This window comes from Triticum aestivum, chromosome 3B, assembly GCF_018294505.1.
Source record: "Triticum aestivum cultivar Chinese Spring chromosome 3B, IWGSC CS RefSeq v2.1, whole genome shotgun sequence".
Classification (NCBI taxonomy): Eukaryota; Viridiplantae; Streptophyta; class Magnoliopsida; order Poales; family Poaceae; genus Triticum; species Triticum aestivum.
In genome coordinates this window covers 691795231-691867319 of record NC_057801.1, presented here as the reverse complement: position 1 = coordinate 691867319, position 72089 = coordinate 691795231, and the positions used below count along the sequence as shown (strand labels likewise).

At 44.2% G+C, this 72089-nt stretch overlaps 3 protein-coding genes across 3 annotated transcripts; all 3 read left to right on the top strand.

Annotated features, from left to right (window-relative positions):
* The first annotated feature begins 18506 nt into the window (after positions 1-18506).
* Positions 18507-22919, top strand: LOC123066088 (uncharacterized). The gene is made up of 3 exons (XM_044489241.1): positions 18507-18623; positions 20441-22397; positions 22532-22919. Exons 2-3 carry the CDS (start codon positions 20467-20469, stop codon positions 22578-22580), a joined length of 1980 nt encoding a protein of 659 aa, XP_044345176.1. The 5' UTR covers positions 18507-18623; positions 20441-20466; the 3' UTR covers positions 22581-22919.
* A 12783-nt stretch (positions 22920-35702) lies between these two features.
* On the top strand, positions 35703-41199 carry LOC123071789 (putative esterase/lipase HI_0193). Its single transcript, XM_044495371.1, has 13 exons — positions 35703-35961; positions 36804-36950; positions 37026-37052; positions 37169-37259; positions 37404-37447; positions 37537-37635; positions 38180-38237; positions 38347-38399; positions 38510-38611; positions 38726-38791; positions 38928-39052; positions 39131-39302; positions 40717-41199. The coding sequence occupies exons 1-13, from the start codon at positions 35830-35832 to the stop codon at positions 40798-40800; spliced, it is 1200 nt and encodes a 399-aa protein (XP_044351306.1). The 5' UTR covers positions 35703-35829; the 3' UTR covers positions 40801-41199.
* A 2495-nt stretch (positions 41200-43694) lies between these two features.
* LOC123066087 (ethylene-responsive transcription factor ERF020-like) lies at positions 43695-44493 on the top strand. Its single transcript, XM_044489239.1, has one exon. The coding sequence runs from the start codon at positions 43816-43818 to the stop codon at positions 44380-44382; it is 567 nt and encodes a 188-aa protein (XP_044345174.1). The 5' UTR covers positions 43695-43815; the 3' UTR covers positions 44383-44493.
* The last annotated feature ends 27596 nt before the right edge of the window (positions 44494-72089 follow it).

The following is a 72089-nucleotide window of genomic DNA, read 5'->3' as shown; positions in this document are numbered from 1 at the left end:
GAGAACACTTGAGGTATGTCTTGCCGTGCTTATCTGTGGTGACAATGGGATATCATGTGATCCACTTGATGTATGTTTTGGTGATCAACTTGCGGGTTCCGCCCATGAACCTATGCATAGGGGTTGGCACATGTTTTCGTCTTGACTCTCCGGTAGAAACTTTGGGGCACTCTTTGAAGTACTTTGTGTTGGTTGAATAGATGAATTTGAGGTTGTGTGATGCATATCCTATAATCATGCCCACGGATACTTGAGATGACAATGGAGTATCTAGGTGACATTAGGGTTTTGGTTGATTTGTGTCTTAAGGTGTTATTCAAGTACGAACTCTATGATAGATTGAACGGAAAGAATAGCTTCGTGTTATTTTACTATGGACTCCTGAATAGATAGAACAGAAAGGATAACTTTGAGGTGGTTTCGTACCCTACCATAATCTCTCTGTTCGTTCTCCGCTAATAGTGGCTTTGGAGTGACTCTTTGTTGCATGTTGAGGGATATTTATATGATCCAATTGTGTTATTATTGTTGAGAGAACTTGCACTAGTGAAAGTATGAACCTTAGGCCTTGTTTCCTACCATTGCAATACCGTTTACGCTCACTTTTATCATTAGCTACATTGTTGTTTTTATAATTTCAGATTACAAATACCTTTATCCACCATCCATATTGCACTTGTATCACCATATCTTCGCCGAACTAGTGCACCTATACAATTTACCATTGTATTGGGTGTGTTGGGGACACAAATCTTTGTTATTTGGTTGTAGGGTTGTTTGAGAGAGACCATCTTCATCCTACGCCTCCCACGGATTGATAAACCTTAGGTCATCCACTTGAGGGAAATTTGCTACTGTCCTACAAACCTTTGCACTTGGAGGCCCAACAATGTCTACAAGAAGAAGGTTGTGTAGTAGACATCATGGTGTAGTCGGTGAGCCAGTCCTCTGGCTTCACGGTTCTGTTGTACTTGGGGGTGTCACGGGGGAGCGTAAACCCTTTGGGAAATGGCTCGTCCCGGATGCGTGGGCCGAAGCACGCCGGCCCGACGGTGCCACTCTCTTCCACCTCCAGGGAGAAAGCGAGCTGGTCGAGGCGGTGGCGAGCGCTGGTGTTGTCGATGGCGCGTGCGCCAAGTTGGATGGCGACCTGGCCACGGGGACCGGGTCGGTTGGAGCCGGACGCCAGCCGGGCTGGTTGGGTCCATGTCGGTTTTCCGGGGCCGGCTCGTCACCTAAGCCGCTGGTGGCCGTCGGGGCCGGGTAGCGCCGGGTCCGAGTGTGACCAGAGTGCGCCATGCCGGGTGGTGAGGATGCCGTGTGCTGATGATCGCCCCGCTCGCCAGCGCGGGTGGAGCCGGATCCCGCCGGCTTGGCGAGTTGGTTGAGGTGGTCCTGCTGCGCGTTGGCCCCATCGAGGAGGTCGTTCATCCACGTGATGCGATCCCTCAGTTCCTCGCCCATGAGCTGGTCCAGGCCAACTGCGGCCGCCTGGGCTGCGCGCATGTTCTTCGCGGAAGTCTCGTAGACAGAAGGGATGGCGCCGAAGGCGCGGACGGTCGCGCCGCCCCGGGCTCACACATCGGTGACCCAGCTTGGCTCGGCCGCGGCAGGCGTGAAGCTGTAGGCGGTGTTACGCTCCAGCTGAGCAGAATCCAGGAGGCGTTGCATGGCGGCGAGTGTCTCGGTCAGGTCCAGCAGGTGTTGGCGGTTCTCCTCGAGCCGGGCCTGGGCCTCGACGATGTTGGAGTCATCGATGTTGGTGCCGATGGGGATACGAAGGCTCTGCATCGTGGCGCGCAACAGGTTGGGCGAGGCGGCCCGACCCGCTGCGGCCTTGGCTTCGGCGGCCTTCCTCGCCGCTCTCGATGAGGAGGAGGCGTCGGTGCCAGTGATGAAGACCTCCACATGGACATCCATTGCCTTGGCGGGAGCGTTGCCGCCGAGGGAGAGAGGGGAGTCGGAAAAGTCAAGTACCTCGATGGGGTACTCGTCGGCCGCGGGCGCATCGGAGATATGCAGTGCGGCGAAGGAGGTGGCCAGTGCATCGATGATGTCGCCCGCCAGCATGACGGGCTCGTCAGAGTCGGAGAGGACCCCCTCTGAAGCATGCTCCCGGCCAGAACCTCGAGCTGCCCCACGGTTGGCGCCAACTGTCGTGGTGGGTGCACGGCAGATGCCATGGGATGGCTAAAGAGAGGAGGAGGCTTGAGGGCACTGGTGGGCTCCAGAGGCAAGGTCGGCATGAGCGAGCGCGGGATGCAAGACATACCCAGGTTTGGGGCTCTCTGGTTAGATAATACCCCTAGTCCTGCCGAGTGTGGTTGATATGCGACAGTACAGAGTTGCTCCTGGAGGTGTTCGGAGGCAGAAGGAGGGTTGGCCAGGGCTTAGGCTGCTCCCTCTCCATGTATGTGTGTGTGTTCTACTGATCAGTTGGCTACTTCTCTGTGTGCTTGCCCGTATGCATGAGGGCTCCTAGGGGGGTTTATAGGCCAACCCCCCAGGGGTATAATGGTACTGTTACAAGGTCGTAGGGCCGGGTTGTCAACGTCTGGGAACCCGGAGCTGGGACCCGCCGGGTGCCAGTGATTCGCCAGGTTCCCCTAGGCGTGGGCCTTGCTTGCCTAGGGGCACTATGCGCCATCTTGTCGATCATCAGGGAGTGGCCGGGTTGAGTCGGGTACAGTGGCGCTCCATCAGGTCGCCGCTTGCTGGCATCAGTGGTGACGACGGGGGCACTGTTGCCATGCCGGCCCTGGTTAGTGGGTAGGTGAGGGGCACCGTTGCCACGCTCTGGCTGACCAGAGATTTGGGCGGGGCACTGTTGCCTTGGTCATCGGTAGATGGAGACTCGTCCCATCATACGGCCTGGATGGGATGGGAGCTGACCTGTGGCTGGGTTGAGGAACACGCCAAGGGTGGAGCTGGCTTGTTGGGGAAGTCTTGGTGTACCGGGCTCGGCTGCCTTGAGCTGGTTGTTGGGGCCGAGTCGAGGAGCTTGGCCGGGTTGGAGGGTTTGGCCGGGTCGAGGGGCTTGGCCGGGTTGAGCGACCCAGCCAAGCGTGGGTCGGCTTGAGGGGCGATGTTGGCCCCGTTGTTTTTAAAAGGGATCCGGGTTCCATTGCCTGCCCGGGGTTCATCCCCCCAACAGCAGCCATCTCTAAAGCATAACCCCAGCGATAAATCAGTAAGAGACATCATAGATCGCACCATATCCAATAAAGTACGGTTACGACATTCAGACACACCATTTTACTGTGGTGTTCCAGGTGGTGTAAGTTGTGAAACTATTCCACATTGTTTCAAATGAAGACCAAACTCGTAATTCAAATATTCGCCTCCATGATCAGATCGTAGAAACTTTATTTTCTTGTTACCATGATCTTCTACTTCACTCTGAAATTCTTTGAACTTTTCAAACGTTTCAGACTTATGCTTCATTAAGTAGATATACCCATATCTACTTAAATCATCTGTGAAGGTAAGAAAATAAGGATACCCGCCACGATCCTCAACACTCATTGGACTGCATACATCAATATGTATTATTTCTAATAAGTCAGTAGCTCATTCCATTGTTCCGGAGAACGGAGTTTTAGTCATCTTGCCCATGAGGCACGGTTCACAAGCACCAAGTGATTCATAATCAAGTGATTCCAAAAGCCCATCAGCATGGAGTTTCTTCATGCGCTTTACACCAATATGACCTAAATGGCAGTGCCACAAATAAGATGCACTATCATTATCAACTTTGCATCTTTTGGCTTCAATATTATGAACATGTGTATCTCCATGATCGAGATTCAATAAAAATAGACCACTCAACAAGGGTGCATGACCATAAAAGATATTACTAATATAAATAGAACAACCATTATTCTCTGATTTAAATGAATAACCGTCTTGCATCAAACAAGATCTAGATATAATGTTCATGCTCAAGGCTGGCACCAAATAACAATTATTCAGGTATAAAACTAATCCCGAAGGTAGATGTAGAGGTAGCGTGTTAATGTCGATCACATCGACCTTAGAACCATTTCCGACGTGCATCATCACCTCGTCCTTAACCAATATTTTTTTAATCCATAGCCCCTGTTTCGAGTTGCAAATATGAGCAACAGAACCAGTATCAAATACCCAGGCGCTACTACGAGCATTAGTAAGGTACACATCAATAACATGTATATCAAATATACCTTTCACTTTGCCATCCTTCTTATCCGCCAAATACTTTGGGCAGTTCCACTTCCAGTGACCAGTCCCTTTGCAGTAGAAGCACTCAGTTTCAGGCTTAGGTCCAGACTTGGGTTTCTTCTCCTGAGCAGCAACTTTCTTGTCATTCTTCTTGAAGTTCCCCTTCTTTCCTTTGCCCTTTTTCTTGAAACTAGTGGTCTTGTTGACCATCAACACTTGATGCTCCTTTTTGATTTCTACCTCTGCAGCCTTTAGCATTGCGAAGAGCTCGGGAATTGTCTTGTTCATCCCTTGCATGTTATAGTTCATCATGAAGCCTTTATAGCTTGGTGGCAGTGATTGAAGAACTCTGTCAGTGACAGTATCATCAGGAAGATTAACTCCCAGCTGAGTCAAGTGGTTATGATACCCAAACATTTTGAGTATATGTTCACTGACAGAACTATTCTCCTCCATCTTGCAGCTATAGAACTTGTTGGAGACTTCATATCTCTCAACTCGGGCATTTGCTTGAAATATTAACTTCTTGGAGCATCTCATATGCACCATGATGTTCAAAACGTCTTTGAAGTCCCGATTCTAAGCCGTAAAGCATGGCACATTAAACTATCGAGTAGTCATCAACACACGTCTGCCAGCATTCACAATGTCTAAAGTTGCTGGAGCGGGTGGTACACCTAGCAGTGCTTTCAGGACGTAATTCTTTTGTGCAGCAATGAGATAATCCTCAAGTTACGGACCCAGTCCATGTAATTGCTACCATCATCATTAAACTTAGCTTTCTCTAGGAATGCATTAAAATTCAAAGGAACGGTAGCACGGGCCATTGATCTACAATAACATAGACATGCAAAATAACTATCAGGACTAAGTTCATGGTAAATTAAAGTTCAATTAATAATATTACTTAAGAACTCCCACTTAGATAGACATCCCTCTAGTCGTCTAAATGATCACGTGATCTAAATCAACTAAACCATGTCAGATCATCGCGTGAGATGGAGTAGTTTTCAATGGTGAACATCACTGTGTTGATCATATCTACTATATGATTCATGTTTGACCTTTCGGTCTCAGTGTTCCGAGGCCATATCTGCATATGCTAGGCTCGTCAAGTTTAACCCAAGTATTCTGCGTGTGCAAAACTGGCTTGCACCCGTTGTATGTGAACGTAGAGCTTATCACACCCGATCATCATGTGGTGTCTCGGCACGACGAACTGTAGCAACGGTGCATACTCAGGGAGAACACTTATACCTTGAAATTTAGTAAGGGGTCATCTTATAATGTTGCCGCTGTACTAAGCAAAATAAGATGCATAAAAGATAAACATGACATGCAATCAAAATATGTGACATGATATGGCCATCATCATCTTGTGCCTATGATCTCCATCACCGAAGCATCGTCATGATCTCCATCGTCACCGGCGCGACACCTTGATCTCCATCATCGTTGTCGTCTCGCCAACTATTACTTCTATGACTATCGCTACCGCTTAGTGATAAAGTAAAGCAATTACATGGCTATTGAATTGCATACAATAAAGCGACAAACATATGGCTCCTGCCAGTTGCCGATAACTCTGTTACAAAACATGATCATCTCATACAACAATTTATATCACATCATGTCTTGACCATATCACATCACACCAAGCCCTGCAAAAACAAGTTTGATGTCCTCTACTTTGTTGTTGCAAGTTTTACGTGGCTGCTACGGGCTTCTATCAATAACCGTTCTTACCTACGCATCAAAACCACAACAATTTTTCGTCAAGTGTGTTGTTTTAACCTTCAACAAGGATCGGCTGTAGTCAAACTCGATTCAACTAAAGTTGGAGAAACAGACACCCGCCAGCCACCTATGTGCAAAAGCACATCGGTAGAACCAGTCTCATGAACACGGTCATGTAATGTCGGTCCGGGCCGCTTCATCCAACAATACCGCCGAATCAAAGTAAGACGTTGGTGGTAAGCAGTATGAATATTATTGCCCACAACTCTTTGTGTTCTACTCGTGCATAAAACATCTACGCATAGACCTGGCTCGGATACCACTGTTGGGGAACGTAGTAATTTCAAAATTTTCCTACATCACGCAAGATCTATCTAGGAGATGCATAGCAACGAGAGGGGAGAGTGTTTCCACGTACCCTCGTAGACCGAAAGCGGAAGCATTTAGTAATGCAGTTGATGTAGTCGAACATCTTCGTGATCCAACCGATCCAAGTACTGAACGTATGGCACCTCCGCGTTGAGCACACGTTCATCTTGATGACGTCCCTCATGCTCTTGCACCAATTGAGGACAAGGGTGAGTTTCATCACCACGACGGCGTGGTGATGGTGATGATGATGTTACCGATGCAGGGCTTCGCCTAAGCACTACGGCAATATGATAGAGGTGTGTAGCTATGGAGGGGGGCACTACACACGGCTAAGGCAAAACTTGGTGTTTTCTAGGGTGCCCCTGATATGTCTCCAATGTATCTATAATTTTTTATTGTTCCATGCTATTATATTACCCGTTTTGGATGTTTATGGGCTTTACTTTACACTTTTATATCATTTTTGGGACTAACCTACTTACCGGAGGCCCAGCCCGAATTGCTATTTTTTGCCTATTTCAGTGTTTCAAAGAAAAGGAATATCAAACGGAGTCCAAACGGGATGAAACCTTCGGGAGAAATCTTTTTGGAACAAATGCAAACAAGTAGACTTGGAGTGGACGTCAAGCAACAAACGAGGAAGCCACGAGGGTGCCCGGCGTGCCCCCTGGGGGTGGGCGCGCCCCCCACCCTCGTGGGCCCCTCGTTGCTCGACCGACCTACCTCCTTTGCCTATATATACTCCCGTACCCTGAAAACATCAAGGAGCACCACGAAAAACTAATTCCACTGCCGCAACCTTCTGTATCCGTGAGATCCCATCTTGGAGCCTTAGCAGGCGCTTCGTCGGAGCGGGAATCGACCATGGAGAGCCTTTACATCATCTCCAAGGCCTCTCCGATGAGTTGTGAGTAGTTTACCACAAACCTTCGGGTCCATAGTTATTAGCTAGATGGCTTTTTCTCTCTCTTTGAATCTCAATACCAAGTTCTCCTCGATCTTCTTGGATATCTATTCGATGTAACTCTTTTTGCGGTGTGTTTGTCGAGATCCGATGAATTGTGGGTTTATGATCAAGTTTATCTATGATAAATATTTGAATCTCCTCTGAATTCTTTTATGTGTGACTAAGTTATCTTTGCAAGTCTCTTCGAATTATCAGTTTGGTTTGGCCTACTAGATTGATCTTTCTTGCAATGGGAGAAGTGCTTAGCTTTCGGTTCAATCTTGCGGTGTCCTTTCCCAGTGACAGCAGGGGCAGCAAGGCATGTATTGTATTGTTTCCATCGAGGATAAAAAGATGGGGTTTATATCATATTGCATGAGTTTATCCCTCTACATCATGTCATCTTTATTAATGTGTTACTCTGTTCTTCATGAACTTAATACTCTAGATGCAGGCAGGAGTCGGTCGATGTGTGGAGTAATAGTAGTAGATGCAGAATCGTCTCGATCTAGTTGTTGCGGATGTGATGTCTATATACATGATCATGCCTAGATAATCTCATAACTATGCGCTTTTCTATCAATTGCTCGACAGTAATTTGTTCACCCACCGTAATACTTATGCTATCTTGAGAGAAACCACTAGTGAAACCTATGGCCCCCGGGTCTATCTTTATCATATAAGTTTCACATCTACTTTTATTTGCATCTTTTACTTTCCAATCTATATCATGAAAATACCAAAAATATTTATCTTATCTTATTATCTCTGTCAGATCTCACTTTCGCAAGTTAGCGTGAAGGGATTGACAACCCCTTTATCGCGTTGGTTGCGAGGTTCTTGTTTGTTTGTGTAGGTGCGTGGGACTTTTGAGGAGCCTCCTACTGGATTGATACCTTGATTCTCAAAAATTGAGGGAAATACTTACGCTACTTTGTTGCATCACCCTTTCCTCTTCAGGGGAAAAACCAACGCATGCTCAAGAGGTAGCAAGAAGGTTATTTGGCGCCATTGCCGGGGAGGTCTTCGCTCAAGTCAAGACATACCAAGTATCCATCACAAACTCATCTCCCTTGCACTACATTATTTGCCATTTGCCTCTCGTTTTCCTCTCCCCCACTTCACCCTTGTCGTTTTATTCGCCCTCTCTTTCCCAATCTCCTCTCTCTTTCGCTTGCCTTTCTGTGTGCTTGTGTGTTGGATTGTTTGTCACAATGGTGCAAGATAATACCAAATTGTGTGACTTTTCCAATACCAATAATAATGATTTCCTTAGCACTCTGATTGCTCCTCTCAATGATGTTGAATCTTGTGAAATCAATGTTGCTTTGTTGAATCTTGTTATGAAAGATCAATTCTCTGGCCTTCCTAGTGAAGATGCCGCTACTCATCTAAACAACTTTGTTGATTTGTGTGATATGCAAAAGAAGAAAGATACAGATAATGATATTGTTAAATTGAAGTTATTTCCGTTTTCACTTAGAGATCGTGCTAAAACTTGGTTTTCGTCTTTGCCTAAGAATAGTATTGATTCATGGAATAAGTGCAAAGATGCTTTATCTCTAAGTATTTTCCTCCCGCTAAGATCATCTCTCTTAGGAACAATATTATGAATTTTAAACAACTTGATCATGAGCATGTTGCCCAATCTTGGAAAAGAATGAAATTAATGATCCGCAATTGCCCTACTCATGGTTTGAACTTATGGATGATCATACAATTTTTTTATGCCGAATTGAATTTTGCTTCTAGAAATCTTTTAGATTCAGCCGCGGGATGCACTTTTGTGGAAATCACCTTAGGAGAATCTACTAAACTCCTTGATAACATTATGGCTAATTATTCTCAATGGCACACCAAAAGATCTACTAGTAAAAAAGTGCATGCTATAGAAGAAATTAATGTTTTGAGTGGAAAGATGGATGAACTTATGAGATTGTTTGCTACTAAGAGTGCTCCTATTGATCCCAATGATATGCCTTTGTCTACTTTGATTGAGAATAATAACGAATCTATGGATGTGAATTTTGTTGGTAGGAATAATTTTGGTAACAAAGCTTATGGAGGAAACTTTAATCCTAGACCATTTCCTAGTAATTCCTCTAATAATTATGGTAATTCCTACAACAACTCTTATGGAAATTTTAATAAGATGCCCTCTTATTTTGAGAATAGCGTTAAAGAATTTATGATCTCTCAAAAGAATTTTAATGCTTTGCTTGAAGAAAAATTGCTTAAAGTTGATAAATTAGCTAGGAACATTGATAGACTTTCGCTTGATATTGATTCTTTGAAACTTAGATCTATTCCACCTAAGCATAATATCAATGAGTCTCTCAAAGCCATGAGAATTTCCATTGATGAGTGCAAAGAAAGAACCGCTAGATTGTGTGCTAAGAAAGATTGCTTTGTAAAAGCATGTTCTTCTAGTCTCCATGAAAATAATGGTGAAGATCTAAAAGTTATTGATGTATCCCCTATTAAATACTTATTTTGCAATATGAATCTTGATAATGATGGGACTGGAGATGAGTCAACTTTAGTTAAAAGGCGTCCCAATAATTCAGAGTTTTTAGATCTTGATGCTAAATTTGGTAAAAGTGGGATTGGAGAGGTCAAGACTTTAAATAGCATTGAACCCACTATTATGGATTTCAAGGAATTTAATTATGATAATTGTTCTTTAATAGATTGTATTTGCTTGTTGCAATCTGTGTTGAATTCTCCTCATGCTTATAGTCAAAATAAAGCTTTTACTAAACATATTGTTGATGCATTGATGCAACCTTATGAGGAAAAACTTAATTTGGAAGTTTCTATACCTAGAAAACTTTATGATGAGTGGGAACCTACTATAAAGATTAAAATTAAAGATCATGAATGCTATGCTTTGTGTGATTTGCGTGCTAGTGTTTCCATGATTCCGAAAACTTTATGTGATGTGTTAGGTTTCCATGATTTTGATTATTGCTCTTTAAACTTGCACCTTGCAGATTCCACCATTAATAAACCTATGGGAAGAATCAACGATGTTCTTATTGTTTCAATAGGAATTATGTGCCCGTAGATTTTATCGTTCTTGATATAGATTGCAATCTTTCATGTCCTATTATTCTTGGTAGACCTTTCCTTAGAACGATTGGTGCAATTATTGATATGAAGGAAGGGAATGTTAGATTCCAATTTCCATTAAGGAAAGGCATGGAACACTTTCCAAGAAAGAAAGTTAAATTACCTTATGAATCTATCATACGAGCTACTTATGAATTGAATGCTAAAGATGGCAATACTTAGATCTATCCTCGCTTTTATGCCTAGCTAGGGGCGTTAAACGATAGCGCTAGTTGGGAGGCAACCCAATTTTATTTTTATTTCTTGATTTTTGCTTCTGTTTAGTAATAAATATTTCATCTAACCTCTGTTTAGATATGTTTTCATGTTTTAATTAGTGTTTGTGCCAAGTAGAACCTATAGGATAACCTACGGTGATAGTTAATTTGATTCTACTGAAAAATAGAAACTTTGCACGCACGAAAATAATTTTAGTAAATCACAGAAACGTGATTTTGCATTGATTCGTTTTGCTGTAGATCAATAGACATATTTCCCAGGACTTACTATTTTGGTAGGATTTTTAGAGTGCCATAAGTATTCGAAAGTTACAAATTGCTACAGATTGTTCTGTTTTTGACAGATTCTGTTTTTCGTGTGTTGTTTGCTTATTTGGATGCATCTATGGCTAGTATCGGGGGGTATGAACCATAGAGAAGTTGGAATACAGTAGGTTTAACACCAATATAAATAAATAATGAGTTCCTTACAGTACCTTATGTGGTGGTTTTTCTTTCTTGCACTAACGGAGCTTATGAGATTTCCTGTTGAGTTTTGTGTTGTGAAGTTTTCAAGTTTTGGGTAAAGATTTGATGGACTATGGAATAAGGAGTGGCAAGAGCCTAAGCTTGGGTATGCCCATGGCACCCCGAGATATTCAAGGATAACCAAAAGCCTAAGCTTGGGGATTCCCCGGAAGGCATCCCCTCTTTCGTCTTCGTTTATCGATAACTTTACTTGGAGCTATATTTTTATTCACTACATGATATGTGTTTTGCTTGGAGCGTCTTGTATGATATTAGTCTTTGCTTTTTAGTTTACCATAATCATCCTTGCTGTACACACCTTTTGGGAGAAACCCACATGATTTGGAATTTATTAGAATACTCTATGTGCTTCACTTATATCTTTTGAGCTAGATAATTTTTGCTCTAGTGCTTCACTTATATCTTTTAGAGCACGGCGGTGGCTTTATTTTGTAGAAATTGTTGAGCTCTCATGCTTCAGTTATATTATTTTGAGAGTCTTTTAGAAAAGCATGGTATTTACTATGGTTATAAAATTGGTCCTAGAATGATGGGCATCCAAGTTGGGTATAATAAAAACTATCATAGAGAGTTAATTGGATGCTATGATCAATTTGATGCTTGATAATTGTTTTGAGATATGAGGATGGTGATATTAGAGTAATGCTAATGGGGTAATTATGAATTTGAGGAATACATGTGTTGAATTTTCTGATTCCCGTAGCATGCGCGTATGATGAACCGCTTTGTGATGAAGTTGGAGCATAATTTATTTATTGATTGTCTTCCTTATGAGTGGCGATTGGGGACGAGCGATGGTCCTTTCCTACCAATCTATCCCCCTAGGAGCATGCGCGTAGTGCTTGCTTTTTGATGACTTGTATATTTTTGCAATAAGTATATGAGTTCTTTATGACTAATGTTGAGTCCATGGATTATACGCACTCTCACCCTTCCACCATTGCTAGCCTCTCTTGTGCCGTGCAACTTTCGCCGGTACCATACACCCATCATATACCTTCCTCAAAACAGCCACCATACCTACCTATTATGGCATTTCCATAGACATTCCGAGATATATTGCCATGCAACTTTCCACCGTTCCGTTTATTATGACACCATCATCATTGTCATATTGCTCTTGCATGATCATGTAGTTGACATCATATTTGTGGCAAAGCCACCTTAATAATTTCCATACATGTCACTCTTGGTTCATTGCATATCCCGGTACACCGTTGGAGGCATTCATGTAGAGTCATATCTTGTTCTAAGTATCGAGTTGTAATCTTGAGTTGTAAGTTAATAAAAGTGTGATGATCTTCATTATTAGAGCATTGTCCCAAGTGAGGAATGGATGATGGAGACTATGATTCCCCCACAAGTCGGGATGAGACTTCTGACTTTACAAAAAAAAGAAAGGCCAAATAAAAAAAAGAGAAGGGCCAAATAAAAAATGAGAGAAAAAGAGAGAAGGGACAATGCTACTATCCTTTTACCACACTTGTGCTTCAAAGTAGCACCATGATCTTCATGATAGAGAGTCTCCTATGTTGTCACTTTCATATACTAGTGGGAATTTTTCATTATAGAACTTGGCTTGTATATTCCAATAATGGGCTTCCTCAAAATGCCCTAGGTCTTCATGAGCAAGCAAGTTGGATGCACACCCACTTAGTTTCTTTTATTGAGCTTTCATACATTTATAGCTCTAGTGCATCCGTTGCATGTCAATCCTTACTCACTCACATTGATATCTATTAATGGGCATCTCCATAGCCCGTTGATACGCCTAGTTGATGTGAGACTATCTTCTCCTTTTTTGTCTTCTCCACAACCACCATTCTATTCCACATATAGTGCTATGTACATGGCTAACGCTCATGTATTGTGTGAAAGTTGAAATTTTTTGAGAATACTAAAGTATGAAACAATTGCTTGGCTTGTCATCGGGGTTGTGCATGATTAAATACTTTGTGTGATGAAGATAGAGCATAGCCAGACTATATGATTTTGTAGGGATAGCTTTCTTTAGCCTTGTTAATTTGAGAAGACATGATTGCTTTGTTAAGTATGCTTGAAGTATTATTGTTTATCATGTCAATATGAACTTTTATTTTGAATCATTTGGATCTGAACATTCATGCCACAATAAAGAAAATTACATTGATAATTGTGCTAGGTAGCATTCCACATCAAAAATTCTGTTTTTATCATTTACCTACTCGAGGACGAGCAGGAATTAAGCTTCGGGATGCTCGATACGTCTCCAACATATCTATAATTTTTTATTGTTCCATGCTATTATATTACCCGTTTTGGATGTTTATGGGCTTTTCTTTACACTTTTATATCATTTTTGGGACTAACCTACTAACCGGAGGCCCAGCCTGAATTGCTGTTTTTTTGCCTATTTCAGTGTTTCTAAGAAAAGGAATATCAAACGGAGTCCAAACGGGATGAAACCTAAAGGAGCGATCTTTTTGGAACAAATGCAAACCAACAGACTTGGAGTGGACGTCAAGCAACAAACGAGGAGGCCACGAGGGTGCCTGGCGTGCCCCCCACCCTCGTGGGCCCCTCGTTGCTCAACTGACCTACCTCCTTTGCCTATATATACTCCTATACCCTGAAAACATCGAGGAGCACCACGAAAACCTAATTCCACCGCCGCAACCTTCTGTATCCATGAGATCCCATCTTGGAGCCTTCGTCGGTGCTCCACTAGAGGGGGAATCGACCATGGAGGGCCTCTACATCATCTTCAAGGCCTCTCTGATGAGTTGTGAGTAGTTTACCATAGACCTTCGTATCCATAGTTATTAGCTAGATGTCTTCTTCTCTCTCCTTGAATCTCAATACAAAGTTATCCTCGATCTTCTTGGAGATCTATTCGATGTAACTATTTTTGCGGTGTGTTTGTCGAGATCCGATGAATTGTGGGTTTATGATCAAGTTTATCTATGAGAAATATTTGAATCTCCTCTGAATTCTTTTATGTGTGATTAAGTTATCTTTGCAAGTATCTTTGAATTATCAGTTTGGTTTGGCCTACTAGATTGATCTTTCTTGCAATGGGAGAAGTGCTTAGCTATGGGTTCAATCATGTGGTGTCCTTTCCCAGTGACAGCAGGGGCAACAAGGCACGTATTATATTGTTGCCATCGAGGATAAAAAGATGGGGTTTATATCATATTGCATGAATTTATGCCCATTCTTCATGAACTTAATACTCTAGATGCAGGCGGGAGTCGGTCGATGTGTGGAGTAATAGTAGTAGATGCAGAATCGTTTCGATCTACTTGTTACGGATGTGATGCCTATATACATGATCATGCCTAGATAATCTCATAACTATGCGTTTTTCTATCAATTGCTCGACAGTAATTTGTTCACCCACTGTAATACTTATGCTATCTTGAGAGAAGCCACTAGTGAAACCTATGGCCCCCGGGTCTATCTTTTATCATATAAGTTTCCCATCTACTTTTATTTGCATCTTTTACTTTCCAATATATATCATAAAAATACCAAAAATATTTATCTTATCTTATTATCTCTATTAGATCTCACTTTTGCAAGTTACCGTGAAGGGATTGACAACCCCTTTATCGCGTTGGTTGCGAGGTTCTTGTTTGTTTGTGTAGGTGCGTGGGACTTTTGAGGAGCCTCCTACTGGATTGATACCTTGGTTCTCAAAAATTGAGGGAAATACTTACGCTACTTTGTTGCATCACCCTTTCCTCTTCAAGGGAAAAACCAACGCATGCTCAAGAGGTAGCAGACCCCTGCCCCCGTATATAAAGGAGGGAGGGGGAGGCTAGCCGGCCCTTGCAGGGCGCACCAGGAGAGGGGAGTCCTACTAGGACTCCAAGTCCTAGTAGGATTCCACCTCAAGGAGAAGGGGAAAGGAAGGGAGAAGGGGGCCGGCGCCCCCAACCCCTTGTCCAATTCGGACTGGGCTTGGGGGGGCACCTCCTGGCGTTGCCTCTCCTTTCCCACTAAGGCCCACTAAGGCCCAACAACTCCCCGGGGGGTTCCGGTAACCTCCCGGTACTCCGGAAAATACCCGGACTTCTCTGAAACCTTTCCGATGTCCGAATATAGCCTTCCAATATATCAATCTTTATGTCTCGACCATTTCGAGACTCCTTGTCATGTCCGCGATCTCATCTGGGACTCCAAACAAACTTCGGTCATCAAAACACACAACTCATAATACAAATCATTATCGAACGTTAAGCGTGCGGACCCTATGGGTTCGAGAACTATGTAGACATGATCGAGTAACATCTCCGATCAATAACCAATAGAGGAACCTGGATGCTCATATTGTCTCCTACATATTCTACGAAGATCTTTATCGGTCAAACCGCATAACAACATACGTTGTTCCCTTTGTCATCGGTATGTTACTTGCCCAAGATTCGATTGTCGGTATCATCATACCTAGTTCAATCTCGTTACTGGCAAGTCTCTTTACTCATTCCGTAATACTTCATCCCGCAACTAACTCATTAGTCACATTGCTTGCATGGCTTATAGTGATGAGCATTACCGAGAGGGCCCAGAGATACCTCTCCGAAACACGGAGTGACAAATCCTAATCTTGATCTATGCCAACCCAACAAACACCTTCGGAGACACCTATAGAGCATCTTTATAATCACCCATTTATGTTGTGACTTTTGATAGCACACAAGGTGTTCCTCCGGTATTCGGGAGTTGCATAATCTCATAGTCTGAGGAACATGTATAAGTCATAAAGAAAGCAGCAGGAATGAAACTGTAACGACCATAATGCTAAGCTAACGGATGGGCCATTTCCATCACATCATTCTCCTAATGATGTGATCCCGTTCATCAAATGACAACACATGTCTATGGTTAGGAAACATAACCATCTTTGATTAATGAGCTAGTCAAGTAGAGGCATACTAGGGATACTATGTTTTGTCTATGTATTCACACATGTACTAAGTTTCCGGTTAACACAATTCTAGCATGAATAATAAACATTTATCCTGAAATAAGGAAATAAATAATAACTTTATTATTGCCTCTAGGGCATATTTCCTTCAGTTTCTACTGCCAGATCAAGGATGAGGAGGATCTCACCATGCTCGTCATCCCGCCCAAGTTCAGGGATGTGATGAAGCAGTGGCTGGTGATCAAGCCGTCGGCGTCATCAGGCTGTCGACTAACGAGTGGTGTAAGTTCTGGGTTCAGGTCTAGAACTTCCAGGGGGAGATGGTGCTTGGTCGGGGCTGGCAGTACTTCTGCTCCTGCCACGGGATCATCCCCGGCGACCTCGTCGTCATGGGGATCTCTGACCTGGGCCTGAAGGTGCAGATTTACAACCATGACAACTCGATCATGTGTAGGGTGCACTGTATCAAGCATACATGTGTCAGCTACTTCTCCCGGGCTCTCTAGATCGTCAGTTACCCTATCTTGTCATGAAAGTATGGAACTGTTAGTAGTGTTATTAGTTTGTGTTGCCGATGATTGTGATCGTTTGAATTTATGTTTCGAATATGTTAATATTTTGGCCAGGATCAGCACCCTGGCGTGAAGCAGGGGCATGGGATGCCCCTGCGGTCTTTAATGATGGCCCTAGTATATTACTTAGCCTTTTAATCTGTTGTTATCTTCATGTGCATTGCTTGTTTGCATTGTTTGCCTCCTATCAGTTGTGCATGTTGTTGTGCTGCTAATGTGGCGGTAAGGCCACCATATTTGAATGGGGTGAGTAGAACACAAACGTGTATGCATCCAAACAGTTGCTATTTGCATCTGCTCAGCCCTTCAGCACATATGCAGGCAACCAAACACCCAACCCTAAAGTGCTCATTGGTGCAATGCAGGCAACCAAACAACATGAAGATGTTGGTTTGTTGCATGTTTTTGCTCAACCAGGCTGAGTTGATATGAGGATGAAATGCAGGTACTATTGCAGAAGGCAACCAAACATGCCCTTATAGTCTTTACATGGAGTTAAATCCAGAACCATCACATCCTTGTCATGATTACCGAAAAAATACCACTTTACAATGCGTGGCATTTTGCACCGTATCGAATTTCTGATAGTGGCAAAGAATACTGACAGTAGATGCTAAGCGCTTTGATGTTCATTTTTCTCGCCAACGCATGGCTTTGGTCTTATATGACTTTGCTATTTGCCGGCGTGTTTTTGTGTGCGTGTGTTGGTGTTGGTTGTGTACATCCTAACTACGCAGAGGCTAGATGTGTGCTCTTTGTGTTTGTATCCTCTTAATGCTTCATTTTGAGCCAATAAAATCCACCCTTTGTCGAAAAAAGATGCTAAGCACCTTGATGACGTCACTAATCGGTCGAAATATGGATCATATATGCAAATTATCTCCGAACTTTGAATGAAATCTGACTTGTTGCTTAAATTTGTCTAGTTATTTTAAACCTGGTTTGAAATGCATGCGGATTGCTTTGAATGACCTCCCGCATCCATGTCTGTGGACTGCTCCCTTCGTGTTCATAGATGGATATTGTGTCCAGTTTGGGTCACGGAGATGCCCTTATAGATTAGTAGATTCAAAGAAGGAACTAAACACGGTGTCAGGCAAGTGCAATCTTTTTTAAACAAACAAATGTACTACTTGCAGCTGGCTCTGGCTTTATGCCAAAGGTAAAACCACACGAAGCTTGAGACGTACTAGTATTTTCTTGATAAAATTTACATTTTCCTTTTTTAGTGTGGTTGCAACTTCAAAATGTTTAGAAATGGTCATTTACCCTCGGTTGTTAAAACCAGATACATTTAGTCTCACGGACTAATTAGGGTATTTTCGTGAAAGCGTGATCTAATTTTGTCGAGCAGTTTTAACATACTCCATCTTACCGCCTCTTTTCACATGAGAGGTAATTAAGAGTATTAATAGATCCGAGCCATTGATCTCATTAATTAGTGGTATGTTTAACTCTTACCTTCTTACCTTACATGTAAAAAGAGAGGGTAAAAGGGAGCATGATGGTCTCTCTTACGTTCTCTTTTCACATGAAAGGTAAGAGTATATAATAGATATAGGCCGTTGATTTCATTAAGTAGTGGGTCTGAGTACATCTTATCTTCTTACCTCCGTTGATTCCATAAGTGGGAGGTCTGTGTACTTCTTATCTTCTTGCCTTTCATGTGAAAAAAGGAGGTAAGAAAGACCATGTTAAAATTTGCCAACTCTTGATGAATCTACTGCTAGTATTAATTTTTGATGAATTAAGATTGCATGTTGTAAGCAAGAAAAGCATCTCTCTCTTTACTCTTTCCTCTCCTTGCAAGAAATGTATCAATCTAAAGGACAGTATTATTGTGAGATCTTAGTGCTTCTTTACGCCTCTCCTCCTACAAGAAAGGAATAGATCTAGACAACACGGTATTACTTGTAAACATGCCTACCAACAATGCCGGCTTCACATGCCACAACTAGTTACAAAAGACATGGTTCAGAGTAACTGAAGCTTCCGTCTGCTAGTCTAAGGTACACGCCCGTACTTTGGATTGTTTAATAATCTCAGTCACATAAACTAGTCTGAGGTGCAGTCCTTGTTTTTTGTTGTCTTGAAATGCACCCTTTGTGTTCTCTTATGTTAATCTTCGCACCCCCATTGATTCTGGCCAGCTTTCGCTTCTAAATTTTGATCAGGTTTATTACAGTAGTTTTAAATAGCGGATTATGTCTCTTAGCGACGGATCTCTTCTAAAAACTATAGTATGCTATAGTGGTGCTATAGAGCGTTATTTAAGATGTTTGTTTATGTGTTTGGACCAACGTCCCTTAGCACATGACATCTTCTAAATACTATAACGTGCTATAGCGCGTTATTTAAAACCATAATATTAACTGCTCCCAAGATGTTAGAGCATCTCTAGTCGAAACTCTAAAATTTAGCCCCTCAAATCTTATCTTCTCAATTTTGAGGAGCTCAATAAAAACGGTTCCTAGCCGAACTCCTGAAACTTAACTCCCTAGAAAAATTTGTTAATCAATTCTTGTAAGTTTGGATTTACATACTTCATTTCAACTGGATATTTGCACACATATAAGTCTGAACTTATAATTTATTCAACAACACTTCAAATTGTAAGTTTCCAGATTTAATAATTCAAATTCAAACACACGAAAGGGTCCAAATGACATAATAAACCGAATAAAGAGCATGATAGAAAGCACATCAATCAAGTGCTATGAAGTGCCCACAGGTGCTCAACTAGATTATCCTGGAGATAGGTATGAACTTGTCGATTCTCCATACTTCGATGCGCCGCGAGGAAGTCCTCGTGAACAACCACAACAATGACTATCTCAAAACTGTAGTCATCTTCTTCCTCCTGCTCCGATGAAGGATCCTCCAAGAACATCTCCCTTAACCTATTCATCTACGGATTGTAGTATTCCATGTTGAATTCAATTGAAAACAGTAAAACAATAATGAAAAAGGCAAAAGATAATCACCTTTGCGGGTGCTCTACGCTATCGTTGTCGTCCCCTCATTCTGTTTTCAATGAAACGAAGCTCGACGGTGGCTCTATTCGTCCACAAGCCCTCGGCGGTGGTGCAGTGGGAGATAAGCGGGATTCCGGCAGTGGCATACATGAGCCGACGAGCGAGCATGCAATGATGATTGGTTCCTATGCTTTAATTACAAACTAGAACTCTTACTTATTTTTTCAATTACGAAATGAATTCTGATTTCGAGTTTACTTTGATAAGTATAATTTTTATATTCATGCCAATTGATATATTTCCTGTTTTAAATTGATTAGGCATCTGATCATAGCTCAGAATTCCAACATATATATACACATTACAATATATCCATCTCTCAGCTTAGTTAATATCATAGATTAAAATAGCCTGTGAAACAGCCGCGATAGCTGCGTTATAGCTGCCCGGGAGCCTCGCCGCTACGCTATGGTTGTTGTCGCGATATCCTTCACATATCCCTCTAAATGGCTCAAAAATCAGAAAAACCCTCCAGAAATCATCTCCCACGCCAGAAAAATTTCCGCTATTTGCCGTGATTGCCCGCTATGGCGGCCGCTATAGCTGCTGGGAGAGGCCACCGCGAAATCATTTCTCCCGCGATTTCTTCCATGTTAGAATATAATTTGATATTAGATTTTCAGCAGTGCTATCTTCCAATTAATTGTTCCATCTGCTAGATATTTAGAACTTTCTTGTTAGGCATGCATAAAGGTGAAAGTACATCCATATTTGAGTTTGGAACTTTGGATGACTATGCTACTTTCCCATCTTGCATATCTCACTCATAACTTCTAAAACTTATCCACCAGGGTGTCAGAGATATAAGAAAACTAGCATGCCTGGAATGGAGGATTTGGTCAAACTGTTCAATGTATGGGAAATTCAGCTGTTTGTGCTCCTCAGTTTCACACTACAAATTTTCTTGTTCTTTACTGGCAGCCTTCGACGGCATAGCTGCAGCATGCTACTAAGACTCTCCATTTGGGCAGCTTATCTCGGGGCAGACTTTGTAGCAGTGTATACCCTTGGCCTCATCTCACGACTTGGGGATATCACCACTGAAATGCATACACCAGGGGAAATATCACCACTGGCTTTCTTTTGGGCACCATTTCTTCTCATCCATATTGGCGGGCAGGACACTATTACTGCCTTTGCCATGGAAGACAACAATTTGTGGTTGAGGCATTTGCTGAATCTGGTGGTGCAATCTGTCTTAGCTATATATGTTTTCTGGAAGTCCATTGGAAGACACAGCCCGGTGCTTATAGTGTCTGGTGTCTTTGTGTTTGTTGTTGGAATTATCAAGTATGCGGAAAGAACTTGGTCTCTCAAGAGTGGTTGCTACAAAATCTTTGAGAGCTCAAGTGGACATCATTACAAAAAGTTGCCACACCATGATAGCGCAGAGAAGATGGACAAGGATGGGTATGATAGCATTGTTTACATAACTCTGTGTTCAATGCCACGTGCCCATAATATCATTTGTGGACACGACATCTTGTCTAGTGAAGAGGATATTGATCTTGTCTCCTCATGGTGGTCAATCGGAGATGACAGCAAAAAGGTGATCAAGATAGTCGGTATTATTCTTAGTGTGATGTATGCTGATCTGTACACTAAGGCTCTCGTGGTCAGAACAAGGAGTGCTATCATACTTAGATGCATCTCTCAGATGTCCGCTGTTGTTGCTTTCGCTATGTTCTTTGCAAGTGACAAGCAAAGGTATAGCAAAACTGACATTGCAATCACTTATTCCCTTTTTTGGGGAGGTTTTTTCCTAGAACTCTGTGCGATGTTTATTTTCATGATGTCACCCTGGACATGGGCATGGCTGAAGGTTCGGAAGTGGGATAAGCTTGCCATGCTGTCCTGGCTTATTTTTTCCAGTGACCTTGGATGGTCGGAGAAGAAGCAATGTTTTGTCAGGTCAATGGGACAGTACAACTATTCGAGCTGGATGACTGGCAATACCCGAGCCAGAACATTCAGTCAAGGAGTGATGGCCATGGTCAAATGGTTTGCGGGTTTGGTCCATGTTGAAAAGAAGAAAATATTTTGGATGAGCAAGCTGTTAGACACAGAGTGCGTGGATGTGGATGAGTTCACAATGGAGTGTATTGCAGGGCAGATTCGTCTCTTTAGGGATGTAAACTCCCTTGTAGGCTACATTAGATTAAGCATGCTATGGAATAACTTGTTGGCAAGTATTCCAGATTTTGGTATTGGTATTGTGGCGTTGCATGTATTGACTGAGAAACATTTGAGTGAAGTACATGAGGCAAACACTGCAGGAGTGGGTATGAACATGATGGAGGTATGCCGGAAACTATCCAGATACATGATGTACCTTTTGGCTACCCACCCTTCTATGCTGCCGCTCAGTGCTAGCCCGGAAGCTATATTTCTTAAGGATCCCATAGAGCTTGAGTTTATAGTCCATGGGGTTCTGGGACTTGTCTTGCCATCAAACAGGAAAAAATTGCTCGAGGAGTTAGCTTCCGTGTGGGCGAGGCTCCTTATTTACGCTGCAGGCAAGTCGAGGCCGGAGAGGCACATGGAACAACTGAGCACAGGAGGGGAGTTCATCACCTTCGTCTGGCTGCTCATGTCCAGCCATGGCCTCGGAGATTCACAATTGAAGAGGATTGGACTCACCAATACTAATCCTCAAGAAAGGAGTCTGCAACAGGTATACGCCTTCCCTGATCATGAAGCAGATTCACTGGAAGATGCAGCAAATTCATCGGAAGAACCTAGCAGCAGGTAAGGGTGCCGCAACGCAAATTGATCATTTATTTTATTTATTCCTCTGGTTGATATATATATATTCCTTATGAAGCAAAGCACCAACTAATTAAGTACCTGATCCATGTCTTTTTTCTTCATCTTAAAATCAGCGAGGGTGAAATAGGAAGAGTGAGAGAGCGGGGTGAAATAAACGGATGATCCATCTGCGCCGCTTCTTGTACGTCATGGCATTTCTGTCTATCTTAAGCTGGCGTCTTGGTGTGCTTCTTCTACCGTGTGAATTGCATTTTGGTGTGTGTGATCAAATAAAGCAGGTCTGCCGTTACTTTGTACTACTAGTCTGACTGTGCTACTGATGTTTGTACTGCATGTGCGTTCAAAAACTTGTAATAAATCGAAAGCGAATAGTCCGGATTTTTAACCCGATAATGCATCGATTGCTTGAGTCGGGTTCTGCTCTACGTTTAAATTTGCTCCAGGCTCGGTTCAACTAGCTGTGTAAGACTTGCATATTGTTTCGACTGGTTTTACCTGTAGAAATCTGGTAAATCCCTGTTTGAAAAGAAAACATTGGCATGTACTATGTTATGTTCACGTACTCATCATTTTGTCAACTAATTATGTTTGTTTCATGCAAATGGGCTACTACAAATGCGCGTGTTCTCTACTTCTCTTGTCAAGTCATGGACGTCATTTGTGCTCGGCGACAAGAGCAAATGCAGCCAGGGTGGCCATTTTTGTCGGCTTAGGGCATCTCCAAGGCTGACCCGCAAACCGGACACCGCATCCGTCCGCGGATTCGGATGCGGCAGCCGGTCACTCAATGCTATCCGCATACATTTCAAACACTATTTGAACTAACCGGACGAAATTCATCAATACGGCGGGTTGCATTAAAGCAAAATGCTTAAGAATCCACAAAAATGTTCACATTTTCATGAATTGTTCGAGGTTTAAGACACATATTCCTAGGAATTAAGGTCGCTGGTGACCTGGTTTAGTAGTAGGAGTTCCTTTGTTCGATCTCTCACTTGTATTTTAGTTTTTGGGATTTTTTGCGAATGTTTAAATTTTTACTGTTGTAGTTTAGTTCCTTTATGTTATGCTACAAGTTTAGCACAAACACTAATGTGTCGTAGCGGCTAGCCCAGCTTGTTAAATTGTGATCCAAATTCTAGTACTGTGTTGGACTAGATGTAGTATAACCGGTGTGGGCTTTTGCGTTGGCGTCGACGCGTACGAGTACAACTCATTTAATTGTCCTACAAGGACTCCTATGTGTTGCCCCTCATATATACTCCATGTAGTCGCACCTCAGACGGCATGTCGTCTCGTGCTTGTAATACTCCTCCTCATAATGATTGCGCCTTCGTGCGTCCGTGGTTTTCTCTCGCAAGGGTTTCCACATAAAAATCCGTGTCTCTTTGTCTCGTTTATTTTTCGTTATTATCTAACAAGTGGTATATAGAGCTGAGGTTTCAGATACGAGATTTGAGATCGAGAGTTGGGGTTACATCGTGCGTGCCGCCGCACGTCCAGGCGATCCGTCGATCCGAGGCGGATCGATTTTCTGATACAGCCGAGACCGACTGTTCCTACGCGCACGCCTCCCGTGTTGTTGTCTGATCCGGCAATCTCCACTGCTGGTCTCGAGGATAAATCAAGACCAGAGAAGCAGGTGCAGCAGAAAACGCATCAGTCGGTCAAGTCGCCGAGACAGTCAATTTCTCTTGCCGTGGATTGTTTTGCTGGCTTCAAGTCCCGATGCACCAGGCTACGTTGCTGCTGCTACTACTTGAAGTTAATCTACTCGAGTACTACTACTACTCGTTGATTGCTTGCTCACGTGACGGCTACAGGAGTACTACAGGAGTACTAGTACTAGTTGGCTGATCCTTGTTTCGTCCTTTGTTTGCTACTACTACCACTGTCCAATATCTGCCAGGTGCTATTTATCCTATTTCTTTTGATCCACAACTTTAATTCTATCAAGAATTTTTCTACGGGTTTGTACTATTTTGTGTACACAGATTTAATCGACTCATGGCATCCATGAAGTATGATCTTCCGCTGCTGGACCGTGAAACAAGGTTTACCCTATGACAACTCAAGACGCGGGCGTTGTTGGCACAGACCGACTATGATGAAGCACTGGATAGTTTTGGGAAGAACCGAATTGAGGACTGGACTGATGAGGAGAAAAGAATTGATCGTAAAAAATTCAACTCCATTTGCATAATAATATTTTGCAGGAAGTTTTGAGCGAGAAAACTGCCGCCGCTCTATGGTTAAAGCTGGAAGGGATTTGCATGACTAAAGGTCTCACCAGCAAGATGCATTTGAAGCAGAAATTGTTCCTGCACAGGCTACAAGAGGGAGGTAACGTTTTGAATCATATTTCAGAATTTAAAGAGATCATATCCGATCTAGTTGCAATGGAGGTTAAGTATGAAGAGGAAGATACTGCTTTAATGTTACTTTGTTCACTGCCAAGTTCTTATACCAATTTTAGAGACACCATATTATATAGTCGTGATACTCTCACGCTTAATGAAGTTTATGAAGCTTTGAACTCCAAGGAGAAGATGAAATTAATGGTGCCTCATGATGGTTCGAGTTCATCCCAAGCCGAGGGATTATCTGTTCGTGGCAGGACAGAGGAGAAAAACTCCAATAATGGAAACAAAGGCAAAAGTAAAAACGGCTACAGGGGCCGGTCGCAATCCAGAGACAAGAAATATTGCAGATATTGCAAAAGAGACGGGCATGACATCTCAGAGTGTTTTAAGTTGCAGAACAAAGAAAAGAGGAAAGGTAACAAACAAGGTGACAATTCTGCTAACGTTGCTCGTGATGATAGTTCCGATGATGCTCTTGTCGTTATTGCTGGATGTGCTGAGACCTATGATGAGTGGGTACTTGACACTGCATGCACTTTTCATATGTTTCCACATAGAGATTGGTTTAATACTTTTGATTCCACTACTTCTGCTGGTTTCGTTTTGGATTTTGATAATTCACCATGCAAGATTGAAGGCATAGGTTCCGTTCGAATCAAGATGTTTGATGGCATAATCAGAACTTTGACAGATGTTCGGTATATTCCAAAGATGAAGAGAAATCTTATCTCTGTTAGTGCCCTTGATGCAAAGGGGTACAAGTATTCAGGTGGAGATAGTGTTTTGAAAGTCACCAAAGGTTCCCTTGTTGTGATTAAAGGTGACTTAAGTTCGACCAATGGTCTTTATTACCTTCGAGGTTCTACTGTTTCAGGTAACGCTACTCCAGTTATTTCAAAGAATTCTGATTGTGATGCTGCTAACCTTTGGCATATGCGTCTTGGACATATGAGTGAACTTGGTTTAGTAGAGTTAAATAAGAGGTCTTCTTGATGGATATGAACCTGGTAAATTGAAATTTTGTGAGCATTGTATCTTCGGCAAGCACAAGAGGGTGAAGTTCAACACTTCGACTCATACAACTGAAGGTATTCTTGATTATGTGCATTCTGATTTATGGGGACCATCTCGCAAGAAGTCATTAGGTGGTGCTAGTTACATGCTGACTATTATTGATGATTATTCGAGAAAAGTTTGGCCTTATTTCTTGAAGCATAAATATGAAGCATTCCCAGCTTTTAAGGAGTGGAAGATTATGGTTGAAAGACAAACTGAAAGGAAGGTAAAAAAATACTTCGCACTGATAATGGTATGGAATTCTGTTCTAAGCAATTTAAGAATTATTGCAACTCTGAAGGCATTGTCAGATATTACACCGTTCCTTATACTCCTCAACAAAATGGTGTTGCTGAGCGTATAAACAGGACCATTATTTCCAGAGCCCGTTGCATGTTGTCCAATGCAGGTGTGCATAGGCGTTTTGGGGCTGAGGCCGCTTCCACTGCTTGTTATCTCATTAATCGTTCACCATCTATTGCTCTTAATAAGAAAACTCCAATTAAGGTATGGTCTAGTTCACCTGCTGATTATTCACAGTTGAGAGTTTTTGGTTGCACTACTTATGCTCATGTTGATAATGGAAAGTTGGAGCCTAGGGCTGTTAAGTGCATCTTTCTTGGTTATAAGTCTGGTGTTAAAGGTTTTAAATTGTGGAATCCTGAAACCCAGAAGGTTGTTATTAGCAGAAATGTTATCTTTAATGAAACTGCTATGTTACATGATGCTTCATCTACTAATGTTCCTGTTGAGAGTGAACAGCAGCCTACTATTCAGCAGCCTATTGTTCAGGTGGAGCATGTTATTGAAACAAGTGATACATCTGGTAATGAAATTGTTGATGCACATGATGAACCCGTCCTTGATAATGAACATGTCACTCCCACTCCAAATCAGCCTATTGTTCCACCCAGTTGAAATCTTGCATGTGACAGAGTTAGGCGAGGTATTAATAAACCTGACAGGTTAATTAAAGAGTGCAATATTGTTTCTTTTGCTTTATCTGTTGCAGAAGAAATTGAAGGTAATGCTGAGCCTTCTTCATATTCCGAGGCTATTATTTCTGATGATAGTAATAAGTGGATGACCGCTATGCATGATGAGATGGAATCACTTGAAAAGAATGACACTTGGGATTTAGTAAAATTGCCTAGAGAGAAGAAACCTATTCGTTGCAAGTGGGTTTTCAAGAGGACGAAGGTGTTTCTCCTAATGATGAGACAAGATATAAAGCAAGGTTAGTTGCTAAAGGTTATAGCCAGATTCTAGGTATTGACTATAACGAAGTCTTTTCTCCTGTTGTGAAGCATAGCTCTATTCGCACTTTACTCGGTATTGTTGACATGCATGATTTTGAGCTTGAACAATTGGATGTTAAAACTGCATTCTTACATGGAGAATTAGAAGAGGATATTTATATGGAACAACCTGAAGGTTTTGTTATTCCTGGAAAAGAAAATCTTGTCTGTAAGTTAAAGAAATCTCTGTATGGATTGAAGCAACCCCCTAGACAGTTGTACAAGAGATTTGACACCTTTATGCTCTCTCAAGGTTTCAAAAGGTCTAATTATGATAGTTGTGTTTATTTGAAAACTATCAACGGTTCAACTATTTATTTGCTCCTTTATGTTGATGATATGCTTATTGCTGCAAAGAGTATGTCAGAGATTAATGAACTAAAGAAGCAATTGAGTAATGAATTTGAGATGAAGGATTTGGGTGCAGCAAAGAAAATTCTTGGCATGGAAATATCCAGAGGTAGACCGTCTGGAAAAGTATATCTAAGTTAGAAGGGATATATTGATAAAGTTCTTCATCGTTTTAATATGCATAATGCCAAACCGGTGAGTACACCGTTAGTTGCACACTTCAAATTATCATCAGCTTTATGTCCTAAGTCAGATGCAGATATTGAGTACATGTCTAGAGTTCCCTATTCAAGTGCAGTTGGTTCACTTATGTATGCCATGGTTTGTTCTCGTCCTGACTTATCATATGCATTGAGTGTTGTTAGTAGATACATGGCTAATCCTGGAAAATAGCATTGGAAAGCAGTTCAGTGGATTTTCAGATACCTGCGTGGTACTTCTAATGCTTATTTACAGTTTGGAAAAACTAGAGATGGACTTGTTAGTTTTGTTGATTCTGATTTTGCTGGTGATTTGGATAAGAGAAGATCACTCACAGGTTATGTTTTCACCATTGGTGGTTGTGCTGTGAGTTGGAGAGCAACTTTGCAGTCTATTGTGGCATGTTCCACTACTGATGCCGAGTATATGGCTATTTCTGAGGCATGCAAAGAAGCTATCTGGTTGAGAGGTTTATACACTGAGCTTTGTGAAGATTCATCTTGCCCTACCATATTTTCTGACAGTCAAAGTGCCATATATCTTATAAAAAATCCAATGTATCATGAGAGGACAAAGCACATTGATGTCAGATTTCATTATATTCAGATGTTATTGCTGAAGGCGATTTGAAGGTATGCAAGATAAGTACTCATGATAATCCTGCTGATATGATGACAAAGCCAGTTCCGACCAATAAGTTTGAGCTTTGCTCAGGCTTAGTTGGTATTTCTCACTAATCCTATGGACTCTGATGCATAAGGTGTTTATGCTGATTTGGATGGAGTTATTTACTTTTTCAACTACTGGAGGGAATTTGGCTCAAGGTGGAGATTGTTAAATTGTGATCCAAATTCTAGTACCGTGTTGGACTAGACGTAGTACAACCGGTGTGGGCCTTTGCGTTGGCGTCGACGCGTACGAGTACAACTCGTTTAATTGTCCTACAAGGACTCCTATGTGTTGCCCCTTATATATACTCCACGTAGTCGCGCCTCAGGCGGCATGTCGTCTTGTGCTTGTAATACTCCTCCTCATAGTGATTGCGCCTTCGTGCGTCCGTGGTTTTCTCACATAAAAATCCGTATCTCTTTGTTTCGTTCATTTCTCGTTATTATCTACCACAGCTTGTGCGTTGCTACGAAGTCAGGGGATCGAACAAAATCACTAATTGAGAAGTACTTCTTGTAAAGATCATTCTTACCATCTCAGGTTGCGACAAATGGCCTGAGAGATTTACTTTTTTCGTAGATCCATTTATTCAAAATGATCTATCTCTTAAACTGTGTGTCCAAATTTCGAATCGTTTTCATCGTTGGTTCGCGTCGAGATCTTCAAAACTATATACTACATTGGTAGGTTTTAGCGAACTTTTTTTTCAAAAAATAACATGGAAAAAAGGACAAAAAATCGAACCGAAAGCAAGTTTTTTTTCTTTCCAGAAGCCGCTTTCTGAGAGGTACGGCCGTGCCACTCGTGGAAGCAAAACTGTGCCTCTCACGGAAGAAAAAAAAAGAAAACACATTTTTGTTTTTGTTTTTGTTTTTGAGAGCCACGGCCGTGCCTCTCATGAAAAAAAAGAGAAAACACATATTTTTCCCGTTTTTGAGAGGCACAACCATGCCTCTCGCGGAAGCAAAATCGTGCCTCCCATGGAAGGAAAAAAGCGAGAGAGCTTTTTCCCATTTCCAAGAGGCACGACCGCCTCTCGCGGAAGCAAAACTGTACCTCTCACGAAAGAAAACAAAAGAGAGAAAACATGTTTTTTTGTTCACGAGAGGCACGGCTGTGCCTCATGCAAGCAAAACCATGCCTCTCGCGGAAGAAAAAACACACGTTTTTTCACATAAATTTTTTTGTCTAAAAGCTAAGGAAGACCGATGAAAAACCGAAAAGCCAAAAATACCGAAAAAATAAACATCTAAAAGCCAAAAACGCGCGTGGAACATAAAAATAAAAATAAATTCCGGAGGAAGCGCAGCCCGGAGCGCGACATGTGGCGGTCGCTGAGGGCCCGCCAGCCCTCCTCTAGTGACCCTTGGGAAGGCTGGGAACGAGCGCTCCTCAGCTAGTTGCTCCCTCGGGATCAAATGCAACCGCTACTTCTTTTTCATATTTTTCCACCTCGCGAACGCAAAATGAGCCAACCCAGGTGAGCTACATGTCGTGCGAAACGTCGAATTTTTGACGCAAAGAGCTTAACACAGGGAATTTCCTATTGGACGCACGTGGCGTCAAGGTGTCGACCTTTCGCACAGAGACCTGGCGCTCGAGCGATCACCTGGGCCGGGCCCATTAACGTATGACAACAATTTTCGGTTTTGGGAATCTTCTAGAGTATCGTAGCCGGTTTTTCTGGTTTTGGGAATCTTCTAGAAGGTTCCTTGAACTGGTTTTCCTGTTTCTTTTTTTTAATTTTTCTGTTTATTTTTCTTTTCTTTTCCTTATGCTATTTTTTCTTATCTTTTTTATTTTCAAGTCTATTTTTCTTCTTTTTAAGAGTTCCTGTTTTGAAAATCGTTCAGAAACTTTAACAAAATGTTCGTGCTTTTAAAAAACGTTCAATATTTTTAAAAGTGGTCATGTTCTCCAAAGTTGATCATAAATTCAAAAAATGTTTGCATTTTCTTAAAAACAGGAAGTTCAAAAAATATTTGTCTTTTCAAAACTTGTTAGGTATGTTTTTCAAAAATTGTTTGGAATGTTTTTGTTTAATTTCATCAGAACTTTCAAATTATGACATGGATTTAAAAAAATGTTCCTGTTTTGAAAACTTGTTCACAAATTCCAAAAATGTTCTTGTTTTCACATTCTCATTCACGTATTCAGAAATTGTTCACTTCTGAAATTTGTTTGTGATTTTCAGAATTGTTCTTCATTTCGGAATTTGTTCTAAAAATTCAAAAAATGTTCGTGGTTTTAAATTTTGTTCACAAATTCGAAAAAATTATGTTTACAAAAAAGTTCAGAAATTCACATTTTTACATATTGTTCAGAAAACTAAAAATATTTTATTTCAAAAAATCCCATTTCCAAAATTTCTTCACAAATTCATAAAATGTTCACATGATTAAATTTTGTTCACACATTGGAAAATGTTTGGGAATTTGAAAGAGGATTCTTGTTTACAAATTTTTGTTCATAAATTCAAAAAAATATTTTCCTTTTCAAAATTTGTTCACATATCAAAAAATATTCATGTTTCCAAATTTGCTTACAAATTCAAAAAATGTTCAGATGTTTAGTTTTTGTTCAAAAACACAAAAATGTCTGAGGAGTTCAAAAAAAATTGTTTTCCAAATTTGTTCACATATTCCAAAAATACTACAGTTATCAAATTTTGTTCACAAATACGAAAATTGTTCATGTTTTCAAAATTAGTTGGCAAATTAAAAACATGCTCAAGTTTTGTAAAAAATAGTTTGTAATTTTGGAAAATATTCACTTTTTCAATTTTGTTATTGTTTTTCAAAAAATGCCTTGCGTTTACAAGTATTTCATAATTTTGAAGAATGTTCTCGTATTCATTTTTTGTTCCTATTTGTTCTTTATATTATTTTCCCAAATAATCTTTGCGTTTAAAAAAGATTTCCTTTTAAAAATCTCGTTTGATTTTTAAAATGTTTTAATCTACCGCTTAGTATAGTGGTTATGGGCACAGTTCCTAGGTGGGAGGTCTTGTGTTCGATTCTTCGCCAACATGTTTTATGGAATTTCGTGAACTGATTTTATTTTTTGTACTGTGGGTAGTTTCTTCTAAGTTCGTGTTGCAATTGTTTTGCAATAGGTCACGTGTCGGAGTGGTTAGCGCATCACGAGCCTTTGTACCAGTTCGCGGTGAGTTCTTTTTTCTCTCTTGCGATATTTCATCCCGCGAAGGACAACGAATGGGCCGGCCCAAGTGAGGCGCCTCCTGTGTAAAACCACGACTACTTGTCGCAGAAAGCGGCATATAGGAGGTCCTTTCACACAGGAGATCCCGGGAGCTCCTATACGGCGCTTTATGCGCCCATTTAGGAACTGGCGCTGACTAGCCGCACCTGGTGGGCCGGCCCACGATGCAGCACATGAAAAAAATGTGTATATGGCAGAAAAAAAAACCTCCTAAATGTTGCTCCAGCTAGGATTCTAACTCGCCCCCTTTTACCTACGGGGCAGGTTGCCTGAACCACTAGAGCAAGTAGGCTCTAGTGACAGATTCTTGCGCGAAATATTTAACAATAAGGTAGCCGCACTGTTTATTGCGTCAACATGTTTTATGAAATTTCACGAATTGATTTTATTTTTTGCTACTGCCAGTAGTTTCTTCTAAATTCATGCTGCAGTTTTTTCACAATAGGTCGCGTGTCACAGTGGTTAAGGCATGTCGAGCCTCTGTACCAGGTCGCGGGTTCAATGTGCTAGCGCATTTTTCGTGATATTTCATCCCGCAGAGGACAACAATGGGCCGCCTCCTCTGCGAAACCACGACTACGAAGAGGAAAGAAGGAAGAAAAGGAAAAGAGAGAACAATAGGGAAAGAATATCTATGTGAGCATAGAACGTGAAGTTTTTTTTTTTGAGGGGCATAGAATGTGAAGTTGGTTGGGTAGTTATCCCGTATATTGCACTAATTCTCCACGTTTTGTGTTCGAATCCACCTCAGTGCGCATCTTTTGCGTCTTTTAGAAAAAGAGAAAAATACAAATGGGCTGGCCCATCGTGTGGAGGGGTGTGCGCCCAACTGTGCAAAGTAATATTAGGATTTGCAGGAGCTCCCGTCTGCCGGTGACAATTGCTTTTCCCCCGCACCCCCGCACCTTGCTTTTTTTAGAAGTGTCGGTGACAATTGGTAGGCATACCATGGGCCGCGGGGGGGGGGGGGGGGGGGGGGACGACCACACTCCTCAGGGCATGTACAATGGTATATAGTCATCGGTCTATAAGATGCGCCAAATAGGATTTTCAACGATGTTTTTTTCGAGAGTACGCCAATGGCGTATCATATTTTTATAGAAGGCAGAAACAATATTTACAAGATACCAGGCCAAGATGCGAACATCTGACTGGCGGGAACCCCACACCCACACCACTATCACACACTAGGTCGCTCTCTCACAGAATGGGTCTAAACCACCTACACCTAGTCCAGCTAACCTCCAATCGCGGACCTCAGCCAACACGTGGCCAGTCAACTGCGGTGGGGACCTATGCTTGTGCAGTCTATGAAATACCCTAGCGTTCCGTTGCTTCCACAACAGCCAAACAGTCGCAATCACGAAGGAGTCGAAGCCGCGTTTGGTTCGGCCAGCGAAGTTTTTCCTCTTGTCCAGCCACCACTCTGTGAACGAGTCCGCGTGAGTGGGCGGTAGGATGTTGATGTGTAAGGCCTCGAAACATCTATGCCAAACTTCTCGAGCGTATGGGCATTGGGTGAGGATATGATCCACGTTATCCTCCTCTTGCAGGCAAGTGTAGCAGGGTGAGGGGTCATCTTGTAGCCCGTGCCTTGCCCTCCGATCCGACGTCCACAAGCGATGTTGCACAGCAAGCCAAGCGAAGATTTTGCAACGCAAAGGGGCCCAACTCCTCCAGATGCAGTCAGCCGTTGGGGATCTAGTAACACCCATGCAAAGCCTAGAGTAAGTTGATCTAGCAGTATAGACGCCCTTGGCGTCGGCCGGTCAATGAAACGTATCCTCAAGCTCCTCATTTTTGTCCACTGTGGCGATTGCATGGCAGAGGTTAGCCACTTGAATGTGAGCTATGAAAGAGATGTCACCATGCACATCCAGGGACCATGCGTTGTTGATCAACGCCTGATGCACCGTCCGAGTATTGCGAGCGCGGGTGCCAACCAGCTCGAGAATAGCAGGGGCGATCTCTCCGGCCGTGAAACCATGAATCCATCTGTCCTTCCAAAATAAGGTTCTCTCCCCATTGCCCATCTCAAATTTCACCATGTTGTTAAAGACCATCTTGGCCTCCTTGTCTTCAATCATCGGAATACCTTGCCAAGGCCTGTTGCAGTCCACTCTACGCAACCATTCCCATCTGACACGCAAAGCCAGTGCTTGCGTCCTGAGGCTTTTCACTCCGAGGCCACCCAGACAAATGGGTCGAGCTATTGTATCCCAAGCAACTAAGCATTGTTCGCCGTTGACCTTGTCCTTTCCGGCACAGGATAGAGCAGAGAGAAGATGCCCGTCTGTAGGAATAAAGACTCGTCCTCCTCTGGTGCTCCCGCGGGCGGCAGGGGAGGAACCCTAGCCGCCGGCCGCCTCTCCACCTCTCTTCTCCTCCTCCTCCTCCCGCCGCCGCCAGAGGGCGCGCCCGGGCGAAGCCCGGCCGGCGCCGGCGGCGGCGGGGCGTCTTCATCGCCTCGTTCGGGAGGGCTGGCGCGGGCCGGCCGACCTGGATCTGGTCACGGCGTTCTCGCGGGGCGCCGCGGCGCGGCCCCTCATCGGCGCAGGTTGGCGCGCGGGTGTGCGGGTGGCGTGATGGGCTGCTCCTCGGTGGTGCTCGGCTGGTGTGGTGACGGCGGCGGCTCGATCCAGATCTGGTTGGGGCGGGCTGCTGGCGGTGCGGGCTGCGGGCGGCTTCCTCCGCCGTGGCCGGCTGGCGGAGGGGTCGGCGCAGCAGTGGTGGCCTCGGCCTCGGCCTTCCCCTCCTCTTCTTCATCCGGGGGGGAGGAGGTGGGATGGGCCGGGGGTCGGGGATGGCTGCCGGCGCCCCAGCCAAAGCTGACCTCGCGGCGGCAACGCTTTGGGGTTGGCCGACGGATTGTGGTTCCGGTGGTGCGTGCCCGGCGGTTTGGCGACCCGTGCACGAGGGATGGAGGTCTTCGATCAAATCCAGGTGAAAACCTGCTATTGGCGATTGCCAAGGCCGGCGATGGCGACGCTGTCTGCGTCGTTTCCTTCCTGAAGGCATCGTCGTGGAGAAGTTCAAGGCCACTCTCTGCTACCTCCGGGGGAAACCCTAGATCAGTAGATCGGATGACGGCGGCTCGCTGGTGTCGTTTCCCCCCTGGGGGCGTCATTCTTGGAGGTGCACACGGGCTCGAGGGACTAGAGGACGGTGACTTTGGTGGAGCGGTGCTTCATCTTACACATTGATGGTGGCGGATCTCGGCGGCGTGGCGCTGTGGAGACTCGGCGTCTGATGCGCGGAGATGGACTCGTGCAGGAGGTGGAAGCTGTCTGGCGTCATGGTGGCGTTGATGGCAGATAGGCCTGGCAAGGTCGGTGCAACAGTACAACTCTGAAGATGGATTGGTGGCAGGCGGCTGCGGCGGCCTCATACCCGGCAGGGGTCTTTGTTGAGAAGCACGCCGGACTGGTGGGTGCCCATACCAGGCAGGCGTCCTGGGTGGGACCTCAAGTCTTTAGATGTTTAGGTTTGGCTGCGTGGTCTGTTTGGTATTAGGCCCAGACTTTCAGCGCCCCTACATCAACTGGATAGGGATAGCGACAGTTGTTGCTTGTTTTGGTGGCTTTAGACTTATTGTTGTATGACTATGTACGGTCTTGTGTCAATAATTAATAAAATGGCCGTATGCATCGCTCAGATGCAGAGGCCGGGGGTCGTCCTCCTTTTCTAAAAAAAAAGAATAAAGACGATCTGTTGCCATAAACTTCACTGCTAACCAACGGCCTTTTTGCCGTTGTATGGAAAGTCCGTCTATTGTTCTCCTAAAAATCTCGCGATCTGTTTCCCTTGCCTACAAAACTTACCACGCGCACGACCAGAAATTTACATCGTGGGTATGCTACAGATTGTCCAATAGGCAGCCTACGAGCGTCTTTTGTACTCTCTGTAAATTGACGTATACGTAACCTATAGACAGCAGCTATCTAAACTGATGCACATGCCCTCACTGCCCGGGCGCTCGGCTAAGCAGGACCTTACAGTAGAGGACTGATCCTCAAAAAAAAATAGCAAAGGACCCACCGTCAGCGACGGAAGGGGACGCCAGGTGGCCAGCTACCCCACACGGCAGCCTCTCTCCCGCTCCTTGGGTTCTCCGCCTCTAGCTTTTTCTTCGCCCACGGCGGAATAAACAAAAACGATTAATTCGTTTATTGTGGTGACGCGGCAAGCCCACGGACACACCAACAATTCCCCCCTCTCGGTGCTTCCACCCCACTACTCGCCGGTGATCTGATGGCGGCGGCCGGCGCACCGCTGCCGCGCGCCCTCTCCGCGGAGCTGAGGTGGGATCCTCCGCTCGCCGCGGGCCTCGCGCCGCCGCGGCAGGAGACCAGGGCTCGCGCGTCGTGGCCCCTCCCCCGCCAGGTACTGTTCTCTAACTTGGTTTCGGTGATCGAATCGTCCTTAATTAGGTTATATACTCGGCCAGTTCGTCACGCGAGGGGCATGGTGCGACCGCGGGTGCCCTCTCCGCGCGTTTGTTAACTGGAGCTAGATGCGAGGTTTTGGTGCAATTTTGAGGGGGTGAGGATACGGCGGCGGGTGGCGATGGGCGCAATGTAGATGCGATCAGGGTGACTGAAGGAATGCGTTTCTGCTTCAATTGATACAAGCTACATTTCTTGCTGGATGACGTCTCAATGCCTACTGTTTCCTTCGTCATAGTTATGTTTGTGATTGTTCACTTAGTCACCAAGCTCATATCATCCCGAGCCAGAGGCACTAGAGGAGGAGTGTTACAATTGCATGGGTTGATCGAACGTTTCATGGACCTTTTTATTTTTACAGAAAACTCAGGCCCTGTGTCGGGTGACGCGTTGGCGATGGCACTTACTGATACGATTTTTGTGTAATTTTAAGTGTCCAAAATCGTGATAGGCCTATAGTGTAGAAGTAATGATGCTTGACAGCTGTAGTTTGTAATGTTACCACAGCATGCTTAGTAACCAAACAAAATACTTTGTGAAGTAGGGAGCCGATAATTCAACTTGTAAAAGCAGCTGCCATTTCACATGTGAAACCTGCATGACCTGTTCATTTGTGCAGCAACTGCTAATTTAACTACCAATTTCTTGCATTTTCACAGACGTTCTGAAATTTGAACCGTGATTATATAATCCCATTGTTCTGGTTAGATAATGGTCGATTTTTGTACTACCACCAACACCCTGAAATTTAATTATGGTCTTATTTTTTTGTATTGTTAGGAAATTGTTTTTAGTCGTGGCCGGTTGATATCGACTAATTTCAATTCAAGGTCATTGTTGTGCCCTCCTTGCCATTGTGCTCAGGTGGCTTTGGCTGACGCAAAGATTGCTTATCAGGCTGATCCTGATAAGCATGCTGGAGTTCTGGTAATGAAGCTTGAAATTATGCAGTAAATTGTTGTTTGCCCACACTGATTAATTATTTCTGTTTTTTCCCTACAGGCCTATGAACTGGTTCAAGGGAACCTTGTAAGTGCTGCACTCACATCAATGATTTATCACTGGTTGTCAAATTCTGTTGTACCGTAATTCGTTGCCTGAAATGTTCTGGCGCAATGCAAGTAATCATACTTACATCATCTCAGGTACAATGGAACTCGTTTATGGACAAATCGATACCAGATCCACCAACAGCTGTACTCCTTCATGGCATCCTTGGAAGCGGGAAAAACTGGGGTAACTGAGCATTTTATGTTTGTCTGAGTTGCGATTTCGATTCGAGTTTGAAAATGAGTGAAATTCTTTGGCATATTTTAAAGATGTTTTGGCTCAGTCAAGGATATGAGATTACAAATTTAATTAATTATATTTATCATGAAGGGTCTTTTGCAAAGAGGTTAGCTCAGGAATTTCCAATGTGGCAGGTCAGTACATCTAAAATTCTGCTAATGATCTGAACAACTTAACACTACAGGGAAAAAATAAAACTAAAACCTGACTTCCTTTCATGCAGTTTCTCTTGGTTGATTTGCGCTGCCACGGTGACTCAGCGTCAATTAAGAAAAGAGGACCTCATACTGTTGCCTCAACTGCTTTTGACGTTCTAAAGCTGGTTTGTATTTTCTTGTCACTACTAATCTCTCTTTTATCTTCTAATATCTACACTAAATGTGTTTTGGCACATCCAATATGAATACAAATGAAATATGTAGCTTCTTTGGAAGGGCATCATAAAAGAGTGAAAGACTACATGCATTTCTGTGTAATATTTGTATATGTGTGTGTTGTCTAGCTTTATACATTGTGAGATAGGCAGCATTTCATGTGCTTCGCGACTTAGCATACCTTTTGATGCCATAGTATACACGTTAACTTAGCTTGCTTATGGGCATTGTTTATGACTAGTGAAGCTTTAAGAGACATGGTAATGTCACATGTGGATCATATGATATGGAATGCAGATTACCTTAGGCGGGATGATCTTCTGCTGATTTGGTTGATTGCCATGAAGTGCTTGAAGCTGTTGCAGGCACAGCACCTGCTTTAAAAAATTGAAATCATATCTATTTCTGTTTTTTTTTCTCAGCCGATTTATCTACATTAATTTTCCCTTTTACTATCTTATTACCCTATGCTAATCCGTCTAAATACAACAGATAGGGCAACTCAGGCTGTCCCCTCGAGTGTTGGTTGGTCACAGCTTTGGTGGAAAAGGTTTCTCTTGTTCTATTTTATTTCTCCTAATTGATATGACATACACCTTTTAGGTGTGTTGATATTGTACACAATCCATAACTATCCAGCTACCTAATTGTGCTTGCAGTGGCTTTGAGTATGGTAGACCAAGCTGCAAAACCACTTGCCCGTCCTGTCAGGGTAAGCTTAACTACCTTTTCCGTGTTATATGAGTATGGCAACAATGGAATGCCAACTATTATTAATTATATTTTGAGCTAAATTTCTTATGTGTATTCTGTTCCTTAAAGGTATGGGTTCTTGATGCTACTCCTGGCAAAGTTCGTTCTGGGCTAGATGGCGAAGATCATCCCGCTGAACTTATTGATTTCCTCAGAAGAATGCCTGTGCAGGTTGGCCTTTTAGAACTATCTATGCTTTTATACTGTGGAAGTGCATTCTAGTTCTAGTGTGGAAAAGCGTCTTCTTTATGATTCATTGTTTGTGTTTTGCCATTGAAAATCCAGGTTAATTCAAAGCAGGAAGTTGTTGATGCTCTAGTTAAAGCAAAGTTTTCTGTGGATGTTGCACGGGTATGCTTGTACATCACCCTTTTTTTGAGATGCCCTTGCAAATTTACTTGATTTTACTGGTCTAAAAGAGCTGCTTGATTTTACTTTATCCAATGAAACAAAAGGCATTTCAGTTCTTTGTTGATTCCTTGTGCAGTGGGTGGCAACAAATCTCCGACGGAGCAGCCCATCAGGATCACGATCTTCTCCAAGCTACTCATGGATATTCAACTTAAATGGCATCTCTGAGATGTACAAGTCATATGAAGATACTAACCTATGGTAAATAATCACCAGTGCCTGCCGAACAATATAAAGTCTGTGAACTGTCTTGGGAAGCTAACTGAATGCTTCATGCAGGAGGATTGTAGAGAACGTACCACGCGGGGTACACATTAATTTTCTCAAGGCCGAAAGAAGTTTGCATAGATGGGCTCTTGAAGACCTTCAGAGAATTCATACCGCGGAGGAGGTGGCTGCGGATGAGGCTGGAGGAGTTGAAATGCATGTGCTCGAAGATGCTGGACACTGGGTATGTATGCTGCCTCCCTGTAATCGCATTTTTTTTTTAACCAGGCTATCACCCTTTCCATTACTTGGCATAACGGAAATACAACAGTTGGAAGGCAGGAGACAAGAAAGGGGGGAGCGAGTCCAATGCACTGCCAGGAAACCCACCCCGCACGCTCACAATTGAAACGTGCACTATGAGGCGAAAACCTGACAGCACCAACTACAGGAACTATCCAGTAAACCATATAAAGCAGTAGCATACAAGCTCATCCCAAACACAGCTAGAAAACACTCTAGTAAACTATCCAGTAGCGCAAAAGCATCGACGACGAAAGACAGCAGCGTTAGGGAGTCTCTTCAAGCGGCAGAGCACCCACCCTTCACAGCGTCGCAGATCCACATATGGTTGATGCCATTGGTTCGGAGGAGCTCGGCACCGGTCTTCAGCACATCCTTGTTCCCTTCCTTCTGAATACCTGTCCAGGACATAAAAAAAGTACAGGTCGAAAACACAATCTCAAACGGGGTATTAACAAGTGTTCCTTCAAAGGTCACTTTATTTCTGGCATTCCTGGTTGCCCACACAACAGCAGCAAGCCCAACAGTGAATAGCTCTTCACCACCAGGGCAGAAAGTATAACACGAGGAATAGTATTGCCAGCAATTATCAGGACACATCTCAGTCCCAAGTGTGACCCCCACCATTCGGCAAATCACCTTAGCAACCAAGCACCTGAAAAACAAATGCTGAGAAGATTCAGCTCGATTACAAAAGGAACAAACAGGATTTCGTGGCCACTTCCTAATTTCCATAACTTGTCTGGTCAGAACAGCTTTTTGAAACATTTGCCACAGAAAATTTTGAATCTTAGGAAGAAATTATTAATGTCAATACTAGGAACTTTTTGCACCATACAGTCCTGCTCATTGCAAATGTTAAAAAGCATAGGAAAACAATCACACAAGGGCTGCAGTCCATTAAGAGTATCTTTCTTTCCACAATCTAGCAATATCCCCAGCTCCTAGTTTAATTTTCCCACCAATCATATAAAGATCTTTCATTTTAAGCAAAGACTTCCAGCAGGAGAATCAGAGGATCTAGATTTAACAGTAGCCACAATGCAATTAAATACTCCCTCTGTGACTTAGGATCTTGGAGTAGATATTCCAATTTCCACCACCACCTGATAAGCCAAATAATACTCCTTCCGTCCATAATATAAGATGTTATTACAACCAATATTATAGGACGGAAGGAGTATTTTGCTTCCTTGAATCCTTAACACCCTCCTTTATTTTTAGATCTAGAAATCCTAGACCATCTGACCAAATGATATCTTTATTACCCTGTAATCATGTTACTGCGGCATTTGATAGGATGTTGCTCATGACAAATATTGAGGTTTAACTTTGGATCCACCGTCCCCTTTCAGGTTCACGCAGATAACCCTGACGGTCTCTTCAGAATCCTTTCGTCAACCTTCCGCATCGAGACCAGCCTAAGAGGGCGGGAGTGAGGGCACAGAGCTCCGAGCGGCACCGCCACATCTCTATTTTAAGCGGGCGGGCCTGCCATGAACAACAATACATATGGATCGCATCGCAGTGACTGCCGCATTCCAGTTTTGTAGAATCGCAAAAGAGAGGTACAGATCAAACTGCGGCGGGCGAGCGACGACGGTGCCGAGTGCGATCACCGGCGTGATAGCGCATTCGTTCATTCATTCGTTCGTTTCTTCCATGTGCCGTGTATGTGATGGCGGACAGCCGGGTGCGGTTATTATGTACTGTAACAGAACCAACATGTAATTATCGATCTCGTCATACACTGGATAAATGAGTCGCTGTACAAACGGCGGAGAACTGGAAGCTACTGTAAGCAGTTTGTAATTAAGGACGTACCAGCTGCGTGTACAGTCTCTCTTCTTCATTTTTTTTGCGGGGATCGTGTACTGTCTTCGCCGGCGATGACCAGCCAGCAGGGCTCTGCCTACTTGTGGGTGCACAAGGGCGGCACGAGTGGCTGCTATCCGACCTGAAAGTCGGTGCCCTTCAACAAGGCGAGCCAGGACCCGGTGGCACTCCAGAGCAGTCCTGCATGGAAAAGGAGCGAACCAGGACCGCTTCAAAGGTCAAATTAAGCTCGCCGTGCGTGCGTGTGGACACTTGAAAACGTCAGAGCTTACGTTGCGGGAGAAAGCGAGAGTAAACGTGCCCGGAGTGGCGAGCCTCGCGCCGGACATCGACGTGCTCGGTGTTGGGTGCGTCGGCCTGCCTCAAAACGATCGCACGCAGATTGCCGTCTTGGTCGCTTGCCACTCAAGCCTCAGCCTTGTGTAATGGTAGCGGCCATCCTTGATAGAAGAAGAGAATGGGACTGGGACGGAATTGACCTGACCTTGCTGCTTTAATTTGGTAGAGCCACGGTTCTGTCTTGGGCCGTTGGGCGGCATGTTTCATGTTCGAGACATGCTCGCCCTGCCCAGTGGCGGTTAAGCAGTGAGTGCGTCTTCTTTTCATGTCCCGTCGCTGGCAAAGCCGACCACCATACAAAAACGGTGCCGAGATGCCACTCAAGTCACAGCGGACCAGGAATGAGTTCCTTCAAAAAAAAAATGACTTCCTTATTTTATGTTCAGTCGTGAGAATATCTACAATTAGAGATAAATAAAGGGTCTGTCTAGGGTGTGCCTTAGTTATTGCACATCTAAGTGCTCAATCAAACTAGAAAGAAGATGCTTGCACGAATCTTAGTGTAAAACCAATGATATAGGGCTTAAATGTGCAATACTTATAGCACATCTAGATGTGATTTAGTTAAACTGATAAATATATTAAACAAGCACTATTTGGTAATCGACACCGCAATGTGAACGTAGGGTTTTATCTTTCACTTTTCTCCCTATCATCCCTTCGACCTTCCTCCCTCCATCGATCTTCCCCGGTTTTCTACCCACTTCTGGATTTCGGCAAAGAAAATTTTGATAACACAATAAGCCAGGTCAATCGATGGTATATAGCAATAAATGCAGAGAGGTAAAACCTGTCTAGTTGTTTCTGCAACAAGAATTGTCTCGTATGGTCGTCTTATATTGTGTTAGAAAAATATTTGGTTCCCGTGGCTACACGGACACATACCTAGTCATTTTAAAATTTATACTTTCGCTATTCACAAAAAAATTAGGGTGGTCAAAGATTATTTAGCAACATGTATGTTGTTTTCTTCTTCTTCTAACAAACATGCTAATATTGGTCAAATAAAGGCTCTCTCCATAAAAAAAAACTATAAATCACAATGCAACACCTATTTTCCAGTTACCTGGATAAAATCAATTCATTTTGCCATTAAATGAAATCCAATTGCTGCCCGGCATCTTGCTCCTTTAGTTGAGCTTCTTCTCCCCATACTGTCGGCCGAACCACCGGCACCATGTCGCCACCCGACCCTGCCCACCAATTGCACCACTGACTTTCCTCTAAACCCTGCCCACCAACTGCACCCCCGACTTTCCTCTAAACCCTGCCCACCAACTCCGGCACCAGCGACCCCTATACCGCACCTGCGAACCCCCTGCTCGTCCTTCCCCCAACGAGCCGCGTCGGCCCCTTCTCCGGCGAGCCCCCGCAGGGGACACCACATCCTCCTCGTCTCAACCTCGAGCGTTGTCTCCTCTCTATGGCGAAATCGACAAACCAATTTATTTAGTTGCCCGAGGTTTACCAAACGCAAAATCGCACGAGTTCTACTAAAGTTACACTTCAAGTAACATAATGTCCAACTCAATTTATGTGATCTGATGCAAATTTTATAAAGTTTGAAGTACTTTCGAGTATGAATCCGATGACTTTAGATTACTAACTCATATATTGTTGATCAGATTGTTGGTTAGAGATAGATCGTGAAAAGCACAAACGCACGCATGTCTAATATGTTTTGGACGGAGGAGACACCGTTAGTTTTTTATCATGATTTGTTTTGACTAAAAAAAATCCATCAAATTTTTTATCATGAAATATACTTCCATAATATTATTATTTTTGAAAAGCTCAAAGATCATATAAAGTGCTAGCACAGACCTTAAAAACGCCATTTCAAAAATAAAATAAAATACGCATGTGGCATAATTATTTATGTTATAGTACTGACATTTTGGCTAAAAGTCAGTCCCTAATTAATACTCCTAACTACTCAGGCCTGTAGACTGCGATGGAGAAGAGGGTTCCCCACAGAATCTGACGGCGACTTGGGGAGCCTACCACTACGTGCGTGTTCATACGATTGACCCTTTGAAGATTTTGACCCCGTTGCTCCCATGCCGACCACAAATATCACCACACGGCTGTATTAGTACTGCTCACAGCTCACAAGGTCAAACGCAAAGCCGATTCGATCCTTCCGCATGCAGGGTCAACTCGTTTTTTGGGTTGACCTCTCACTGGTATATAAGCGTGTGGTACGTAGTACGTTCACTTGGAAGCTCGGCCGTGCGTTGAGAAAGAGGCGAGGTCAGAGGCTCGGAAGGTGGTCAGAGATGAGCAGCGCGGCGGAGGCATCGGCGGCGAGGGGCGGCGAGGAGGAGAGGTGCCGGTACAAGGGCGTGCGGCGGCGGCGGTGGGGGAAGTGGGTGTCGGAGATCCGGGTGCCCGGCACGAGGGAGCGGCTGTGGCTGGGCTCCTACGCCACGCCCGAGGCCGCCGCCGTCGCGCACGACACGGCCGTCTACTTCCTCCGCGGCGGCGGCAACGGCGCCGCTGGGCTCAACTTCCCGGAGCGCGCGGCCGCCGCGTACGGCGCCGGCTGCGTGGCGCCCCTCTCGCCGCGGTCCGTGCAGAGCGTGGCGTCCGACGCCGGCATGGCCGCCGACGCGCAGCTCGTGGCGGCGCGGGACGGCGCGCCCAGGCAGTGCTACGCGGAGGCGCGCGCCGGCGCAGGCGCTGCGCAGGGTGGCGCGAACGCGCGGCACGCGGAGTTCCAGCACGACGGCGCGTACGCGTACACATATACGGGGGACGGCGGGGACACCACTGGCGGCGGTGGCAGCAGGGGGCAGCTTGTCTCCGGCGAGCTCAGCGTCGACGACATGGAGATATTGATGTAAAATTGAGCATACACCATCACCGGTAGTCCGGTACTACGTAGAATTAGCTGATGCAATAAAGATCGAACACCGGTCGCAGTTGGCAAGGTTGAGCCATTTGAAATTCGAAAATATTACTTCCGCGCGCACGTTCGATATGGAATGATTACTACCTACCTGTTGACATTTGAAATTGGCGAGACATGTAGCCAGCCACTGCGTATGCAGCAGTGAGTGGCGACAGTGCTCGTATGCATGGCCACCGGCACGTAGGCGAGGCCCCGCTCGGGTGATCTGATGAATGGCGCTGCGGCCTGCGGGCAGGCCTAGGTTGACCAGGCTAGCTGGCATGGATCGCTGAGGCTCTCCTTTCTCCAAGGTACGGACGGATGGCGACCGGTCAATGACCAGCAAACCCTTTTCGCCTGCCTGCCAGTGCCAAGGGAGGATGGGTCAGAGCATAGAGCAAGTTTAGTTTGATGTCAAAATTCCCTTTGCTAATGTTTGGTCAAAGCTAAAAAGTTAGCTATCACTTGATGTCAACTTTGTTTGGAAGTTTGGCAATTGCCAAATGTTGTCTTGTCAACACATTGGCAGGTCCGCTCGGGGACTCTGGGGCGGTTTGGTTTGAGACTAAGTTTGCCTAAGGTTGTCATATTTAAGGTTAGACAAATTTGACCAACTTAGATGAGTATTTGCTTCAAGTCACATATTAGGCAAGCCACACCGGGTTCTCACATCACATACACTCAAAAAAGTGTGTCAAGATTTCCTTAGGCTTAACTTGTGCCTCTCATTTTGAAGAACTAACCTTAGGTAAGTGTGGCAACATTGTATGGCAAAGTGTGGCATTGTTAGGCCTAGAACCAAACAACCCCTATGTCTGTTGCGGGTATCAATGGGCCCGGTGTGGCATCGTAGTGTGGGGAGGGCTGCAACTAGTAGAGGCTTATGCGGTCAGCCGGTTCTGAGTAGTAGAGTGCGCACAAACGGGCGAGAACCTTGCCTTTGGCCCATGGTCGGAGTCGGCTAGGCGATGTCTACGGACGTCGTGTCCTTCATGAAGCCGTCGTGCCTATTCTTCCATGTATGCTCTAAGCAAAACCTCAGATCGGCTCTTCGATTGGACGACGGCGATGCCTCTTGCACCTGCCGTTCTCCTCATTGGAGGCTTCGTCTTTGGAGCTGGCCTATCGAAGAGATTAGTGTATGGTGATTTGCCCACATGGTGGCGTTGCAATTTGTTTGGCAACAACAATGCTTGTTAGAGGAGTTGGGTCGTGACTTATCCTTCCGATGATGTTATTCCGATGAGCCTTTTGGATGTGCCTCTGTTGTTTCTCACCGTGATGCGAATAAGTTGAAGTTGTGTGATGATGTTACGGTGTGCAGTCATATTACTATGTGCATCATAGTGTTGCAGAGGCTGAAAGTTTATGTAACATCCCGGATCCGATGCGCCAGGTGTCTGCTAGTTATTCGTCGGTGTTGCCATGCCATTTGCTTGCGTGTTGCATTTTGTCATGTCATCATGTGCATCTCATTTTGCATGTGTGTTCGTTTCATGCATCCGAGCATTTTCTCCGTTGTCCGTTTTGCAATCTGACACTCCTATGTCACCCGGCGCCCCCTTTTGCCTCTTTTCATGTGCGGGTGTTAAACTTTCTCGGAATGGACTGTGATTTGCCAAGCGGCCTTGGTACACCACCGATAGATCGCCTGTCAAGTTTCGCGCCATTTGAAGGTCGTTTGATACTCCAACGGTTAACCGGGTAACCGTAAAGGCCTCTTTTGTGTGCAGCCCAACACCCCTTCAAAATGGCCCAATAACCTATCTAAGTCATCTCCATGCTCTCGGTCGTTCGATCACGATCGTGTGGGCGAAAACCGCACTCCATTTGGAGTCTCCTAACTCCCTCTACCTATATATATGTGCCTCTCCCCTGAAATTTTCGCAGTCCAAACCCTAGCCCGCTCCCCTCGCGCCGTCGGACAAAAACCTCCCTCGCCGCCAGACATGTCCGCCGCCCCCTCGTCCAATCGCTGCCCGCCACGTCAACCCGACGGCCTCCGCTCTCCTCCCCACCCACGCGGCCCGCCGCAGCCCGCAGCAGGCCCTCCGGGCCCGAGCCGCCGCCTCCCGCGCGGACCCGCGCCGGATCTCGCTCCGCCGCCGCCGGGCGCTAGACCCCGGCCTCGCCTGCCGGCCCACTTGCCTGCCCCGCCGGCCTGCTACGCCTACCGGGCCTCGGCCCGCTCTGGTGAGCGCCCCGGCAACCTTATCCCTCACCCCAGGCGCAGTATAGCTACCCACCGCTCACTCTGTTTTTTTTTGAAAACTGCTAAGTCCTGAAATTTTTGCATTCTGGTGCCCTGTTCATTGCATCATAACTCCATGCATAATGCTCCGTTTCGTGTGTGTTATATATCAAAATGTTCATTGAGAGATGCTCTTCATTTTATTACATTGTGTCATGTTTGTTTGAGTCCATATTGATGCCTGAATTATCGTTGCAAGAGTGCTATATGATGTTAACTGCTGTCTGTTAACAGAACTTGATGATTTGTTATTTTTGTCGCATTTTGTGTATGCATCCTATGAGCATGAGCTCTACATGTGTTTTGTACTACATCATTCCATCTTTACAGGGGTGCTTGTATTATATTTTTGTGAGTCTTGTACTGAGTGCATCAAGCTCGTGAAGTAGGGTACTTGTTGTTACTGTTTTGCTAGGCTGAATCTGTTATTTCGTGATGCTATGTAAACCTGCTGCTACTAGTCATTCTATGCATAATCTGGAGATATTCACTAAGGATATTTTGTTAAAAATGTCGTGCTCTATCCATCCATGCCCATGGTTGCATTTATAGCCTGATGTAGCTTGTCATAATCTTGCTCTCAAATTGTTAAATAATGTTGCTGTCAGCCTGTTAACATTAAGTTCAGTTTTGCCATGAGCTTTGCTAGTGATCCATGCACCCTATGAACTTGATCTTGCCATGTATAGCTTTAAAAACATGTCTTCTTACTGTTGGTTGCCTTGTCATGTCATGTATTACTCTGTGGTGAGTGGTACAAGCTCACCAACATGCCTACTTATTGTTGTTCCCACCATGTATGAATCTGTCATATTATTTGCCATGTTTGCATGGATGCTACCATGTTTCCTGTTGATCTTTAGAATTAGGTCAGTAAGGGACTTTTGTTCTATGCAATTAGTAGGTTCATCCAATGCCTTTTTTTTGCCATGTTAAGTTCCTGTAACATGTTGTTTGATAGCTCTAAATATTGCATCCTGATATTATTTCTGCTAAGTCTGTAAACTGTTACTACATGCAATCTTGCCATGTCTTTTTGAGCATGTACTAGTGATTTCTGGAGATAGCTCAGTGTTCATGTTTTTTCATTCTTTACCTGTAAATCACGTCCATACTTTTTTTTCTTATGTTGAGGTGCTGTAGCATAATGTTTTGATGCTTGCAAGATGCCTAGTTGCTGTTTTGGACAGATTGTTGTTATGACTTGTATAGAGTGTATGTGTTGAACCGTTGCTCCGTTTTGAGTGTGCTCTATATGAAACTTGCTTGATTTTGCATGTAGTTTCATATTATCATGTTGAATCCATGTTTTGAGAGTGTTTGCTTGATGTTTGAATGCATTTTGCATCAATGCCATGTTTAACTTGTTTTGCTCATATCTTCTAGGTCGTAGCTCCGAATTAAACGAACTTTATATGTAACTTGATTAGAATTTCGTATAGATCATCTTGGTGCATCTTAACTTGCTGTTTAACAACTTGAACATAAGGTTTATTCAGATCTGGACCAATTTCGAAATTTGCATATGAGGACTTACCGGAATTGTTATATGTTATTTTCAGCCTCATTTAAACTTGCTTTGATGTGTTGCTCTTGTATGCATCATCTCTTGCCATGAGTATCTTCATGTAGTCTTGTCTTGCATCATACTTGTTTGTGCATCATGTCGTGTTCATGTGTGGTGTGTTTACCATGTTGTGTGCTTCTTCTCGATAGTTCCCGTTCCGTTGCGATCGTGAGGATTCGTTCGTCTATGCTTGGTTCATCTTCGTGGCTTCGTCTTCTTCATGGACTCGTTTTTCTTCCTAGCGGGATTTTAGCCAAGATGACCGTCACCCTGGATCTCACTACTATCATTACTATGTTAGTTGCTTCGTTCTATCGCTTTGCTGCGCTACCTATCACTTGCTCTTCAAGCCTCCCAAATTGCCATGTCAGCCTCTAACCTTTTCACCCTTCCTAGCAAACCGTTGTTTGGCCATGTTACCGCTTTTCTCAGCCCCTCTTATAGCGTTGTTAGTTGCAGGTGAAATTGAAGATTGCTCCATGGTGGACAGGATTATGTTGGGATATCACAATATCTCTTATTTAATTAAGGGACATTTACATCTATGCCCTTAACTCGAACCCACTACTCAGTTTTGCCCCTAATTTTTAGGTATGCTCAGTTTTGCCCCTCCGCCGTTAGTGTCACTTATAGAAATGCCCTTTTGCGACGTTACCGTCTGGTCAAAGAACTTTGACCACCCAGAAAAAAATAGCAAAAAAAATCAAAAAAATCTGAAATTTTGTGGGATCGAAGATAGTCATGTCCGCAAGGCGCGTGCAAATTTGTGTGCCGTTCGGACACCCTGAGAGCTCGTGGCAAAGGAAATCATAAATTTTGTACGCATGTGAACAATAAATTCGAAAAAGTAGAAAAAAAATTCAAAAAAATATAAAATTTTGGGAAACTGAAGATACTTAAGTGCACAAGATGTGTGCACATTTTTGTTGTGTTTGGACATCGTAGGAGCTCGTGGAGAAAAAAAATAAAGTTTAGCTCCTACGAGCTCGTACGTGCTCATACGATGTCCAAACACAACAAAAATGTGCACACATCTTGTGCACCTAAGTATCTTCAGTTCCGCAAAATTTCATATTTTTTTGAATATTTTTTCTATTTTTTCGAATTTACTATTCACATGCGTACAAAATTTATGATTTCCTTTGCCACGAGCTCTCAGGGTGTCCGAACGGCACACAAATTTGCACGCGCCTTGCGGACATGACTATCTTCGATCCCACAAAATTTCAGATTTTTTTGATTTTTTTGCTATTTTTTTCTGGGTGGTCAAAGTCCTTTGACCGGACGGTAACGGCGTAAAAGGGCATTTCTATAAGTGACACTAACGGCGGAGGGGCAAAACTGAGCATACCTAAAAATTAGGGGCAAAACTGAGTAGTGGGTTCGAGTTAGGGGCAGAACTTTAATTAATGCATCTATATACTTGGTAAAGGGTGGAAGACTCGGCCTTATGCCTGGTGTTTTGTTCCAATCTTGCCGCCCTAGTTTCCGTCATATCGGTATTATGTTCCCGGATTCTGCGTCCGTAACGCGGTTGGGTGATTTATGGGACCCCCTTGACAGTTCACTTTGAATAAAATTCCTCCAACAAGGCCCAACCTTGGTTTTACCATTTGCCTCACCACCACCTACTTTTCCCTTGGGAGTAATTAACCCAAGGGTCATCTTTATTTTAGCCCCCCCGGGCCAGTGCTTCTCTAAGTGCTGGTCCGAATCAGAGCCACTTGCAGCGCCACCTCGGGGAAACTTGAGGTCTGGTTTTAGTTGTACGTAGTGTTCATCCGGTGTTGCCCTGAGAACGAGATATGTGCAGCTCCTATCGAGATGTGGGCGCATCGGCCGGTCTTGCTGGTCTTGTTTTATCATTGTCGAAGTGTCTTGTAACCGGGATTCCGAGACTGACCGGGTCTTCCCGGGAGAAGGAATATCTTTCGTTGATCACGAGAGCTTATCATGGGCTAAGTTGGGACACCCCTGCAGGGTATAAACTTTTGAAAGCCGTGCCCACGGTTATGTGGCATATGGGAATTTGTTAATGTCCGGTTGTAGATAACTTGACACCAGATACGAATTAAAACGCATCAACCGCGTGTGTAGCCGTGATGGTCTCTTTTCGGCGGAGTCCGGAAAGTGAACACGGTTTTGGGTTATGTTTGACGTAAGTAGGAGTTCAGGATCACCTCTTGATCATTGCTAGCTTCATGACCGTTCCATTGCTCCTCTTCTCGCTCTTATTTGCGTATGTTAGCCACCATATATGCTTAGTCGCTGCTGCAACCATTTTACCCCTTCCTTACCCATTAAGCTTTGCTAGTCTTGATATCCATGGTAATGGGATTGCTGAGTCCTCGTGGCTCACAGATTACTACAACAATAGTTGCAGGTACAGGTTATGCGATGATCTTGACGCGAGAGCGATGTTTACTTGTTTTGGAGTTCTTCTTCTGCTTCTTCTTCGATCAGGGGATAGGTTCCAGGTCGGCAGCCTGGGCTAGCAGGGTGGATGTCGTTTGAGCTTCTATTTGTGTTTTATCCGTAGTCGGATGTTGATTTTATGTATGATGATGTTGTATTCGTGTGGCATTGTATGCCTCTTGTATGTATCCCTATCTATTATGTAATGTTGATGTAATGATATCCACCTTGCAAAAGCGTTTTAATATGCGGTTCTATCCTTAGTGGGACCTTCAAAAATCTCTTTAGGATAGTATCGCATATTGGGCCTGACAGTTTACCTCTCCCCTTTCAGAAGAAAGAAAAAACATTGTGCGCGGTTATGCTTGTAATGATTTCCATAAGCCTATATCAAGTCTCTTTCGACTGAAATACAACAAATGGTGACGAACCTCTCCGGCAAACTCACTTTTTTTTCAAATATAGTAGATCGCTTGTTCTTAAATATAAGACATTTTTCTTATAGTATTTATAAACAGTGGTACTCCCTCCAATCCAAATTAATTGACGTAGAATCTACAAAATTCCTTGCCGAACTTTTATACTAGTTAAGGCATCTCCAACGCCGATCCTCAAACCGTCTGCATACGCCCGGACCGCGAAAGCCATTCAACGCGGCCCTGTATCGGTCTGCAATGCATCCGGGCGCGTTTTCTTCCCCAAATTGGAGACAAAGGAGGGGGGGGGGGGGAAGGTTGCGGGAGTCCGGACATCATCCATATAGGACTTCGATACCCCCGGCTCACCCAATCCCCCTGGTCCTATTTCCTTACGCTACGTCCGACAGGTGTTTAGTCAAATGTCATTGAGCTTATTTTCAAATGATATGTTGTTTTTTTATTATGAAGGATGTTGAGCTACTCGGTCATGGAGGGATGACTTGTTGTGTGATGCGTGGTTGACCGTATCCGTGGATTTCATAGGCATAAGTAGAGGGGGACCTTCTGGCAGCAAGTGCATGAAACATTTCACGCACGAAAGCACGTTGCGCCCTACGACATATACATCATTCAAGAACGGAATGTGAGATCGTTATCATATCGTTGGTACGTTATCTAGACCAGTGTCATCAAGTTTTGTAACGTGGTTTGTCAGCTGAAGGCAAAGTGGCCATTGCACGCGACAGAGGACGAAATCATAAGTTTTGTTTCCTCTTGCTCAATTTGTTGATCTGTTGATGGAATTTTTGTTGGGCATCTAGTTAATCTAGTGGAATTTGAGATATTGTTGTACTAAACTTAATTTGCATACTACGTATGGATGATTTGTACTATTTTTTTATCCAAACTTCAATGAATACTGGATGTTTTGCATGAATTTTAAATGCGGGTTAAAATGTATACGGACAGCGATGGATGACGGTCTCCCGCATTCGCAGACGGATACGGAACGAAATATGCGGGTCGCCGGATGCTCTTACCCTCAACTTGTTACACACATTGTGAGACAGTGCCAGATTTTACTCAACTTGGTTTTGGACCTGGCTGCAGGTTCCGATTGCATGTTGACGAGACGAGATCGATGTACGTACATGTCTACGGGTGAGGTCGGCCCCTGAGTTCTCGACCACCAAACCACACACAAATTCATGAGTCCGTCCACGCAAATCGCAACGCAACAGAGAAAAAACGTCGCGTTCAGATCTGACGGCTGGAATCGATCCTCATACGGGTAATCCTCCTAATTACGCCAGGTGGCCTGGGTGGACAGGACTCTAGTCTGGGTTCTAGTAGAATCTAGAGGGAGAGCGATATAACAACCTGACGCAGTAAACTTTCGCCGAGACGGGTCGCTGTGTACCCATTGAACAGTTGAACTGTCGCCGCTCAGGTCACTGGCACTGCGCTGCGTTCTGCATCCCAGACCAGTTGAACAGTTGCCAGTTTCCGCTCTGCCGTGAGAATTTGACAACTTCTTCAGAGCATCGCCGCGACGAAACAACTCCACCTGACCTGGCACTGCAGATTGTTCGTGCCGTCAATAAGTACCTGCTCGACGGGCGCGTACTGCGTAGACGCTGTCCCATGGTTGACTATAGTTTTTTTAGCAACACGAGTAAGCATCTTTACGCGAAATGAGAAGTAGTGTAACCAGACGGAACGCTATACATATTTGGCCTGGCGAGTTGACGTGTCAGAGGTCCGCCGGGCAGAGAGAAAGACACCAGAAAAAGCGGAAAAGGCTCAAGATCCTGTGCCCCCCGAACTTTGTGCCTTGTGGATTCTGATCAGTATCGCCGTCACCCACAACTTTGTGCCCGACGCGTCTGGGTAATCACGGTCAATCAATGGGTGCTTCTAACAAAAAAAAAGTCAATCAATGGATGCTTCTAAATAAAAAAAGAAAAAGTCAACCAATGCCCAGTCCAGTATCTATCTACCGTGACGGAATTTCTCTCACACATCATAAGGCCGAAATCACTAGTTAAGGAATTTCTCTCACGGAATTTCTCTCACCAAGAAGGCTCCGGCCACCAAGTTCAAGGCCACGCATGCCTAGAATGTTCTCATGAAGGCACTTGGGCTGGTCCCTGAAGACTTAGATGGTAATGAGGACACCATTGTCGAGCTAGCCGAGATCTTTGACTCGCCTCTAAGGGAGCAACATGTGATGGTGATTGTTGCGTTGTTTGGCAAGGAGGTGCCGCCGACCCCTGATGCGTGCACCGGTGCTGTGGAGGTGTTGAGCGTAGCTTGATTGCGCTCGGCTCGTGTGGGTGTTCGGGTGTTCCTCCCCTTTCTCATGGATTGGCACCCCCAAGTGCTGTGCTGGAACGTGAGGGGTCTCAACAATCCCGCCAAAAGGAACGTTGTTCGAGAGTTTGTTGTCGATGCTAAGGTCAATCTTGTTTGTCTCCAAGAGACAAAAATAGATGTTTTTGACCCGTATTTGGTCATGCAATGCACTGGACCATCTTTTGATGGGTTCGCTTACTTGCCTGCGTTGGACACTAGGGGTGGCATTCTCTTGGGGTGGAGCAGAGCGTATTTAGATATCAACAATATCACTCATGACACAAATTTCCTCTCTGGTTTGGTTCATAGCAAGGATGGTTCGGAGTGGTGGTTGTCGGTGGTGTACGGCCCCCAAGGGGACGAGCTCAAGACTTAGTTTCTTGTTGAGCTTCAGCATAGAAGGGATGTTTCCCCGGGCCATGGATGGTGCTAGGTGACTTCAATATGATCATTCGTGTAAACGAGAAGAGCAATTCCAACCTCAACAGGGGCATGATGAGGAAGTTCAAGGCGTTCGTGGACAACAACGAGCTTAAGGAGTTATACATGCATGGTAGGCGTTTCACTTGGTCCAATGAAAGAGATCAGTTGGTGATGACTAAGATCGACCGGGTCCTGGTTTCGGTGGATTGGGAGCTCGACTTTCCGGATGTGCTGCTTCAAGCTCTCTCCTCCAATATCTCGGACCATGCGCCTCTTCATTTGACTACCTCCGCCCCTTTCTGCCCAAAGCGTAGGTTTCGGTTCGAGAACTGTTGGACTCGTTTGGAGGGGTTCGAACAAGCTGTGAAAGACGCCTGGGTGTGCGAGGACAACATTGTTGACCCTTTCAAGAGGCTCAATGTGCTGCTTAGGAACACCGCCTCTGCCCTTCAAGCCTGGGGCCAACGCAAGATTGGCAACATTAAAATTCAGATGGCGATCGCCAACTACGTCATTCTTAGATTGGACAGAGCGACGGAGTCCCGTCAGCTTGACTGGAGAGAGAGGTGGCTGAGGGGAACACTCAAGCACGCGCTCTTGGGTTTGGCCTCTCTCCAGCGCACCATTGAGAGACAGCGATCTCCCTTGAGATGGATTCGTGAAGGGGATGCCAACACCAAGCTCTTCCAAGCGGTGGCTAATGGAAGGAGAACCAAAAACTTCATCCCCCACATCAGGTACAACGGAGAGCTGGTCTCGCAGCAAGATAGAAAGGAGGAGATCTTCTTGGATGCCTTCGAGCAGCTGTTGGGCCATGCTTTTGCTCGCGACGTTGACGTGATCTTGGTTTCCTTGATATGGCTCAGCTTGATCTCTCGGAGTTGGACGCTATCTTCACGGAGGAGGAAGTTTGGAGCTCTATTAAAGAGATGCACCCGGAGCAGGCGCCAGGGCCGAATGGGTTTACCGTGGCATTTTATCAGAAGGTGTGGCCTATCATCAAACATGAGATCATGGCGGTGTTTCTTAAGCTCTATGTTGGATATGGCCGTGGTTTCGGTAAGCTTAACCGTGCTCACATTGTCCTGATTCCGAAGAAGCCGGACGCGGAGGAGGTTGGAGATTTCAGGCCCATTAGCCTCCCGCACAGTGTGGCTAAGATTTTTGCCAAGTTGCTCGCGATCAGAGCGCGTAGAAGAATGAAAGAAATCGTCACGGCCAACCAGTCAGCTTTCATCTGTAGGAGGCATTTGCACGATAATTTCCTCCTTGTTAGGCAAGTGGCCAGGAAGTTACACGCTCGTAAGGAGGACAACGTTTTTTTGAAGCTTGACATTACTAGGGCTTTTGATTCTCTCAATTGGCCATACCTGATGAATGTGATGAGGACCAAAGGATTTGGCCAGAAGGGTGCGGTTGGATCTCTATTCTTCTGTGGACCGCCACCACCAAAGTGATTGTCAATGGAGTTCCCGGCAGAAGCTTCATTCATGCCAAGGGCCTTAGGAAGGGGGATCCTGTCTCTCCCCTGTTATTCGTCATCGCCATGGACGTGTTTTCACGCATCATGATTAAGGCTGCCAACCTAGGTGTCATTGGAAAGTTCCCGGGCATCGATGCTCATCAGTCGGTGTCGATCTATGCAGACGATGTGGTCTTATTTGTCAAACCCAAGAAGCTGGACTCACGTTTGTTAGATCGGTGTTGCAAGTGTTTGGTGAGGCCTCAGGGCTTAGAATCAACTACCATAAGTCGATGGCCATCTTGATTCATGGGGATATCAGTGATAGAGATCGGGTGTAGTCCATTGATACGTCTCCAGCGTATCTACTTTTCCAAACACTTTTGCCCTTGTTTTGCACTCTAACTTGCATGATTTGAATGAAACTAACCCGGACTGACGCTGTTTTCAGCAGAACTACCATGGTGTTATTTTTGTGCACAAACAAAATTTCTCGGAATGACTTGAAAATCCTCGAAATAAGTTTCAGAATATATAAAAAATACTGGCAAAAGATGAAGGCCAGGGGGCCCACACCCTGTCCACGAGGGTGGGGGGCGCGTCCTCCCCCCTATAGGGCGCGCCCTCCCCCCCTATAGGGCGCGCCCCCTATCTCGTGGGCCCCCTGCTGCTCCACCGACCTCAACTCCAACTCCATATATTCCGTTTCACGGAGAAAAAAATCAGAGAGGAAGTTTCATTACGTTTTATGATACGGAGCCGCCACCAAGCCCTAAAACCTCTTGGGAGGGCTGATGTGGAGTCCGTTCAGGGCTCCGGAGAGGGGGATTCGTCACCGTGTCATCATCAACCATCCTCCATCACCAATTTCATGATGCTCACCGCGTGCGTGAGTAATTCCATCGTAGGCTTGCTGGACGGTGATGGGTTGGATGAGATTTACCATGTAATCAAGTTAGTTTTGTTAGGGTTTGATCCCTAGTATCCACTACGTTCTGAGATTGATGTTGCTATGACTTTGCTATGCTTAATGCTTGTCACTAGGGCTCGAGTGCCATGATTTCAGATCTGAACCTATTATGTTTTCATGAATATATGTGAGTTCTTGATCCTATCTTGCAAGTCTATAGTCACCTATTATGTGTTATGATCCGACAACCCCGAAGTGACAATAATCGGGATACTTCTCGGTGATGACCGTAGTTTGAGGAGTTCATGTATTCACTATGTGCTAATGCTTTGGTCCGGTTCTCTATTAAAAGGAGGCCTTAATATCCCTTAGTTTCCACTAGGACCCCCCACGGGAGGGTAGGACAAAAGATGTCATGCAAGTTCTTTTCCATACGCACGTATGACTATATCCAGAATACATGCCTACATTACATTGATGAATTGGAGCTAGTTCTGTGTCACCCTATGTTATAACTATTGCATGAGGAATCGCATCCGACATAATTATCCATCACTGATCCAATGCCTATGAGCTTTTCATATATTGTGCTTCGCTTATTTACTTTACCGTTGGTACTGTTACAATCACTACAATACTGCTATCATTACTATCTTTACCTTTACCACTGTTACCATTACTACCATACTACTTTGCTACTAAATACCTTGCTGCAGATACTAAGTTATCCAGGTGTGGTTGAATTGACAACTCAACTGCTAATACTTAAGAATATTCTTTGGCTCCCCTTGTGTCGAATCAATAAATTTGGGTTGAATACTCTACCCTCGAAAGCTGTTGCGATCCCCTACACTTGTGGGTTATCAAGACTAATTTCTGGCGCCGTTGCTGGGGAGCATAGCTCTATTCTCCGAGTCACTTGGGATTTATATCTGCTGATCACTATGAAGAACTTGAAAGATCAAAGAACCAAAATTTATCCCTCAACTACGAGGGGAGGTAAGGAACTGCCATCTAGCTCTGCACTAGATTCTCCTTCCGTTATGAGTAAGCTTGCGACACCTAAACCTGCTACTGCTAAGAATTCTGATATGTCGCATGTTATTGATGATGCCACTTCTGCTATGCATGATACTTATGATGAAACTACTTCTATGCTTGACACTACTGTGCCATTAGGTGAATTTCTTGATGAAAAACTTACTAGAGCTAGGGAGAATGAAATTATTGAAAATGAAATTATTGATGAAAGTGATGATGAAGGTTCTCCCCCTAATTATGAATTACCTGTTGTTCCTGAGGGTTATGTTATGGATGAAGAAGCTGCTAGAGCTATTTTTGCTTGCAATGATAGATATGATCTTAAGAAGTCATTAGCTAAATGGAAGCAACAGTCCCTTAATGCTAGAATGAAACCTGACCCTGCTTTTGCTACTTAACCTATATGTGTTACTGATAAGGATTATGAATTCTCTGTTGATCCTGAGATTATTACTTTAGTTGAATCCGATCCTTTCTACGGCAATGAATCTGAAACTGTTGTGGCACATCTTACCAAGTTAAATGATATAGCTACCCTGTTTACTAATGATGAGAAGTCTTGCTATTATTATATTCTTAAGATATTTCCGTTCTCATTAAAGGGTGATGCTAAAACTTGGTTTAATTCTCTTGATCCTGGTTGTGTGCGTAGTCCCCAGGATATGATCTATTATTTCTCTGCTAAATATTTCCCTGCTCATAAGAAACAAGCTGCCTTGCGGGAAATATATAATTTTGTGCAAATCAAAGAAGAGAGTCTCCCACAAGCTTGGGGGAGGCTTCTCCGATTACTTAATGCTTTGCTTGATCACCCTCTTAAGAAAAATGAAATACTCGATATCTTTTATAATGGACTAACCGATGCTTCCAAGGACTACTTGGATAGTTGTGCTGGTTGTGTATTCAGGGAATGAACAGTCGACCAAGCTGAATTATTATTGAATAATATGCTGGCAAATGAAAATAATTGGACTCTCCCTGAGTCAATTCCTGAACCAATTGAGCCAACTCCTGAGCCTATTCCTAAACCTACTCCAAAGAAAAGAGGTGTTTTATTTCTCAGTCCTGAAGATATGCAAGAGGCAAAGAAATCAATGAAATAAAAAGGTATTAAAGCTGAAGACGTTAAGAATTTACCTCCTATTGAAGAGATACATGGTCTTAATATACTGCATGTTGAAGAAACATATCGTCTTGATAACCCGACACAGGTAGTGAAGGTAAATTCTCTCTATAGATATGATAAAGTTGAAATCCCGTCTACTAAATTTCGTAGCCAGTGCTTAGATGAAATTGATGACTTTATGGATAAACAAGAAAATTTCAATGATTATGTTAGTAGACAATTGAAAAATAATGCTTATATGATTGGACGCTTGAGTGATTATATGGCTAGAGTTAAAGGTGAACTTAAACTTACTAGTAAACATCTCTATGGTCACCACTCAAGCTGAACAAGTACTTAAGGCTCAGAATGAATTGCTAGATGAACTAAATAATAAACCTGATTTTGCTGTTAGAGTGGCTACTAGAACTGGTAGAATGACTCAGGAACCATTGTATCCTGAAGGCCACCCTAATAGGATTGAACAAGATTCTCAGAACAATAATCTAGATGCTCCTAGTTCTTCTGAGAAGAAGAAAAATAAAAATGATAGTACTTTGCATGCTTCTAGTGAACCTAATGTAGAAACACCTGAGAATCCTAATGATACTTCTATCTTTTATGCTGAAACACAATCCGAAGATGAACATGAACCTGATGATAATGCTAATAATGATGTTCATGATGATGCTCAATCCAGTAATAACAATGATATAGAAATTGAACCTGCTGTTGGTATTGATAACCCACAATCAAGAAACCAATGTTATGATAAGAGAGATTTTGTTGCTAGGAAACATGGTAGAGAAAGAGAACCATGGGTTCAGAAACCCATTCCCTTTCCTCCTAAACCATCCAAGACAAAGGATGATGAGGACTTTGAGCGTTTTGCTGAAATGATTAGACCTATTTTCTTACGCATGCGCTTAACTGATATGTTTAAAACAAACCCTTATGCTAAATACATGAAAGATATCATCACTAATAAGAGGAAAATACATGAAGCTGAGATTTCCACCATGCTTGCCAACTATACCTTTAAGGGTGGAACACCTAAGAAACTTGGTGATCCCGGAGTACCCACTATACCTTGCTCCATTAAAAGAAGTTATGTTAAAACTGCCTTATGTGATTTAGGAGCAGGTGTTAGTGTTATGCCTCTTTCCTTATACCGTAGACTTGAATTAAGTAAGTTGACACCCACTGAGATATCCTTGCAAATGGCTGATAAATCAACTGCTATACCTGTCGGCATTTGTGAGGACATGCCTGTTGTTGTTGCGAATGTAACTATCTTAACAGACTTTGTCATTCTTGATATCCCTAAGGACGACAGTATGTCGATTATCCTTGGTAGACCCTTTTTAAATACTGCAGGTGCTGTTATTGATTGCAACAAAGGCAATGTCACCTTTCATGTTAATGGAAATGAGCACACGGTACATTTTCCGAGGAAACAATCTCAAGTTCACAGCATAAACTCTATTGGGAAAATTCCATCAATTATATTTGGAGGTTTTGAATTTCCTCTTCCTACTGCAAAGAAAAAGTATGATATTCTCATTATTGGGGATGTCCATATCCCCGTTGAGGTAACCTAGTGTCACTTTGAAATTTCTCCGGTTTTATGTGATTCGGAATGAGTTTGTTAACAAGACTTGATCAACCTTGTTAGTGGATTCCTTTTGATGATCATGAGATGGATGGAACTAGAAGGCACAACCTTCCGTACCCTCTCTTTACTTTCTGTTACTTAGAATAAATAAAGTAGAAATAAAATATTTTGTCTGTTTTGTGAATTATCCATGCGATAAAAAATATCCCAAAAATAAAAGTGCTCCAAATGCCCTGCAAATTTAGTATGAATTTTTTGTGGAATATTTGAGGATTTTAGGCACTGATAACACTGCAGAGGGATCTACCACCTGGCCATGAGGGTGGAGGGCGCCCCCTATAGGGTGCGCCCCTGTCTCGTGGGCCCACGGTGGACCTCCTCCACTTATTTCTGCACCCACACACTTCTTCCTCCCAAAAAAAACCATCATCCTGCTCAAGCACGAGTTCCAGCTCATTTTGCTGCAATTTTCGATCTCCTTGCTCAAAGCCCCATTCACAAAACTGCTTTGGGAGATTGTTGCTTGGTATGTGACTCCTCCGTTGATCCAATTAGTTTTTGTTCTAGTGCTTTATTCATTGCAAATTCTTGCTGCCTTGGTGACCCTGTTCTTGAGCTTGCATGTTAAATTTATGAGGTCCCAAGTAATTCTAATGCATGATATAGGCTCTAGGCACTTGTAGGAGTAGTTGTTATCAATCTTGTTCAGTTTTATTTACTTTTATTTTGAAGTTACTAAAAATTTCAGAATTTTCAGAAAAGATGAAGAGGTGGTTATTGAGGGGCTCTTCTAGCCAAGGCTCCAATGATAAGCAAGCTAAGGAGAAAGAAAAGGCCAAGTATAATCTTCCTCGCATAGCGGAAGTAAGGCCTTGTGAGTGGCCATGTGATAATTTCTTGAGAGCAGCCGGGATTTATGAAGACTTTTATTCTTTGGTTGAAAATGTTGGCCTCATCGACTTCCTCCACGACCAGATCGGACAATACCTCTTACTTACCAATACTTTCATGCAAAACTTTTATTATCATCCTAAGAATTCACCTCCTTCAGTATCTTTTCATTTATATGATGAGGCCAAGGAAATGTCATTACGTAATTTTTGCGCGGTTTGTAGAATACACTTTGAGGGTAGCTTAGACGAACCACATCGTAAAGATGTGGATAGTTTCGTTGATACTATTGCTGTAGGGGAATCGAAGAAAGGTTCAAAGGCAAGAATCACTAGCATACACTTTTCTGTTTTGCGCTACTTTGCCTTATTTGCTAGTCGATGCTTAATTGGTCGTGGAAATAGTGGAAACTTCAGTGTGCCTGATATTATTATTCTGCTCGATGCCTTATTAGGTGTCACACCCTAGCTAGTTCATGCATTTGAGTGTTGCATCATGTCTATTTTTCTCAACAGAAACTTGAAATGGGGATGACAGAACCCCCCCAGCCCCCTTTGAATCCAACTAGGGTTTACTAAAAATATTTTCAATGAACCTGAAATGCCCTTCCAAAATGTCCATCATTTTTGTCTTGGTTCAGAACCTCTGCCAAAAGTGATGCACAATTTTCTAGGTCATCCTAAGGTCTTTGAATTAAGTCATAAATATTTGAATTTGGGCATTTAAAATTTATAAAATATTTCAAATGCTCAAATATTCCCAAACTAAAATGTTCCATGCTGGAATTATTCCAACTAAGGACCAGGTGCAGTTTGGTGATTTTTGGAATTTCTCAGGTATTTTTAAAAATGCAACAAACCTGCAGAATATAAAAAAAACAGGAAGTAGGGAAAGATTTACCTGGCGCCACCTAGCAGGCCCACCTGCCGGCCCAGCCCAGCCACCGCTCCAGCGAGCTGCTTGGCTTGGCCAGGCAGGCAGGCAGCTGCTCGACGGCGAGCACAGCATGCGTGCCACGCAGCTGCCCGCCGCCTCGCCGCTCCGCTCGTCCAGCTGATGAAGGGGATCGACCCCTCTCCCTCTCCCCGACCCCGCAGACACCAGCTCCTCCCCCCAACTCCTCTCCCTCGCTCTCCCGCGCCAAGGACGACGCCACCGCCGCCGCACCCTCGACGTAGTCACGCTCTCCGTCAACCCCGTGCTGCGCCACTGTGTCCAGGAGCTCCGCCACCCTCCTCTCCTTCGAGCTAGTCGAGCCCCGAGCGCTCGCGTGCCCCGAAGCCACCGCACTGACCTCGACCGAACCGCCATCGCCGGAGATCCCCTTCGCCGTCGCCGCCGCACCAGCTCATCTCCGACCGCGTCGTCTGCTTCCTCAAGACCGCTGTGAGCCTGGCCACCTTCTCCCCCTTCCCTTTCTCGCTCTCGTGCACCACCGCGAGCACACGTAGTTCACCCGCACGCGCCGCCGCGGAGCTCGTCGCCGACGTGTCTCCGGCTAACCACCGGCCACCCCACCTTGTCTAACGCACTCACCGCGTCCCCAGGGGCCCAACGCACCTCACCACATGCCTCACCGTGCCCCGTAGCCTTGGACTCGTCTTCACTCGACTCCGGCGACCGCCAAAGTCATCGCCGGCGACGTCTCCGGCCACCCCGAGCTCAACCACCGCCACCAAGAGTTGCGGCTCGATCCCAGCTACCTGTAGATGCTTTCCGCCGCCCATTTGGTCGCCGGAGTGCACAAAACCACTCTTGCCGCCGCGTTCGGCCTCGCCGGCGGCTAGACGCCGGCGTGTTTGACCTTGACTTTGACTAGGGTGGGTCCAGGTTGACTCCCCTGAGTCTATGACAAGTGGGCCCCCCTCTGCTAATTAACCCAGATTAGTTTAAACTAAATTAAGTTAGTATAATTAACTACTGACATGCGGGACCCACTGGTCAGTTTGACCTGGACCGGCCTGTTGACCTGCTGAGGTCAGCATGTCATCATGCTGACGCAATAATCCTTTTCTGGAATTAAATAAATCCAGAATGATTTATAAATTCCAGAAAATCCCCCAAACTTCAAAAATTCATAGTAAATCATCTGTAACTCCAAATGCAAAGTTTTATATATGAAAAATGATCAGAAAAATCCAATATATCCATCTGTACTGGTTTCATGCATGTTTAAGCAAGCTAACCTGATGTTTATATCAGAACTAGATGAAGCACTTATAAGGGCCATGTATGAGTTTGAAACTTGAATCTTTGATTCAAAATGGTTCAAACCCATCTGGTTTTAGTTGCATTAGCCCAACACACCCATATTGCCATGTTTCATGCTTGCATCATATTGTTGCATATTGTTTGGTGATGTTGTGTGTCGGTGCTCTCTGCGGCAGGTCCTGCCCCTGAGGAGTATCGTGATTACCCCAACGAAGAACAATATCAGTGCATCGACCCATCAGGCAAGCAACCAACCATTTGATAATATCGATACAATCCCATGTTCTCGCCCCTGCTCTCTTTTACTGCATTAAGACAACGCGTTTCAAACTGCTGTGTGCTACGGTAGTTGAACCCATTTTCCTCTGCATGACCTGTCATTGCCACAGTAACTAGATGAAACCCACTAGCATGTGTAGGAGTTGATTGAGCCATATGTATGTGTTGTTCCTACCTTGCTATGCCTGATATGCTTAGAGTCGTGTCAGGTCTGGTTCATCTGGGTGATGGGCTAGAGTGAAATGATGTGGTGAACACGATTTGGTAAAGGTATCGATGAAAGGCCATGTAGGAGTACATGGTGGGTTGTTTCATTGAAGCCAACCTTAAGCACTGAGATCTGTATGTGTGATTTAAGATACAGCTACTACCATGCATTGGGCCCTGAAATATGACTCCGCTCGACTTCTTATTCACTCTAGTCCTCTGTCCAGGAGTTGCAAGTAGTTTCTGGTGTTTGTAGTTTACTGGAGGCCGTGGACAGCGCTAACCCGCGGGGTGGGCTGTGATGCGGTAGGTACGTGGCCGGGAATACCGGGCACCCGTTAGGTGTCACGGAACCCTGTACACATCGTTCGGGGCCGTATGGGAAACCTCGGCCGGACTCCCTGCGGATGGAACATGGATAGGCGATAAACCTGGACTAGAGACTTAGGTGTTTAGGTAGGTCGTGGTCTACACCCACGTCGGCTTTCGCTTGAAGTCTGCCGAGCACATGTCGTGTGCAGACGCTAAGTGGTGGAAACATGTATGAAGAAGTACACCCCTACAGGGTTAACATTATCTATTTGAATAGCCGCGTCCGCGGTAAAGGACTACTTGGTTGCCTATACAGTTCATAGACAAGTAAATGGATACTACTAAAAATCTCAAGATAAGCGTGAGTGCCGAGGATGGCTCTTCCGTAGGATGACGGAGGTGGATCCTCGGTGGTGTATTAAAGTGGTGAGTAGTGGACTCGTGTGCGCAAAACCATTTCAAGTTGGTGTATCGTAGGATAGCTTAGCCAAGAGTCAAAGCTGGCTTGCTGCAATAACCCCACCAACCCCCCTTGATAATGTGCATGTATGTAGGATCTGATGTAAGTCTTGCTGAGTACCTTTGTACTCATGTTGCTTTAATTTACATTTTTTTCAGAAGACGCTGCAACCCCTTATGATGGGTCTTCGTAGACGTTGACATCGATGAGTAGACCGAGGCCCAGGTGGTGATCCTGAGCTTGTGAAGGACCACGTAGTATAGCCAGGCTTTCCCAAGCCTCTTTTATTTTACTAGTTGTCTGTACTCAGACAAGTTACTTCCGCTGTTGGCTTGTATGTCTGTATGACTTGAATGCTGGGTCGTGTGACCCGTACTAGTGTGTATGCTATGTATGGCTCTCTGAGCCTTAAATAAAGTACATGTGCCGTAGAGTCATGTTGTGATGCCTTGTTGTATTTGCACATATCGAGCATATTGTGTGTATGATTGAAATGCTTGGTATGTGTGGGATCTGACTACCTAGTTGTTTATTCTTAGTAGCCTCTCTTACCGGGAAATGTCTCCTAGTGTTTCCACTGAGCCTTGGTAGCTTGCTACTGCTCCGGAACACTTAGGCTGGCCGGCATGTGTCCTTCTTCGTTCCTGTGTCTGTCCCTTCGGGGAAATGTCACGCGATGGATACCGGAGTCCTGTTAGCCCGCTACAGCCCAGTTTACCGGAGTCCTGCTAGCCCAGTGCTACAGCCCGGATTCACTTGCTGATGACCGACACGTTCGATGCTGGGTCACGGATGCCTGTCCCTGTAGGTCTGTGCCACTTTGGGTTTACGACTAGCCATGTCAGCCCGGGCTCTTTACCATATGGATGCTAGCGACACTATCATATACGTGTGTCAAAAGGCGCAAACGGTCCCGGGCAAAGGTAAGACGACACCCGTGGGAATACCGTGCGTGAGGCCTCAAAGTGATATGAGGTGTTATAGGCTAGATCGATGTGGCATCGAGTCGGGTCCTGACATTAGGTGATAACACTTTTAGTTTGGGTGCCGTTATTGCTAAATGGTTAAGTCTAAATCATACAAAGGGCCCCATCTTTGGAGGCATCTATGCTGCACGCCTTGCTAGATACTTTGAGATGCCTATTAGACATGATGAGGAAGAGTAAACATCTTTTCCTCTTACCTTTTTAGATTACAGGAGCATGGTAGTGCATGAGTTTATTGTTTACAATGATGATAAAATGCTTCTGTATGACCTGAGATTTAATAAGAAACACCATGAGATTATTACCCTGCCTGCACCTTCTCTGTTTGATTTAACTGCAGGACACTACCTTGTATCACCGAAAGCGGTGTACGCGTACCGAGGCCAGACATCAGCTCCAGAGCCTGAGCCGGAACCACCACTGGACCCATATCGTTCATCATCTTATCAGTGGGATCCGGAGGAGATCGCCAACTGGTGGCAGTACGAGGACTCTTCTCAGTATACCGGGGAGAATAGCCGCTATCCATGGCCATAGACCAGCTTAGGCCAAAAGCCTAGGCTTGGGGGAGTACGTATTTCCCACCGACTTTACATTCATGTTCACACACTATCCTAGTCGTCGGTGCTCATACTCTTTCATTGTATTATCCATGTTAGTTTAAATTCTTTTTCTTGTTTTCTTCTTGTGTGTTTGATAAACCTTAAGAAAAACCAAAAAAAATAGTTAGTTTAAATTCCAAGCATGTAGTAATAATTAAAAGAAAATCCAAAAAGATTTCTCGTTCTTCTTTTACTTGTTGGGAGATTTCCCGTGTAAATAGTTTTATTTCTTTTTCCTTTCTTTGGGGGTCAAGAGTAGAAGAGCATATTGAAAATGCTTAGTGGCTCTCGTATGCATAATGGATGATTTAATTTAGAGACCATATTACTTTGTCTTCTCTCTTGAAATGAATGCTTGCAGATTCCAGCTTATTCCAATGCACGTGCACTCTTATTATTATACACATCGTTTGGTCGTGCAAGTGAAAGGCAATAATGATGATATATGATGGACTGGTTGAGATGAGAGAAGCTGGTATGAACTCGACCTCTTTTGTTTTTGTAAATATGATGAGTTCATCCTTCCTGATTCAACGTATTGTGAAGTAGACATGTTTTCCATGACATTTAGAGATTATAGTTGCTTATGCCATGCTTAATTAGCTATGAGTTATAATGGTTTACCTTGCGTGACAACATGCTATTAAAATGATTGTGATGTGGTATGATGAGATGGTATCCTCCTTTGAATGAATTGAGTGACTCGACTTGGCACATGTTCACGCATGTAGTTGAAACAAGATCAACATAGCCTTCACGATATTTATGTTCATGGTGGATTATTTCCTACTCATGCTTGCACTTAGTGTAAATTAATTTTAATGCATGTTCATGACTGTTGTCGCTCTCTCAGTTGGTTGCTTCCTAGTCTTTTGCTAGCCTTCACCTGTACTAAGCGGGAATACTGCTTGTGCATCCAAACTCCATGAACCTCAAAGTTATTCCATATGAGTCCACCATACCTTCCTATATGCGGTACCTACCTGCCATTCCAAGTAAATTTCTATGTGCCAAACTCCAAACCTTCAAATGAAATTCTGTTTTGTATGCTCGAGCAGCTCATGTTCCAACTAGGGTTGTCTGTATCTTCCATGCTAGGTGGGTTATTCTGAAGAGGAGTGGACTCCGCTCCTCATTCACGAGAAAATGGTTGGTAACCGGGATGCCCAGTCCCATGATCAAAAAGATCAACGCAAATCAAAATAGTTGAACAAAACTCCCTCAGGATTATTGTTAGTTGGAGGCACTCGTTGTTTCGAGCAAGCCATGGATTGATGCTTGTTGGTGGTGGGGGAGTATAAACTTTACCATTCTGTTTGGGAACTGCCTATAATGCATGTAGTATGAAATATATCACCATCTCATAGTTGTTGCATTGACAGTGAAAGTATGCCGCTCAAAATGTTATTTATCTCTCTATTTTAAAATCGATCTCTGGCACCTCTATGAATCCCTGCTTCCCTTTGCGAAGGGCCTATCTATTTACTTTTATGTTGAGTCATTACCCTCTTATTAAAAAGCACCCACTGGAGAGCACACTGTCATTTGTATGCATTACTGTTAGTTTATATTGGGTATGACTTGACTGGATCTCTTTTACCATGAATTACAATGTTTAGTCAGTCATTGATCTTTAAAGGTGCTCTGCATTTATGTTTTGCGGTCTCAGAAAGGGCTAGCGAGATACCATTTTGTTATATCATATTATGATTGTTTTGAGAAAGTGTTGTCATCCGAGTTTTATTATTATCGCTCACTAGTTGATTATGCCATTGATATGAGTAAACATCAGACCTGAGTGTTATTGAAAATATGGTTACTTCATAATCTTTGCTGAAACCTTGAATGCTGGCTTTACATATTTACAACAACAAGAGCAAACAGAGTTTGTAAAAGTTTTTCTTTATCACTTTCAGTTTGTCAACTGAATTGCTTGAGGACAAGCAAAGGTTTAAGCTTGGGGGAGTTGATACGTCTCCAACGTATCTACTTTCCAAACACTTTTGCCCTTGTTTTGGACTCTAACTTGCATGATTTGAATGAAACTAACCCGGACTGACGCTGTTTTCAGCAGAACTGCCATGGTGTTATTTTTGTGCAGAAACAAAAGTTCTCAGAATGACTTGAAAATCCTCGGAGATAAGTTTCAGAATATATAAAAAATACTGGCAAAAGATGAAGGCCGGGGCGCCCACACCCTGTCCACGAGGGTGGGGGCGCCCCCCTATAGGGCACGCCCCCTGTCTCGTGGGCCCACTGCTGCTCCACCGACCTCAACTCCAACTCCATATATTCCGTTTCGTGGAGAGAAAAAATCAGAGAGGAAGTTTCATCGCGTTTTATGATATGGAGCCGCCGCCAAGCCCTAAAACCTCTCGGGAGGGCTGATCTAGAGTCCGTTCGAGGCTCCAGAGAGGGGGATTCATTGATGTCGTCCTCATCAACCATGCTCCATCACCAATTTCATGATGCTCACCGCCGTGCGTGAGTAATTTCATCGTAGGCTTGCTGGACGGTGATGGGTTGGATGAGATTTACCATGTAATCAAGTTAGTTTTATTAGGGTTTGATCCCTAGTATCCACTATGTTCTGAGATTGATGTTGCTATGACTTTGGTATGCTTAATGCTTGTCACTAGGGCCCGAGTGCCATGATTTCAGATCTGAACCTATTATGTTTTCATGAATATATGTGAGTTCTTGATCCTATCTTGCAAGTCTATAGTCACCTATTATGTGTGATGATCCGACAACCCCGAAGTGACAATAATCAGGATACTTCTCGGTGATGACCGTAGTTTGAGGAGTTCATGTATTCACTATGTGCTAGTGCTTTGGTCCGGTTCTCTATTAAAAGGAGGCCTTAATATCCCTTAGTTTCCACTAGGATCCCGCTGCCACGGGAGGGTAGGACAAAAGATGTCATGCAAGTTCTTTTCCATAAGCATGTATGACTATATTCGGAATACATGCCTACATTACATTGATGAATTGGAGCTAGTTCTGTGTCACCCTATGTTATAAATATTGCATGAGGAATCGCATCCGACATAATTATCCATCACTGATCCAATGCCTACGAGCTTTTCATATATTGTGCTTCGCTTATTTACTTTACCGTTGCTACTGTAACAATCACTACAATACTGCTATCATTACTATCTTTACCTTTACCACTATTACCATTACTATCATGCTACTTTGCTACTAAATACCTTGCTGCAGATACTAAGTTATCCAGGTGTGGTTGAATTGACAACTCAACTGCTAATACTTAAAAATATTCTTTGGCTCCCCTTGTGTCGAATCAATAAATTTGGGTTGAATACTCTACCCTCGAATGCTGTTGCGATCCCCTACACTTGTGGGTTATCATCCATCCTGCATTGTCATTTGGGCAGCTTCCTGTGCAAATACCTAGGTCTTCAGCTGGCCATCCGACAGCTTTCGAGGGCCGATTGACAGCCCATGATCGACCAAGCCAAGAGCTTCGCCTCGGCCTGGCAAAGGGTGCTTATTCATCACCCCGGACGTTTGATGCTCGTTAAATCGGTGATTGCGGCCAAACCCATCCATCACTTCATGATCACGGAGGCTCCTGTCTGGGTTTTTGAAGAGATCGATCAATGGATGCGCTCGTTTTTTTGGCTGGCAAAGAGAAAGCGAACGGCGGTCAATGCCTTGTGGCCTGGAACTCGGCTTGCAAGCCGACTTGGCAAGGCGGATTGGGCGTTCTCAATCTTCAATTGCAAGGGTTGGCCTTGAGAGTTCGATGGGAGTGGCTCAGAAGGACGGATCCTGATAGGCCATGGCAAGACTTGCCGATGGCGGTCGACAGAGAGGCTCGGGAGTTTTTGACAGCATGGTACACATCTCCGTGGGGAAGGGCAGCAAGGTCTTATTTTGGAGAGATCGATGGATCCATGGATTTGCGATCAAATACATCGTGCCACTCATCCATGCGTTAGTGGACACGCGTACGATCAATCGCCACACGGTCGAGGGGCATTGGCTACTTGATATCAGCGGAGAGGTTAACTTTGTTGGCCACATGCAGCTCCTACATCTCAATCTCGCGATTAGTACGATCAATTGCGACCCCTCTAGGGATGATTCTTTCACTTGGCTGGCTGACCCATCCGGATCTTATACTGCCAAGTCCACCTATAATCGACTTTGCCAAGGCGCCAAAAGAGCACCCTACGCCACTTGCATTTGGAGAAGTTGGGCCCTCCTGAAGTGCAAACTCTTTGTTTGGTTGGCCGTACAACATCGGATTTGGACCTCTGACAGGAGAGCTAGGCATGGACTCCAGGATGCTCCATCCTCTTGTTTCACGTGTCTTCAATACGAGGATAATGCGGAGCACATTCTCACTCAGTGTGTCTATGCTAGGGAAGTGTGGCACTATATTTTTGAGACTTTGAGCTTCAGAGGTAGCACCCCAAGACCGGAGGACACTCTTCTTGAGTGGTGGTTGGCCACGAGGACGAACTTCAGGAAAGGTTTCAAGCGCGGCTTTGATACGGTCATCATCGCGACCTCTTGGTCTCTTTGGAAGCAACGTAACGCTAGAGTCTTTCACCGGATCAACCAGCAGAAGACCGCTTATGACCTGGCCCTTGCCATCATTGCAGAGCTAAAAAGAATGGAGATTGGCGGGCTTGGGTGGAGGAGGCTATGGTTTGTTTTGTGAGAGCGTAGGCATAGGCTAGCTAGTTGGGTGCCCTAGGATGTGCGTTTCTCTTTGGTTGCTCTTTCTCATTCCTGTAACTCTTGTAAATATTGTTTGCTCTCTCCTTCTATAATGTTAAGGTACGCTATTGGCGTACTCTCAAAAAAAAACTAGTTAAGGAGTACTCATTGCGAAGATCATTTCAATTTCCCAGGTTGTGACAAGTGGCGTGTTGCATGTGTGCCACTTGTCGCAACCTGAGAGTTTTCCCTTTTTTCGTAGATCCGTTTATTCAAAATGTTTTATCTCTTAAACCATACATCCAAATCTCGAACCAATTTCGTCGTTGGATTCCTCGCGTCGAGATCTTCAAAACTAGATCCCATGTTGATAGGTTTTGATGAACTTTTTTTCACGAAAAAAATCGGACGAAAAAACCGAACCGGGAGTACGGGTTTTTCCCTTTCCGAAAGAGGCATGCCCGTGCCTCTGACGAAATCACAATCGTGCCTCTCGCGGAAGCAAAACCGTGACTCTCACGAAAGAAAAAAAAACAGAAAATGCGTTTTTCCGCTTCCGAGGAGGCACGGCCGTGACTCTCGCGAAAGCACAATCGTGCCTCTCACGGAAGCAAAACCGTGCCTCTCGCGAAAGAAAAAAAAACAAAAAACGCATTTTTTCTGTTTCCAAGAGGCACGGCCGTGACTCTCGCGAAAGCACAACCGTGCCTCTCGCGGAAGCAAAACAGTACCTCTCGCGAAAGAAAAAATAACAGAAAACACGTTTTTTTTGTTTTCAAGAGGCACGGCCATGACTCTCGAGAAAACACAACCGTGCCTCTCGCGGAAGCAAAACCGTGCCTCTCGCGAAAGAAAAAAATATTAGAAAACGAGTTTTTTTCCGTTTCCAAGAGGCACGGCCGTGCCTCTCGCGGAAGCAAAACCGTGACTCTCACGAAAGGGAAAAATAAAGAAAATGTGTTTTTTTGTGCAAATTTTTTTTCTTGAATTTTTTGGTTGAAAAGCTAGGGAAGACCGGTGGAAAACCAAAACATCGAAAAAACCCAAAAAACCCGTTCAAAAAGCCGAAAATGCATGCGGAAAAATTGAAAAAGAAATCCGAAGGGAGCGCCCAGAGCGCGACACGTGGCGAATCGCTGAGAGCGCGCCAAACGGCGCTGATCGTTGCGAGGCTTCCGAAGGAGCACTCGTTTATTAGTTGCCCCCAACAGAAGGTATCTAAGGTGAGTTTTACTAAAGTTGCAACAGTTAATATGGATCGGAGGGAGTATAGGATAAGAATTAAGATAGAACCAGAATGTCGCACAACAGAGACAGATGAAGCTCCAACTCCAGGAATTACAGGCAGGAGCAGGCACATACCCACTGCTATGTTTTATACTGCTGGAATTTTTGTCTATTTGGGCCTAGCCCAATAGCAGTTTCAGAAATTCCTAATAAATCCTAGAGGCCCA

Coding starts and splice junctions, on each gene's coding strand:
- LOC123066088 (XM_044489241.1), top strand. CDS start 20,467: ATGCCTGGAATGGAGGATTTGGTCAAACTGTTCAATGTATGGGAAATT. Junction 22,398..22,531: donor TCGGAAGAACCTAGCAGCAG/GTAAGGGTGCCG, acceptor TCTTAAAATCAG/CGAGGGTGAAATAGGAAGAG.
- LOC123071789 (XM_044495371.1), top strand. CDS start 35,830: ATGGCGGCGGCCGGCGCACCGCTGCCGCGCGCCCTCTCCGCGGAGCTG. Junction 37,448..37,536: donor AGGAATTTCCAATGTGGCAG/GTCAGTACATCT, acceptor CCTTTCATGCAG/TTTCTCTTGGTTGATTTGCG. Junction 39,053..39,130: donor TATGAAGATACTAACCTATG/GTAAATAATCAC, acceptor TGCTTCATGCAG/GAGGATTGTAGAGAACGTAC.
- LOC123066087 (XM_044489239.1), top strand. CDS start 43,816: ATGAGCAGCGCGGCGGAGGCATCGGCGGCGAGGGGCGGCGAGGAGGAG.